This window comes from Erigeron canadensis, chromosome 3 (assembly GCF_010389155.1).
Source record: "Erigeron canadensis isolate Cc75 chromosome 3, C_canadensis_v1, whole genome shotgun sequence".
In the NCBI taxonomy this organism is placed as follows: domain Eukaryota; kingdom Viridiplantae; phylum Streptophyta; class Magnoliopsida; order Asterales; family Asteraceae; genus Erigeron; species Erigeron canadensis.
Genome location: NC_057763.1, coordinates 30285224 through 30357312, shown reverse-complemented (window position 1 = coordinate 30357312; position 72089 = coordinate 30285224). Strand labels below are relative to the sequence as shown.

Below are 72089 nucleotides of genomic sequence, written 5' to 3'. Positions count from 1 at the left end.
TTGGAGCGAAGTGATGTATCAAGATGTGGAGTTAAATGATGAGGGGTATGGTTATGATGTGAGGATGAGACGGAAGGTGAAGAGTGTTGTGGTGATGGTTGAGGATTAGAATGAGGAAGGAGTCCAGCGGCTTCTAGATCTTGGAAGAGTTGTCTTTCTTCAGGATTAGCCTTAAGCCGAATGCCATCTGGATTTAGAGGAGGACTAGAAGTAGATGAAGATGATTGAGAATTGGCAGGAGCTTTTCCTTTATCCATTGGAGGACGGAGCACTACGGTTGGTGGCGGTTGAGTTGAAAGAGCACGAGCGACCGACATAGATGTCGTTTGCACACATGTAGGCTCCGTTGGGTTTACAGTGTGGCCTGAATGGTGTTGGCCATCAGGACTTCCCAATGATTTATGAAGCAAAGGCTCTACATTGGTTGTTTCAGAACTCATTGGCTCAACACAAGTGTCGGGCACAATGTTCCGGATGGTGGGACTTCCGGGTTCTCCAAGATTGCCCGTTGTACTGGGAATTGTATCCCCAGCGCCTGTCATATTGACATGAGTAGGACTTCCAGACACTCCTTGAGAAGGTGGAATCACCGACTCTCGGTCTATTGAAGCAACATCCAAAGGATGTGCGTGTTCAGAAACATGTGTCCTAGGCGATCTAGACAGTGGGAGAGAGGCAAGAGTCTCCGCTGCTTCAATATCGACATCCTCCGAGTGAGGAATTGATAGTGGACGTGGTTGGTGCCTGTGCAGTGATGAAACCGGATCCTGTAGAGAGAACCCAGAGTGGCGGGAAGGTGAATCATGCAAGGGTGGGGAATCCTCGGCTTCTATCCTATTGGTGGCATCCCGGCTAGTTGCTTCAACTATTGGAGGGCCATCGTTTTCTTTTTGCCCTGTACCTAACCCAGACCTCACATCCTCTCCATTTTGTTTTTCAACCCCTCCCTCAGGACCACCTTATCTCTCCGGAATGTCAAACACAACTTCATTAAGAGGATTAGAATCTTGAGAATCGTCATGACGTGTGGAAGGAACAAATTCTGGAATATCCTCAGGAATTGGATTAAGAGGAGTCCTGACCCTTAGGGTGATTTTTGGAATCGGAGGGCAATCAGCAGATGATGATGAAGATGAAGAAAAGAAGAAGAAGAAGAAGAAGAAGAAGAAGAAGAAGAAGAAGAAGAAGAAGAAGAAGAAGATGGAGTCAGAGGAGAAGGAACAGTAAAGGAAGCAGAACGAGATTTTGACTTGGATTTTCTTATAGTTTTGGCGCGGTGGTGAGTTTTCTGTTTCTTTGGTTGAGACTGAGGAGGAATGTCGGTGGATTGAGATGGAGCGGAAGTGCCAGGTGCCGAAACATCAACAAACCCCTCTTTTCTTTTTCTTGACACTGGACCCTCACTAGGAGACCTATGAGGGCGCGGGGAAGGCACAACTCGGTGTTGAGCGGCCATACACCCTTCTATATACACTCTGTAGATCCTCAGGTCAGGATCATCTTGGGGCACCCGGCTTAAAAGATATTCAGGAATTGGCATGAAAGGAAGATGAGAAAGACGATCGTTTGCATAAACAGATCGGAAGCTTGATATAGCGATGCGTTGAGAATCGGGGAATCTTTGGATGTTGTGATTGTTGGTGATGAAATGTTGCAAGATAACAGATAAGAAACGAATAAAAGCAATATATTTCTTATTAGCAGTAAACTTCCCATTTACTTGAAGACATAGATGATCAAAGGCCACGACAGCAAAATCAATATGAAGATCAAATGCGATGCCAAACAGATATGTGATGGTGGCCTTTGTGAAGTCGTCTTGTCCTTTCCTTGAGGGAGTGAAGCAATTGTCGATGATAGAATATAAAGTGTGCCACAATGGATGAAAATTCTTCTTCTTTACATCTTTCAGAGCTGAGATGTTGCCATCATATCCCAAGTCCTGGACTCTCTTCAAGATTTCAATCAGAGGAGGAAAGTCGATGAAATCAGTGAAGCCTTCCCTTGAATCAGCAGTAGGGAACTAGAGAATTTGTCTGAATTCTTCAAGATTGAAGTTGAACTCTTATCTGTCACCATCAGTTGTGAGCAGAGAGAACTTAAAGAAAGGTACGGCTCTGCCACGTCCAGGTACAAATTGAATGGTGCGCCATAGCTCAAACAGTAGTTGTTCTTCGATTCCCGTAGCAGTAATGGTGAAAGCACGATGTGATGGATGATGTACGATCATTACTGGGATAATACCATGTTGGTAGGAGAATGGTATCATCAGTTGTAGATTGTTTGGCATATTTACAGTGGCACCATCAACGAGGAAATCCATTATGCGATTGACAAGTATGCGAATAGGAAACATTGTTTCCAAGGTTAATTTTATTTTTTTTTTTAAAATGAATCGTACACCGTTTTTCACTAAAGATGTAAAGATAGTACAACAAGGCGTTCTATATCTCACTTCTTGTGGAAAAACAGTGTATGATAAATATTAGCTCACAAAAGTTTAGTGAAAAAGAAATTAAAGAAACAGATCATACAAATGGTTTTGCAGAAGATGCGAAGGCAGTACATCAAGGCGTTCGATGCCTTGCTTCTAAGGAAAACCCGATGTATGATAAGTTTGAAAGAAAAGTGTACAAGAAATCAAAGTTGATTATACACCGGTTTTCACAAAAGATGTAAAGGTAGTACATCAAGGCGTTCGATACCTTGCTTCTTAGGGAAAATCAAAGTATAATGAAATGTAGGTAAAAACACAGGAAAATGAGGCAACAGCTATTCATGAGTCCAATCAAGATTCATGAACATTAGATTGTTCATAAACGCGAAATATCAAGGATGCACAAATTTATATAGGAATTCATGAAGAAACAGGTTTAAAAGAATTTTCTAAGTTAATATTTCATGAATTTTCTAATTTATTGAAGGTTGTTATTTGGTTTTGAAAATTTGTGAAAAATGGTATCTGGTGAGAGAAAAATTGGACAGAGTGTCCCTTTAGGAAAAGCGTGTTTTCAAGAACTAATGCTGGTAGGAAAATTACCAGTATTTGCAAAGCATCAAGAAATCAAGTGAAAATTTGAGATCGATGCACTTGCTTATTTTGTGAAAGCATAGTATGTAAGCATGGCAGAGTATAAACAGGTAAACACACAAATATAGCACATAAGTAAGCAGTTTAACACCGATAGATAGTACAGATATAAGGCAATTAAGCACGAAGACCGAATGGAAATGAAATAGGATACCCGAATATGTGAATAAGACAAGTAAGGGCACACGAAAATGACACGTAATCAGACCTGAAAGTAAAAATTTACAAATTCCAAACATGTGTAAGTGAAAACCGGTATTAAAGCATATAAAAATGGGAATACCGGTTTCTGAGAAAGAAACCCGGTATTAGTACTATGTTATGGGAATGTCGGTTTCTGGGTTGAAAACCTGTATTAACGTTATTAAAAGCAGAAATACCTGAAAGCCGGTTTTCGAGAAAGGAAGAACAAATGCCGGTAATCAAACAGTTCGATACAAAGATTGAAGGAAAGCCGGTAAGAATGCCGGTTTTTGAGAGAATGCCGGTTTTAGTGAAGAAAAGAAAAACTTAGAGAAAATTTGGAAAGGTTATATTGGGGTCGAAGTCCGGTATTTATAGTGGTCAATACCGGATTTGACTACCGGTTTTTTGAAACCCGGTATTGGTTTGAAATCCGGTATTGATTTGAAATCCGTTTTTTTTTTTTTGGTGTAAAGTGTTTGGAAAGAAAAGTAAGTTTGGAGATAAACTTGCAAGCTAAATTGATTTTGGAAAAAGGTTTCATGAGGATGGTAAACAGATAAATAGAACAAACTATGCACAAGAACACAAACTCCCCCTAGACAGAAGCATGCAGTCAAGAAAGAAAATAGTTAACTCCCCCTAAATTCATGCATTCTACCCTTTTTCTCCCCCTCAAACATTGCACGTAAGATCATAGAAGCATACATCAAATGTTTGACAAGCAAAATAAGTTTAGAATGAATGGCACAGAAGCAGTTAAGTATCTAAGTTCAACATACCAAGCTTGGTTTTCAATAGATTAAACCTTTGTTCGTCCAAAGGTTTAGTGAAAAGGTCAGCAAGCTGGTAGTCAGTCGGGACAAAATATAATTCGATGTTACCTTTCTCCACATGATCCTTGATAAAATGATACCTCACATCGATATGCTTCGTCCGGCTATGTTGAACTGGATTGCATGAAATAGCAATAGCACTTTTGGAATCACAGTATATGGGAATCCGATCATAGTTGAAGCCAAAGTCAGATAGTTGTGTTTTCATCCACATAACTTGAGAGCAACAACTAGCAGCTGCGACATACTCAGCCTCTACGGTTGAAGTGGAAACACAATTTTGTTTCTTGGAAGACCATCCAACAAGCTTATCTCTCAAGAACTGTACACTACCAGAAGTGCTTTTCCTATCAAGTTTGCATCCTGCATGATCTGCATCTGAGTAAGCTGTTAGTTCAAATCCAGTATCTTTTGGATACCATAAACCAAGATTCATGGTGCCCTTAAGATACCGAAAGATGCGCTTGACAGCCTGTGCATGACTATCCTTAGGGTCCGCTTGGAATCTTGCGCACATGCAAGTGGAGAACATAATGTCGGGATGGCTGGCAGTTAGGTACATTAATGAGCCAATCATGCTTCGATACAGTTTTTGGTCAAAGGGTTTACCATTGAGGTCAGCATGAATTTTAGTTCTGGCTTCCATTGGAGTACCATTTGGTTGACAATTAAGCATATCAAACTTTTTCAACATATCTTGTATGTATTTGTTTTGACAAATAAAAATCCCATTTGAAAGTTGTTTTACTTGTAAACCCAAGAAAAAGTTTAACTCCCCCATCATGCTCATCTCAAATTTGTCAACCATAAGGGCAGAAAAGTTTTTGCAATATTTGGGGTTGGTAGACCCGAAGATGATGTCATCAACATAAATTTGAATGAGAATGATGTCACTTCCTTGTCGTTTGATGAACAAGGTTGTGTCGATTGTACCTTTTGTGAAGCCATACCTCAGGAGATAAGTGGATAGAGCATCATACAAGGCACGTGGAGCTTGTTTGAGACCATATAATGCTTTATCTAGTCGGTAGACATGATTCGGTCGTTTAGGATCCACAAAACCTTCTGGTTGACCGACAAACACTTCTTCTTTGAGAACTCCATTAAGGAAAGCTGACTTGACATCCATTTGGTAAACAGTGAAGTTCTTGAATGTCGCGTAAGCAAGGAAAATGCGAATGGCTTCTATACGAGCAACTGGAGCAAAGGTTTCATCATAGCCAATGCCGTCTTGTTGAGAATAACCTTTAGCTACCAATCTAGCCTTATTCCGGACAACAATTCCGTTTTCATCCTTCTTGTTCTTGAAAATCCATTTTGTTGGAATTGGAGCTTTGTTGACATTCGGATTGGGAACCAGTTTCCATATCTCCAGACGATTGAATTCTGTTAATTCCTCTTGCATTGCACGAACCCAGTCAGGGTCTTTCAGAGCTTCGTTAACAGATTTTGGTTCTGCAATGCTTAGAAAATTGACGAATAAACATTCGTTGGCGGAAGCTGAGCGAGTTGTCATTTTGGCATTTCGGTCACCAATGATTTGAGATGGAGGATGTGGAAGCATAGAGCGGGACCATTTACCAGAGTGAGGATGAGGTGTAGCAGGTTCATTATTTTCATCAGGATTCAAAAATCCTGCAGAATGTTGATCAACAATTTGTTCAAAAGAAGGTTCAGTCGGAAGGACATAATCAGCATCAGGATCAGAGTTATTGTCAGAAGGATGATGAGAATAGCTGGAGGAACTTTGTTGGGAGGAATCATGAGACGAACTAGTTGGGGCAGGGGATTCAGAAGGAGAGTCAGGCGAAGATGGTGGAGAAGATGGTGGAGATGATTCAGAAGATGAAGATGTTGATGTATTATGCTGATGGAAGCTGGATGAATCTGACTGAGATGTGGTCGTGGTTGAATCCTCAGGAGTGATCAAATTTGTTGGTTGACTTGGAGGATGATCGTGATAAAATTCATCAAACACAATGTCTAACTCAGCAGGTGTATGAGTAGGAAAAGACCTATGAGTAACAAATGGAGTGGAAGATGCGGAATTCGATGGACAGTTGAGGGAAGAGTCAGAACCATGTTGTTCAAGAACCATATCAGATAGTTCATCAAATTTGACATTCATGCTTTCCATGATATGTTTTGTTTGATGAAAGTAGACGCGGTATGCAATGGATTCTTTTGAGTACCCAATGAAGTAGGCCTCGTTCCCTTTGGGTTCAAATTTACCAAGATTTTCACGATCATTCAAAACGTAGCAAACACAACCAAAAATATGTAGAAAATTTACGTTGGGCTTCCTTTTGTTGATCACCTCATAAGGAGTTTTGTCGAACCGTTTGTTGATGATTGAGCGATTTTGTGTAAAACACGCGGTAGCAATTGCTTCAGCCCATAGATTTTGTGGTAACTTAGAGTAAGCAAGCATAGTGCGTGCAGCTTCGACAAGAGTCCGATTATGTCTTTCAACAACCCCATTTTGTTGTGGAGTTCTGGTGGCAGAAAACTGATGAGTAATGCCAACGGAGGAACAGTAAGTTTCAAGAGTGGCATTCTTGAATTCAGTACCATTGTCAGAGCGGATGATTCTAACGGTTGATTGGATGTTGACTTGAGTCTTTTTAATGAAATCGATGATAACTTGAGGAGTTTCACTCTTTTCTCGAAGGAAGAAAACCCAAGTATAACGAGAATAATCATCGACAATGACAAGAATGTACCGTTTTGCATGAATGCTCTGAATACGCATCGGGCCACACAGATCCATATGAAGAAGATGTAAAGGGGCTTCAGTACTTAGGTGTTTCTTTGGACGATGCGATGCTTTCTTCATCTTACCAATGGCACAGGCGAAGCAAACTGTGTTTGTTTCAAACTTAGCATCAGGAAGGCCATCAACCAAATGTTTACTTGCGAGAACATTAATGGTGTGAAAATTGAGATGAGATAAACGACGATGCCATAACCAGGTTTGTTGAGCAGAAGCTTTGGACACAAGACAGATTTCGGATGAAGGAGTGGGGAGTGAGTTGAGATCAATGGTGAACAAATTGTCATCACGGGTTCCGGTAAGAATATCAACACCGTCTTCCGTTTGAACTTTGCATTCATATCGACGGAAGAGAACTTGAAGATCATTATCACAGAATTGACCAACACTAAAAAGTTATGTCCAAGTCCTTCAACATAAGAAACATGTTTGATGGTAATCCCATTTTGAACAATATCTCCATACCCAAGAATAGGAGCAATGTTATCATTACCAAATCGAACAGTTCCCAAAAATTTCTCAACAAAGTTCCTTAGAATAGATCAGTTTCCAGTCATGTGTCTCGACATCCGGAATCGACGTACCAAACACATATAAAGTATTCCTGAAGGGTTGGAGAATATGGTTTTAGGTACCCATGGGAAATTGGGTCCATGAGGGTTAGGGAAGCACATGCAGAGCATTTATTAAGAAAGAAAAGAATCACGAGAGAAAATGCAGAATAAAAGCAAGCACACACAAACAAGAAAAGATAAAAACACTTAAGCATAAAAGTACAGTTATTGAGAATAAATGAAACATCACACAGACAAGTTCAAACATAAAAGACAAATTACAGTCATCCAAAGTACTTATTGTTTAGAAAAACTAGTCCTATCAGATCTAGAACTAGAAACATAAGGTCCACGAGCAATCCATTCTTGTTTCACAGAAGTGGTTTTCTCATTAGTCTTGACAGTCCTAGTAGCATGCAAAAATCTATCCTTAGGAAGCCACCTACTCATAGTGTCTAGGCGCAAGTCACCTGAAACATACAAATGTTTGTTATTAGTAGGGGTTTTCTTATGAGAAGTAGCCACAGGTGTCTTTCTAACGGGTTTCTTTGAAGTAGTTGTAAACCAACCATATTGATCATGGTATCTAGCTGATCCTAAGGTCTCATCTCGAACAACAGTCAAAGTGCATTTAGGGATGACACGCGATTTCTTAGAGAAGCTAGAGTACTTGTGATACTTAGGTTGGGTAGGAGCAGAATGATCAAGTGGGACCTTAGGTCTTTGATTAGAGAAATTACTGCCTTTCAGGGGTGGTCTATGTAATGGAGACTTGGGAGTGGTCTTAGTGGAAGGTCTAACGAATTTGGAATCATGAACAACAGATGGAGAATTGTTGTTCTTTGGTTTTGAGGATTTAACAATTGAAGAAACCTCTTTCTTTTGAAAAACTTTCTGATATTTCTTAGTACCTTGTTTTGAGACAGGGGATTGCTTTGGTTTTAAGACAGAAGGTTGCTCTTATTTGAGAGAATGAACCTTTTCTTTTGTTTGTTCAAACTGTTTTTCAAAAACTGGATCGAAAACTAGGTCTTCCTCAAGAAAGTTATTCAGATTTGGTAAGGTCAAAAAATCCATTTTGACAGATTTAGACGCAGACTTTGATTCCAAGTTTTCAGTGGGGACAACAGAGGTAGAAGGACAAAACTTGTCAGTGGTTGAGTTTGAAGAACTTGAAGACATTGGTTTAGTTACAACATGTTGCTTTATTGGAAAGTTGCATGATTTGAGCAAATTGAAAGCTTTTTCAAAGTTATTATTAACAAAAGCTTGAAGTATGATGTTTTTATACTCCATTTCCAATTTAAGTTTTTTGAAATCTAAAAGCAATGTCAATCGTTTATCTCTTTCATTTTCAAATTTCTTTGTTAAGGTATCAAGTTCACTGAAATAAGCTTGAGTTTCTTCAGAAAACTTGACTGGTTCATCATTATTTGGAAAGAAATGATCAAATGAATCAGTTTGATTGACCCTCTTCTCAGACTCAAACTCAACCAAAGGATCAAGGGTGTCACTATAGAATTCATTGTAGTCATTGTCAGTTTGGATGGCAATGCTACGAGTCTCAATGGGGTTACCAACATCAGAAAATGGGTCATTGGTCTCACTTTTCAGTTCAACAGATACATTATCATGGTCAATTTAGATGGATACACTTCGAGACGTTGTGGGACTATCCACATCAGACAGAGGATCAGAATCACTATCCGTTGCTAAAGTAACATCAACTAGTTCACAAACAGATGTGATTGTAGAAGAGAAAGTAGAAGAGGTTTTCAGCACATCACAGACAGGACAGTTAGGATCAGTACAGTCAGAAGAATTATCAGAAGAGGTAGGAGGGTTGTCATGCATTCTTGAGTTACAATGACCTTGAGACAACAGAGCATCTATCACACGTTGTAGTTCCAAAATGGTTTGTTTCAAGTCGGCCACTTGGTTTTCTAAAACTACTTGAGGAATATAAGGTCTTGTTGGAGCTGGTTTAGGAACAGGAATGTCGACCTTGGGTGTTTGAGTACTCGAAATGATAGCAACATTGTTATCCTTAGACTTTTCATCAATTTCCTCAATGATGATAGATTTTAGGATGTTTTTAGAATGAAGTAGAGGATTGAAAAGATCGAAAGAATCATTGATTTGATCATAATTCAAGTTAATTCTACAACCTTTGGATAGATGCTCATCAGTCTCAAAATCACCATAAGTTGGTCGAACATATTGAATGGTTAGGCCATATCTCATAAGATCAGCATCGTATAGTGAGGGGACTTCAGTTCTGCCAGTGAGTAGGTTTTTGGGTTTCTCGAAACCCAACCCTTGAGTAAAGTTAGAATCAAAATCTCTAGGTTTATGTAGAAAAATTTGCTTGTTAGACTGATCAAGTTTGTAAACCTTGACTTGGTAAAATTTGATTTGTTCGTTTAATTCATTGATTTTACTTTCAAGTTTTTGGTTTAAAGAGTCTTTGATACGACAAGCATAATTTAAATCAGAGATTTTATCTTCAAACTCTTTGAGTGTAGGTTTGGTTTCGAGAAGTCTGTGTTGCAAGGTAACCAGATCCTCAGACAATGCGTCAGCACGGAAAGACTCATTAGATTTGGCAATTTGTGCTTCTTTAACGTCTGAGTTAGCTCATGAACTTTTAATTCAAGGTTTTGTTTTTCAAGAAGTAATTCAGATGAAGGAGTGAAAGAAACTGAATCTTTTGTTTTTTGAAGAACATCGAAATCCATATGAAGTTTTTCAATTTGAAGTTGAAAATCCTTTAAAAGGTTGTCTTTTTCAATCAAAACTTCATTTAACAAAGAGATGTCTAATGTTAAAGAGTTGTTATGAGCAACAGTTTTATCACATTCAGACAGTAGACGAGTGATTTCAAAGAGAGGAATATCAGAATGGAGATTAGAATTTACCTCGTAATCTTCTGTCTCTGAGCTGGCAGATCCTTCATCAAGAGCCTTGGATTTCTTTATCTTTGTCATGAAGCAGACATTCGCCTTCAACTCTTCGGTTTCTTCATCAGTCAAATGGAGCTATTGTTCATTCTCTGCAAGAAGAGCCATGCCACACTCTTGCTGTTTGACAAGCATCAGCTTATTCTGATAATATTCTTTGTTCTTTAGAGTGGGCTTTGGGCAGTGAATGGCAAAGTGACCAGGAGCACCGTAGTTATAGCATTTCTTTGACTCGGGCTTTGGATCAGAAACCTTCTTCTCAAATTTTCTGGGATTCTCAATCTTCTTGTTGTTGGTGGGAGCAAAGTTGTCATTGGATTCAAACTTTGGAGCATTGGAACTTCTAGCATATGAAGACACAGATGAAGTGCGAAGTTGATTGTTTGTGGGTCGACGTTTGAAGTACTTGCGTTTGAAGGATTGGGTAAAGTATGCCAAATCACGAGACATTTGTTTCTTAGTATCATCCAATTCTGGATCACTGTCAACAAATGGTTCTTCATCATAGTGCTTTTCGTCAATGGAAATGTTGGTGGAACGATAAGACTTTCTTTCAGCAAGTAAAACAAGTGGGTCTGTGCAAGAATTCTCAGAAGCCTTGGATTGTTGTTTCTTCATCACTTGTCTTGCATTCAATTTTAACTTTTCATACAAACTGTGGATATCAAGTTTGTGAAAATTTGACTGGGTGTTGATCTGAGTACCAAAAGTTTGCCAAACATCTTCTAGGCTTCTGATGAACTTGATATTTAGTTCCATTTGTGTTTTCTTGACTTTTTCCTTTCTCAGATCATTGATGACATTGCAAAAACGGTCATAGGCACTTTCAAGAGATTCACCTTTTTCTTGCTTAAAGGTTTCATACAAGTCAAGAACAAATGACAGACGAATGGCAGTGGAGACCTCTGAACCTTGAAATTGTTTTTCTAGCTCATCCTATATCTCTTTACCAGTGACATGGGAGTCAACATTTCGATAGATTTCATTTGGAAGAGCATGGTAGAGATAGGACACAGCAAAATCATCAGCTTGAGAGCGGTTTTTCTGAGAAGCGCTCCAGCTCTCTGGCGGTAGAGGTTCCTTGGTAATAGGATTAGTGTGTTCAGCAGGCCCATTTTTGTATGATTCCTTTACTTGAGCTCCGAGAGGTTGTTTGGAGACCCAGTTCATAAAGCGGTTTCTCCATTGTGGATAGCAGTGACGGTACAATACCGGTGGACGAGTTTCAGAACCGATGATCAAAGAGTCCAAACTAGTCATTGGTAATACAAAAACCGGTTTTGAGGATAGAAGACGAGCAGAGTAACGTTTTCACAAAAGCAGTGAATTACAGTGCAAATACCGGTTTTGATGTAAACCAGGTATTTAAACAACAATCACACAGTCAATCTCAAACAGAAATCAATTTTTCACAATAAATGAACTAATACCGGTTTTCGTTTTGGAAGAACAAAAACCCGTTTTCAGTTAAAGAGAAAAGCAGAATTTCAGCTTAAGAAATGTTCAATAGAAGAACAAATACCGGTTTTGGTGGAAACCAGGTATTAAAGCATACAAACACAACCACACAGCAATCCTTTACAAATACCGGTATTTAGTGAAGTATTCACTAAAACCGGTTTTCGTGTAGAACCTTGAAGATTATATCGGGGGATGAAAATTGAAGTTTAGAGGAACAAATACCGGTTTTGGAATAAACCAGGTATTATAACAGTCAAACTATTAAGAGGTATGAATTAAAGTACTAATGCCGGTTTTCTACAAAGGAAGTAGAAAAACCGGTTTTCAAGGCGAAAATCTAAAATTATGACGAGTTATTTGAATTTATGAATAAGTAAACTAATACCGGTTTTGGTGTAAACCAGGTATTGAGAGTATAATGAAAATGAAAATTTCGAAAGAAAGACGGTACGAATTCCGGTATGAAACCCGGTATTAGAACAATGAAACTTACGGACGAAACCCGGTATTAGACCTACAAATCAAGTAACTAGAAAACCGGTATGAAATCCGGTATTTAGAACAACTAGTTTGTTTTTCGATTTCAAGACATTGTGTTTTGAGTTAGGATTTGAAACTTTATGGGTGATGTTTTAGGAAGGTAAGGAGTTGATTAAAGTAAGAAATTCATTTACTTTAACAAGTATAGAGGATAAAGATCAAAGCTTTCGGTTTGGGTATAAAAACACAAAATAGCACACAAGATGAACAAAATCAATCCATGGATCATTCACAAGTTGTGATTTTGCTCTGATACCAAGTGTAATGTATGCAATTTGTGTAGTGAACCTTTAAAGGAAACAATGGAAAATAGGTATTTGAGGAAATGTAGGTATTAGAACTACTATTAAATTGGTGCAAAAAGGTTGAGTTTTATTCCATGTGGGGGGTTTATATAGGCATATAAATTGCACTTAAACCCCCTCTCATAATTACAAATAAGTAAATGGCTAATTACATTATAAACCCTTATCTAAAACATAATAGACTCAAAGGACAACATAATTACTTAATTACAAAACGTGCACTACAAAATATAAAGCTAACAATTTTGTAGTCTGTAAACATATCATGGCTGTTCATTGCGCAACATATACTCGTTAGTTTCAACTCTTGGCCTATAGATTACCTTGAGCTTGCCCAAGTCATTTGATTATGGAGGCGGCAAGATAGGCATGTTAAATTGGGTTAAGATGGGTATCGGGTTGAAATGGGTCATTCATGTGTAGGTGGAAAGCATGTAGGTAATGGGCAAAAACAGGTTCAAGTTGAAATGACTCACTTTTAGTAGTGAAAAGGGGCGGGAACAACTAGCATTTTTCATAATGCGGTAATTATGATTACTAAAACAATATTATACAATAACAGTCGATTGCTAAAAAGTTACACAATGATAATGTAGTTTTTAGGAAGTTGTATCATGTATGCATCAAATAGAGATTTTTGGATAACTTTCAACACGAGTGACCCGTTTCCCATTCACCTTCTTTCTTTCTTTCGTTACCCTTCTAGCTTCTTTCTTTCTTTCTTTCTTTGACCTGTTGGAGATATAAGACAACCCAAGTTGAATCATTGCAAATAAATTGGTCTCAGTCTCTCTGATGGCCTCTTACAGTAATTAAGAAAGATCTGCTTTTGTGACTTCAATGCATGCTAACTTAGCGATGAGTTACCTCTGGTCATTCCAAAATACTGCTAATGCATAACTTAACATAGTTTCTTGACAACTTTGTTTCACAGGAGCGCATATCAAATATTGATTACGATATTGTGAATGGGAAGTGTAGTCCTGTAAAAGATGAATCTGCCCCTATATACATAACCATTGGTGATGGAGGAAATCTTGAGGGATTGGCAACCAGGTAAAAATCTCATTCATTGTGTTATCTAACTATACTATATTTTTTTCTTTTATTTTATTTTTCATGATAACTAACTCAAAGTTTCTTGAATGATACTGTAGCATGACCGAGCCACAACCAATGTATTCGGCTTTCAGAGAAGCTAGTTACGGGCATGCCATATTTGACATAATAAACAGAACCCATGCATACCATAGTTGGCATAGGAATCAAGATGGATATGCTGTAACAGCTGATTCAACGTTGTTTTACAATCGGTATTGGTATCATCAGGAGCTGCATGCATCGTCATAATGATATGTTCATTTTAGTGATGCACCTTCATCCGCACAATTAGAAATAGGATTTGTTGTTTGTTCGAGTTGGTAATTGCTTGTTTTAAGTGTTGTTGATGTTATGAACTTAGGTTGTTATGATGATATGGGAAGTTATGTACTTATATAGATTGGATATTTGTATTTTGAAATTGATTAAAAAGTATGACAGACTGCAAATAGTTAAAATTTAAAATGATATATTTGTTTGACAATACCCAACCCCAATAATATAATAATATAAAAAACCAAATTCAGAAAGAAAAAAAATTACTGTAAATCTTTTTTGAATTAACATAAATGTTCTTTAGTGACAATGGAGACCAAAAATCACTCTCTAATATCTATGTTCTAGTAGTTGTCACAACCCGACTCGTGAGACATACTAAGTCAAAAGTTGCTTTGAGTTCATGTTCGAATCGCGTATTTTTCCCTCTATTTTGAGGTGATTTGTACAAATCAAATCGTGACTCATACTACTCTAACTATGATCAAGACAACACAACACACTTTCTCTAATATTGAATTTGTGGCATACATAAAAAATTAACAAGATTTACAAATCTTTGATAAATATGTTCGTATTAAAGTAAAGGTTTTTAACTTAAACTACAACACAAGTCAAATTTGAAGTGAAGATATATGCATAGAGACCATAGGGACTACAACTTTTTACCAAAATTCCATATATTACTGATTTGTACATTCATTTATGAAACATATATTTTATGAGTAATAATTATACTATATTTGTTGTATAAATAATAATAATGTATAATACTATACATAGCCACTGACAAAAATGTTCCACTGAAATTACGTGTAAATGAATTAATTTATACTCGTAACATTTATTTCTTAACTTTTAAAATAATAACTACACTATCTTTTTTCACATACTATCTTTTTTCACCTAAATTACCTTTATGCCAATAATATACACTAATTATTGTCTTCAGTCGCCAATATCACACAACCATCACTATTACCATCGTCGCCGCATCGTACTAGTATCCGTCTAATCCTTTTTCAAGGCACTAACCAGAACACAACCCCAAGTTCCCAACCCGTGAACCTGAACACAATTGGGATCAAAGAATACGAGAAGGGCCCAAACCGTCATTGTGCTAAACTTAAGGTAAAAACCTGTAAAAATAAAAAAAAAATACCGGCAACAGAAGAAGCCCGATCAACGGGAATCGCACATGTCAACAATACTCTATTTCCAAACCCACGACTGAGAATATCCAATTTTTTATTTATTTATTTTTTTTATGATTTTATCATTTCAAAATAATAATTGTTGTAAAAAGTGATGAAGGATTCTTGTATAAAAATAAAGGGAAAATTACACTTTTCGTCCCTGAACTTGGCAACTTTTTCACTTTTAGTCACTAAACTTCAAAAATTGCAATTTATACACTGAACTTGTCAAATTTTTTCACTTTTAGTCACCGCGCCCAGTTTTGTTAGTTTTGCTCCGTTAAGTTGGGCACGTGCAAAACGCGTGAGGGTATTTTCGTCTGTAAATTTAAGCTTTCCATCTGTACCTTTATTATATATATATATATATATATAGTATTTAGTGCGAAACACAAACACAAACCCAATCCCAATTTCATCCCTAAAATTTACCCCCAAAATATAATACTAACCCTAAATCTTAATTCCACTCAATGGCTGACGAAGAACCCGGCGGGATTAATTGACCAAAAAAGAGAGTTCCCCAAAGTAAAAAAGGTATGTTCATCAATCAGATTTTATCTTTTCGTTCTAGGGTTTACCTTTATCTCGCCTGGGTTTTCTTTTATATAAGTTTATCATTTATTTTATTTTATTTTTTTATTTTTAGGGACCAAAGATTTCGACATGTATATTGAACTTCATTATGGTGGGCGTTTTACACCATTTCCTGGAAGAAAGTATGTCGATGGTGAAAAGGTAATCATAGAATGGAAAGATTTTAGAACTTGTGAAGTTGGGGACTTTAAAACTATTGTAGTAACACATGCTAAATTTAATCCTGATATTCCAATGTTTTTCCATTTTAAGAAACCTGATTTAGATTTAGATGTGGGTCTTGTTGGTATTTCTTGTCAAGAAGATGTTAAAAATATGATGGTGCATGGGAAGATAAGTAATTATCTTGAGGTTTATGTTGAATATGGTAAAACAACTCTTTTAAATCGTTTTGTGTCTTCTGGAATGGCTGAGTCAAGTAACACACCTCTCCACAATGAACCTCTCCATAATGAACCTTTTCAAAATGAACCTATTCAAAATGAACCTATTCAAAATGAACCTATTCACAATGAACCCACTAAACCTACTGAACCCACTAAACCTACTGAACCCAATGTATCATTCCATGAACCCACTAAACCCACTGAACCCAATGAAGCCACTGAACCCAATGAAGAAGTTTTCCCACTGGACAAAAGTGACATGGTAGAAGATGTAGAGGTTGATATGTCTGATTTCACTGGAACTTTTGAAAGGCCTGAAGTCAATTGGCTTGGTGAAGGTGTTCAAGCAGGTGTTGGTGACCTAGTGGTAGGTGAGGAAGTAATAGGAATAGATTTTGATTTGTATGATAGTGGTGGTGGTTCTGATGAAGATGAAGTAATTAGAAAGAAAAAGCTTAGAGACCTAAGAGTTCAGTATGCAGGAACTAGCAAAAACATCATTAGAGCACCATTCTATGCTGGTCAGACCTTTTCTGATAAAAAGAAAGTTTTGGTGTTAATCAAAGATCATACAGTACAAAGTAGAAGAGATATAAAGATTGTGAGGAATGATCTTTTGAGGGTTAGAGCAACATGTCATGGTAAAATTGGTGCTTTTAATAATAGGCTTAATGGGGAAAATCCTGTGAAATCAAAGTCAAAAAAGTCAACAGAAGAGGATACAAGCAAGGGCAAAAAGGTCATGGCATGTAAAAACAGTTGTCCTTGGACCTTACATGTCTCAAAAAGTAGTGATGATGAGCCTTTTACAGTCAAGACTTTTTTTGATGAGCATAAATGCTTAAGAACTAGAGAATTGAGGCAGGCCAACTCTAGTTTTTTAAGTAACCACATTAGTGATGTGGTGACTACAAATCCAGACATTTCAGGTGAAGCCCTTCAAGATCTACTCACAAAAAAGTTTGGAGTCTCAGTTTCAAGGACGGCAGCTTACAGAGCCAAGGAAAAGGCAATCAAAAGGCTTAGAGGTGATTTCCATGCATAGTTTGGGTTACTCAAGGATTACATAATAGAGTTGCAAAGTAAAAATCCAAACACCACTGTAAAGCTAGATTATGCACCTGAACCAGTGATGCAATTTGAGACTCGAGTATTTAGGAGGATTTATGTCTGTCTTGGTCCCTTAAAGAAAGGATTTATGTCTGTCTTGGATGGAGCTTTTATGAAGGGACCATACCCTGGGCAACTACTAACTGCAGTTTCTGTTGATGGCAACAATGGGATTTATCCCGTAGCATATGCACTAGTTGAGTCAGAATGCAGAGATTCATGGATGTGGTTCTTACAATGTCTTGGGGATGACTTGGATCTGCCAAGTAATGCTAATTTTACATTCATGTCTGACAGGCAAAAGGTAAATTACTTTCCTTTTTATGTATATTTTGTTTAAAATTATTTAGAATTATGTATTTTATTGAAAATTGTTATTTGTTTATCTATATTATAGGGTATCCTTCAAGCTGTGAACAACATATTTCCCAATGCTGAACATAGATTCTGTTTGAGACACATCCATGAAAATCTGAAGTCTAGATTTAGAGGAGCTGGAATGAGGGAACTTCTGTGGTTTGCTGCAACTAGGACCACAATTGCAGAATTTGAGAGTGTGATGGCAACAATAAGGACTGAAAACCCTCCTGTTTATGAATGGTTAAGAAACATATCAGCTCAAACTTGGTCAAGAGCCCACATCATAGGTATTCACTTAATTCTGCATATACTTGTTAATTACTTGTTAGTTATTAGTTGTTAATTAGCAGTGTCATATTTAATTAGTTGTTAACTTATACAATACACAGGGAGAGCCAAGTGTGAGATATTGTTGAACAATATCTGTGAGTCCTTCAATAGCAAATTGGTTAAGGGTAGAGATAAGCCAATTATTACATGTTTAGAGTTTGTTAGGGAGTACTTGATGAAGAGGATAGTTGCTGTGCAAAAAGTTATTGAAACATGTGAAGGCCCATTGACTCCAACAGCTACACAGATTCTTGACATAGCTAAGGAGGAAGCAGAAAATGTTAATGTAGTTTTCAATGGGTCTGATAAATACTAGGTGAGTGGTTCATGGAATGATACATGTGTGGTTAATATGAGTGAAAGGACTTGTTCATGTAGAAAGTGGGAGTTGACTGGGATCCCTTGCAAACATGTAGTTGCTACCATTTGGAACATGCGTGATAATGGGTTTAATGCAGGCATTGTGGAGGATTGGGTACATAGTGCATACAGTCTAGATACTTGGAAAAAGGTGTATGCAGAGAAAATTAATCCCATTGTTGGTACAATGTATTGGACAAGGAGTGAAGATACAATGAAGATACTACCTCCCAAACACCACACACAAGTTGGTAGGCCAAAAAAGAAAAGAAAGAGGGGTCAATTTGAGAATGAAACATTGGACAAAGGTGGGAAACTTTCAAAGAAGAGAATGAGTATCACTTGTTCCAACTGCAACCAGAAGGGTCACAATGCCAAGTCATGCAAGGGTCAATCCTCCAATGCACCTCAGACAAAGTAAGTTGTTATGTCTATATTCAATTGTTTACTAAAGTTCATGATTTTGAAGTATTACTGATATATTTTACATGACATTGCAAGAAGGACTAAAGCAAAGAAGAAAAAGACTCAACCAACTCAGCCAATGGCTCAGTCAAGTCAGCCAATAGGTCAGTCAAGTCAGCCAAGCCAGTCAACACAGTCAAGCCAACCAACACATTCTAGTGCTAGAGGACCTAAACCTGTGTTGAGTCCAGGAAAAGGAATTAGGATGACTACTCCAAGGTTTTATGGAAATGCAACAAGGATGGACATGCCATAACACTTTTTAATTGTTTATCTGCTTTTGATAGCCATTTATGTATGGTTAATGTGGCCTTAGACAATTTCCACTGGTTTATTTGTTAATCTCTTTTGATAGCCATCTGCGTATGGTTTATGTGGTGTTAGACAATTTCTACTTGTTTAGTATTATGTCAAACAATATCCAGACTTATGTACCTGTGATCTTATTTGCTCTTGAAGCATAATTTTGGTTAATGAAATGACACAGGTTATATAATTAAGATTGTGTGTACACTTGTTTTGCATAAAGACTGCATTGATACATAAACATTGGTACATTACATTGTCTAAAAGGATAAAACATACATTGTCACTTTTGACTTTTGAAAGTCAAACATACATTTGAAGTGAACTACATGAACATATACATAACTATCCTAAACAAACACCAACTAAATATCAAAGCAATTTTCAGGTATCGAACTTCTTGTTTTTTTGATGATAATGTTGTTTCCAATTTGTTTCTTCCCCTTAACAATCCAGGTATAATTTCTCGAGCTCTTTCACACATGGGTGGGTCAACCCATCCAAAAAACCAACAACCATTATTTCTTGTAGCCTGCAATTAGGGGTTTAGTAATAAAATAAAGACTTTTTAATAATAAAATAAAGATTAGGGCTTTCTAATAATAAAATAATTAGGGTTTTGATAATAAATTAAAAATTAGGGTTTTTTTTAAACTTACTTCATAACAGCAATAAAATCGTCTTTCGGGGTTATTGTTAGTCCAAGAACATCAAACAGTAGCTGGATTTCCACAATAACAATGAACCATCATGTTTGGAGAAGAAGAATACATATATGTGTGTTTGTATAAGAATGGGAGAAAAAGAAACGTATGTGTGTTTTTTGTTTGAAGGAATGATAAATATTTGGGTTAAAAGATTGATATAAAAAAAAAGAAAAGAATAAATAAATTAACGTTGAAAAGTTCAGGGACGAAAATACCCTCACGCGTTTTGCACGTGCCCAACTTAACGGAGCAAAACTAACAGAACTGGGCGCGGTGACTAAAAGTGAAAAAATTTGACAAGTTCAGTGTATAAATTGCAATTTTTTAAGTTTAGTGACTAAAAGTAAAAAAGTTGCCAAGTTCAGGGACGAAAAAGTTGCAATTTCTTAACTTTTAAAATAATAACTACACTATCTTTTTTCACATAAATTACCTTTATGCCAATAATATACACTAATTACTGCCTTCAGTCGCCAATATCACACAACCATCACTATTACCATCGTCGCCGCATCGTACTAGTATCCGTCTAATCCTTTTTCAAGGCACTAACCAGAACACAATCCTAAGTTCCCAACCCGTAAACCTGAACACAATTGGGATCAAAGAATACGAGAAGGGCCCAAACCGTCATTGTGCTAAACTTAAGGTAAAAACCTATAAAAATAAAAAAAAATACCGGCAACAGAAGAAGCCCGATCAACGGAAATCGCACATGTCAACAATACTCCATTTCCAAACCCAGAGAATATCCAATTTTTTATTTATTTATTTTTTAATGATTTTATCATTTCAAAATAATAACTGTTGTAAAAAGTGATGAAGGATTCTTGTATAAAAATAAAAGTATCAGAGTAGTAATGGCAGGAGATCAGAAAACGATCGATGATAACAAATCTCGTTCTTCTGAAGTTGATGCGATAAATCAGGAAAATAATAATAATAATAAAAGTAATAAAAATGATGATATAACCGATCCAGAAACTTTCAGTTGTGTCCTTCAGCCGTGTCCGCCTCGTTCCGATCCTAATTACATCGGTATTCGACGTCTCCTTTTGTTTCGTAAAGCGCAAGCCGGCGTTCTTCGCCGTAAGGTTACTACTCAACTACTAGTTAAAAAACTTATTATTTGTCTATTCTAGGGTTTTTCATATATATATATATATAATGATGTTTTAATGCATCAAAATGATGTTTCTAAGGTGTTCTCGCCGTTCTTATTTTAAAACTGTTCTTATTTGATTGCCCCCTATATATATATATATATATATATATATATATCTGTGTGTGTGTGTATTTATAGAATTTAGGCCGGATATACTAAATTGATAGAACTAGGTGAGTAATGTGAGGCCATAGCGTAGACTTTACCTCCCCAAACGAATATTTGGAATACGTTTTACTTACGTTTTAGAGACTTTATGTTGGGGGAGTCGGATTTGATCACTTTCGTCCAAGCATATAGCGTCTCCCATACGGACGAATATGTAGTCATTTGTAGTGAAATAGGGTTGTACATTGGTGATGCAACTCACATTTGAGTATATAATTATATTTTTGCAGTGTTGTAAATATCGGTCATATCGGTGATATATTGGATGGGGGGTTTACCTTTACGATATTTTTACTTATTGGTTATATATAGCTGCTTGCTTTGTTGAAAAATGAATATAGTTGTTTGCTTTTGTAGGATTGGAGATGTAACGGGAAAGGTTATGTGGCTTATCGTAATTTCATTAACAGACCAGAAAATTGGTTGAATATGCCAAGCCACACTAGCACACCTGGAACCAGGTAGCTAATTTCTTGGTTTTTTTTAATCTGTTCTTTTGGATTAATTGATCTTGCTGCAATGCAAACTGATTTAACCTCCAAAAAGAACTGCTAATGTGTCTTTCTCAAGAAGCAAAATATGGTCAAATTAGAGTTGGTGAAATAAACGCTGTCATTGTTAGTTTGCTTACATGTTAGAATATGGTTTGTAAAGATACAATTGAGTAATTTTGAGTAGGCAGTGATTGGTAGAGTAATAATTAAAAGTTGAGTTTTATACAAATCTATATCAGGCTAATCTACTGCTTGGTTGGTTCATCAGTGGGCGATGGCTGTCTTCTCCAAGTCAACTTTCTCTTGCACTTGAGATGGAAAGCTGGGCTGGTAGCAGGGTATGTTTTACTCCCTTCCTTCAGCCTAAGGGCACGTTGGATTGGTTACAAGTCTTGATGGGTTATATATAATCTGATTGATGTTTATATAGGATCAACCAGAGAGTCAAACACTGAGTCGTACTGTTAGTTTAGGTGCAAATTCAAGTGACTATGAACACCCACGTCGAAAGGCTGAACCTGCATATTCTTTTGTGGGGATGCATTGCATCTTTGATGAATGCAAATCTATGGGTAACTTTCGAGATGGATTTCTGCATACATTTTGTATTTGATGATTGGTCATTTTTCTTGGAGTGAGTGTTTAGTTTTATGTGCAGTTACTGTTATAAAGTTTGGCCACATGAGTTCTGATATACTTGCCTATGGAGCAACAGATGGAACAATTACAGTTTGCACCGTCTCTGAACCACCTTCGATTATGAAGAAGTTGACCGGGCACTCAAAAGATGTCACAGGTTGGATCAACTGGTACTGGCCCAGTCTTTTCTTCAATGTCTCTTGATGCATCTTAGAGTAAATTTTTTCTATTACAGATATCCTTGCTATCCACTTGTGTCAATCATGCTATTAATCATGATTATTTTTCTATCTAATGGGAAATCAAAAAGAAAATTTCTATGTCTGCGAAAAGCTTATATTGGGGCAATACTTGACTAGCTTCTTAATAGAATAGATGTTATTAGAAGTGCTTGACTAGCATGTCTTTGTATTGAGCTACAGCTGGCCCTTGTTCATAGAGAATCTTAAAAACTGGTAGGGAATATATTGTTATTTCACAGAAACTATAATACAGAAATTAACTCTCCTGTAAGGCATCTTGAAAACAAAACAATGTTCTACTGCTCGATGTAATTCATTGGATTAAGATGAAGGTGGAAAATTATGCATTTAGTTAGAATACATTATAATTTACACTTTTATTGAAGTTTAAAACTCCATGAACCTCCAAGAACATTAGCCATTATGGAAAGATTACGCTGTATTTTGTCTTAACAGGATGTTTTGTGTGCTATTTTTGATGAGACCTTATAACCTACACTCTTTTTGTAAGGACTATTGTATAATATGTTCATAAAAGCATTAAGTATGAATATATTTGCATTTTATACAAATGCATAATATTTACAAGGGAATGCACCTTTATATCAATGATATAATCGATCAATGTCCTGATGTCTTTTATATATCTATTCTCTTTCTTTCAGATTTTGACTTCTCGTTAAACAACCAATACATTGCATCGTCTTCACTGGACAAAACTGTGAGAGTATGGGATATTCCAAAGGGACTTTGTATTCGAGTAATATATGGAGTTACCTCCCAGCTTTGTCTTCGATTTCATCCTGTAAGTGCATATCAACATGCAATGCTTTAAGCTCAATTATAGTTATATTTAGACTTCATTGTCTTGGAACATAATAACCAGTTTCAGATGTTTACAAAGCATATATATTATTGCTTCTTTTTTACATTTTTGGTTTTTAATGTTTCCTTTTAAGTTGATTCTCTTGTTTTGTGTAAAATATCTTATTTGAAATCTGTCTTTTAAATCAATGTATGTATTTTTGATCTTGGTACATGGTACATTTCAATATTCATTCAGGAAAGATTATAATTAGCTCAACACGATGAAAAAGGAATACAATTACCTATACACTGATTATCTTTTTACAATTAATTTCAGGTGAATAATAACTTTCTCACTGTCGGCAACGCAAACAGAGAAATATCGGTAATTAACGCAAAGATTTTGCTACTTTGGTTATATTGATACATATTTTAACGAAATTATATACATAACTGACATCTTCGTTGTAATAGTAGGTTCAACGGTTGTTGCACATATGTCTGCTGATAGCAAATTTTTCAATGATATCTGCTTGTAGATTGAAGTCTCCATTTCATGTGCAATCTCTCCGTCTCATAGGTTTTCTTGTTTTCATCTCAGGTATTCAATTTTAGTACAGGAAGGTTAATAAGTAAGATAGTTGCTGACAGCGAGGTTCCTGCCCTTGATTATGACCATACTGGCCAGTTTGTCTTTTGTGGCGATGTACAGGTGAGCTTCTTCCATTTCATTTTTTGTCAACTTTATCCTGACAACACAGAGGTGGCAATTTCCCAGTGTATTTTTAATGCATACAACCTCTTAACTCGTTTTAGTCAGAGATCCAGGGTACTATGAATCAACATAGTAACATAAAAATGGACAAAAAGTTGAAGTGTCAACTGAACTCGGCCGGCCCCTTTTTACAAGTATCAAAAAATGACCTGTTTCAACTCAAACCTGTTTTGATCTGTTACCTTAACACCCTAATCTTTCACCTATAATGATAAATATCATGAGTTTAACAGCTTATTTAATGGTTCCTTTTGATTGTTCAGGGATCTATATATACACTAAAAGTAAACTCTCATCAAGGAACCTTGTCCCGGTCTCATCGCACAAGAACTAGCAGCAAGAATAAATCTGAATTCACAACCATCCAGTATAGAACGTTTTCTCTGATGACACAAGGTCCTGTTTTACTTTCACTCACGCGAGACGGAAGCTTGTCTTTCTTCAGGTATTTAAATTTTAAGTGCATTCCCAAGTTTGGAAAAAGGGGATGATAAAATGATGATATTATTGGTTCCTGCAGTGTTTCTTTGGAGCTCCAAGGGTATTTGACCATACGATGTTCCCTTAAGTTGGCTCCACGACTTCACAGCATACGTGCTTCTTTTTGCCCATTGCTTTCCCTTGAAAAAGGAGAATATATAGGTCTATATCCATAACTCACTTTTTTTATTTTGCTGCATTAGACTGCCTTTTTCTCAAAATTGAATTATGTTTCCTTTTTGAGCATAGTGGACAATATGCTGACAGTGTAGTATATACTCCTTTTTCATTAGCTTGCTTGTAAGACTCCAGGAAAGTGTCAAACTTGTCCAATAACCTCACCATCCTTAAAACCATCTTGAAAATTGCTATATACCTGCCTAGGAATTTTGACTACAGATGAAAAATTGAGCAGATTAGACCAGTAGAAGGGGCTAGGATTGAAATAGATAGTATCTTAGTACAGGTAAATGAGTTAAGTTGACCAATTCTCCACTTCTTTTTACAGTTTTTTTTAGTAATAATTGATGTATTAAATATGGATTAGAAAAACTATATGGATTAAAAAAAAATTTAATGAAAGAGTTTGGAGGTTATATCTATATTCTACTAGTTTGCCTTTTCATTCTCTTTTGGACAAAATTTCGAGTTGACCCATTTGAGATACCACAACCTAAATCAACCCTTTCATTAGTAAATGGGTCAAAATTCCTGGATCTATTGGTGACTCAGAATACATATCTTAACTATTATAAGGGTTTATGAATTTTTCTTGTGTAGTTATTGGAAGTGAGGATGCAGCTGTTTACTTCTATGACTTAACTAGGCCCAAGAATACATGTGTCAACAAGCTGCAGGTTTGTTCCTTCTTTGTTATTTCCTCATCTTAAAGAAAAAATGAGTTATCTTAAAACTAGAAGGAATTTAAAAATCCCTTCTGTCACCTGGAAATTGCATCCTTGTGTTTCTTGAAGGTTGTAAACTTTACCAAATCCCCATTATTCTATTACAATGTAAATGATGGTATTGACTTGGGTGGGTCAAATAGCCTGTCTTTGCTTTTACTGAACGGTGTTGTAGATATTTGACAAAAGTTAAGCAGCTTACTAAAGTATTTCTAACTCAAAACATGGCAATTTTATATGCGACAAAAGACAACATTCCACAGATGATAAATTACGAATCAACTAATAACTTTCTTGCATTCATCTTGTCATGTTTTAAGATTGTATATACCCAACTCCAAAAGCATCTAGCGTATGTGTGGTATTTTTTCTCATCACTACTGTATGTGTCTGGTTACCTCTTCATTGGGTAACAAATATATTTGCTGGGATTGTTGCCAATTCCAGACTGACCCAGGCAGCAGTATACAAGTGTCACATACATACAATATAAAAAGTTGAAAGCTGAATAGATACAATAGCTAATTGGAAGAAATGAAACACTAGATTATGCTCTTTTTTCTGCAAAAGAAACAGATGATATTAAACTGTCATATATCTGTATATGTTAGATTTTGAAACTAACTAGTTGGGACGAAGAAAATTTTGGAGATAAATGTCCTTTAGTTTAGAGACTACTTGGAGGTGGTAAAATAGACTTGTTGATTAACATGTGTAAAGGTTGTGGTCAAAACAGATAAACTTAAGCGGCGGTCTAATTAGCTAGCTAGGTTTGTTGACCCGCCAACATTTGTATTGTATATGTAATTTTGTGTATATATATATATATACAGATAAACTTAAGCGGCGGTCTAATTAGCTAGCTAGGTTTGTTGACCCGCCAACATTTGTATTGTATATGTGATTTTGTGTATATATATATATATATAATATATGAGAACACTTAAAAAACATCATTTTGATGCATTAAAAGTCCATAAAATTAACATAGTGCATATATATATAGGGTAACACTCCGGTGAGAACACTCTTAAAATAAGAACGGTGAGAACACCTTAAAAACATCATTTTGATGCATTAAAAGAACATAAAACTAACATAGTGCATAACTAATTATCTTTATTTAAGTGTTTAACAACAAATTCATCCGTCAAAATCGAAATAATCATGTTTTTTGTTTTGTGCATCCATCTTGGATGCATATTCATCAAAATAATGCATCCAACAAAAAACGTGATTTTTTCGATTTCGATGAATCAATGTGTTGTTAAACACTTAAATAATGATAATTAGTTATGCACTATGTCAGTTTTATAGACTTTTAATGCATCAAAATGATGTTTTTAAGGTGTTCTCACCGTTCTTATTCTAAAACTGTTCTTATTTGATTGTATTGTATTGTATATATGATTTTAAAACTGTTCTTATTTTAAAACTGTTCTTATAGATAGATAGATAGATATATAAGCAATGTAGTAATATGATAAAATCTATATAACTCAAGCTGTAAAGCAACAATCTGTTTTTAAATAGAAATGACTTTGAACCCAGTCGAGATGTGTTATCTTTCTTGCCATTTTCTTTCTTTCTATTTTACCCATTTGATCTGTTATCACTTAAAGACAACCTGATATGTGACCCTTTATAACAAAAGTAACCGGAAATTTGAGATTTTTACAAAATCCCTTATTTACTTAGTCCAGAAACTGATTTCTTTGGTAGACCTCGCCTTACATAATTGATCTGTTATGCTGTTCGCAAAAAAACCATAAATGATCTGTTATGTTTTGTTTATTATGAGTGCAGGGACATGGATACCCAGTGATTGCTGTTGCATGGAACCATGGTGAGAATTTGTTGGCATCCTCTGATTTTGGTGGCACTGTAATTGTGTGGAAGAGAGAAAAAACAAAGTAAAAGAGTTAAACTCAGCTATTGTGTTTATCTTCTTCTCTGTGAACCGAAGAAGAAGTAATTCGTGTAAATTTCACAAGCATTTCTTCTTGTTGGAAATATAAATTTTGCATAGTGTAATACTCACACCCGTATATGTTGGCTTTCGTTAACCCTCTTTTACATTCCAAGAACGAATCTGCACACGTTTTCATAGATCCCCATTTCTTGATCACACTTCTTGGAATTGGAAGACCTTATTGTTAGTTTTGCTGTAAATCGATTCCTTTTAGGAATCAAAGTTCATATGATCTAGTTTTGCTAATAGTATTATATTTATAACAACTTGATTCAAGGTAATGTTCGTGAGTCACCAACAAGTCCCATGAGAAACTATACATGCACGTTGAATTGAAGTGAAGGACATGCACGTTGCCGCAAGTATGTAAAACTATACATGATATAAATTATACAAATAATTTTACATTTGTTCACACTTTTAGTTAGTGTAAACAAATTAAAAAATTTGTCACGTTTTTTATGTGTGTAAAGTAGAAATTTATTCACATTAAAAAGCGTATAGAAGTATCATAATTTTTTTGTAACACCCCATTTGTCTACACTAAAAAGTTAGTGTGGACAAATGGGGTGTTACAAATAAATCATAAAAGCGTACATTAAAAAGTGTGAACTTTTAGTCATACACACTTTTAATTTTACATATTTTTACACACATAAAAGCGTGACAAAATTTTTAATTTGTTCACGCTAATTAAAAGTATGAACAAATGCAACATTATTTGTAGTAATATACAAATAATCTTTAGGCAATGTTCGATATGTGCTAATGTGCTAACTAGTGATGCTATATGATGTTCGTCTTTGGATGAATTTGGAATTCTAATTAGCAAAATCTTTATAAGAAACCGCCGGTTTCGATAGATCAAGATATCCTATTATTGTCTGACTTTGGGATGAATTTGGAATTCTAATTATCAAAAATTTTGTCAAGCCCATCAAGCTTTCAGAAAATTCACTAACAATTCGAGTCTCATTTTTTATATTTGTAGGGGTAGATTATTTGGAGATATTTTAAGAGCCCGGGTCCTATCTCAGATATGCGTGTAATTTAAGAGTAGAAATATATTAGTTTTCCGTTCAAAAAGTAAATAATAATAAAAGAAAAATATATTATTGCTTTTGTAATTTCCATGTTCATGCATAAGAAAAGTTAAGCCTTTGGTATGAATTTTGTACCTTTTGATCTAAAGTAGTACACAAACCGGCCAAACTAATACATAGTTCTTAATTAGTTTTGAAAAATGGCAAAACAAGTGAAAATTTTGTAACTTCGTCATGTCATCTTGCACGCTATTACATATCAAGTTTTATATAACAAAAAAATATATATTTAAAGTCAAAGTTTAAAAATAAAAATTTTAAATAATCAAAGTAGACACTTTTAATGAGATGAAAGGAATAAATTAAAACTAAAAAAAAAAAAGGGCTTAATGGGGACTCATAATGAGTTCTTTTATTTATGTTCATTTTAAAGATGCCAATGCACTGGTTCAAACATAGAAGAAATCCACAAAGTGGTTTATTTGAAAAATTAAGAAACTGGGGATATCTCAAGATCCAGAAATAAGCTAGGGTTTCCAGACAACTTAAAAATTCAATATCCAAAGCAAAAACAAAAACAATAGTTTTTATCCCCATATGAATAACCCAATAATGCTGCTCTTGTGTCTTTAACAACACTTACTATCCGGTAGAGCATGCTCATCACATTCGATGTTGATTTTAGTCTTCCTGAAAATGCGAAATACATCAAGATATATAATCCGTTAAAAAGAAAAATATTTGGATACTTGATCACAATTTTAACACAAAGGATTTTCCTAATCATCACTTTAGAGACTTTGGTTAACACATAGTAGTGAAATGTGTTATACAAAAATATAAAATAAAAATGACACGCTAAAAATGAAAATCAACCAAATCTACAATAATTTTTTACATATTAACCATATTACCCGAAGAGTTATGATTTGCCATATCGAATTGTTGTGAATCTTGCAAATTATAGCATTTAGGAATTAGGCCATGGTTGCCGCATCTTAAATATAATTATATATCAATCGGCATGCATGCTACTACATCTTGGTAAGCTTGTATTCAACAAAACATTATATATTGAGATCTTGTGACCTATACTTTTACACCTTTAGGATTTAGTTCGAAAATGATTTTGTGATATGGAATAGCATCAGATTATACGCTGTAACAAGCTAAGCTTGCACAAGCTAGGTAGTGTCTGGATGTACTAATCAACTATATATACTATGTGTTTTAGACTTTCTGAATACCAGCGCAAAGAGGATCAATATGTAAATGACACTTAAACAATAAGATTAAGTTTTGTTTTAGTACTCCTAAACAAAGTGACAATCAAAAATTGAGGTTATTTGATGCCTTAAATAATCAAAAATAAAAATAAAAAATTACGAATAGTTATGTACTAAGATGTTTCAGTTCGCCAAGTTGTCTCTTACCTGCCCATGAATTCAACAGCAGTTTGGAACCATATTCGATCTAGAAATTAAATATTAATGACTTGAAAAAGTAACAACGAACTAGCTAATCACTTTTAATATGTAATGCCAGACTAACAGGTACCCCCTATAATTCGCATAAACACTCAGAGTTAATCAAAACGTACATATTTTTAATATGCTTAATTACTACTCGTACTACAGTGTTAGACAGAATATTTTGCTAAGTAATCTAGCTAATCACATTCTTTAATTAGCATTACTTTATTTGGAATATGATCGAGACTCACAAACCTATGTATACGAATCCATATGGAACTATGGGAGGTTCTTTAATTTGTAGATTTTTTATACCAAGGACGTACAAGATCATATATATACAACTGGTTCGATCTGGCAGCGACTCAACCTGATGGACAAATTACGTTTGGTCTGGTTCTCGGTCCATGATATGAATAAATTTGGTTTTTAGTTAGATACCTACCTGGTCAATACAAGAATCTTGCTTTTGTTTTACTTGCACGGAGTTAGGTTTACAAAAGAAGGGGGAAAAAAAAGTTTGAGTGTGATTCACATCATCTCAGAACCGCATGTACTATATAACATATCCGCTTCTGCAAAAATGTTCTAGCGAAATAAGAAGAGAGGGTAATAGGGACCATTGTCGTCGCAGTAAATCTGGGCACAGTTTGTCATTTATAGGTGGATGCTAATAAGGTATACATATAATTTTGTTTTGAATACACTTACAAACACATCTGTGCGCTCGTCGTTAAAGTGACTTCCTAGCGAATCTCTTATGTTCCTAGCTTAACTTCCATTCCATGAAAGAAACTACTCGTAATAGATAACAAATACACTAACATTTTAACTATATGGGTACTATTGTGTAACTTCCATCTCAATTCAAGTATGTTGACAGATTGATAAATTTTCAAGTGCAAAGATATATATATACACACACAATTAATTAAGTATATAACTAGAAATCTTCTCGATCTACAGATTCACATCGCACGATCTTGGCGGGCCGGCCAACCAACTGTTACAGATGTGCTATATTATAACAACAGATGAATGGGATAAATATCACATTTTGAATCACTACACACTTATGGTTAATTTCTAAATAGCAGATAACTAAAGGGTGGTTATTTCCTGCAATCTGCATACAAATATATTTAATTATTTATGCCATTTGGTTTTTATCAAATTTTATATCATCAAATTTGACTCCATTATCAAAAAGCATAACTGAAACCATTAGCTACTCCTCCTGATTGATTTCTTAATGGCTTCATTAATATTAATTCATCATCAAGTTAGCTAGTTTAATTAAAATCTTTCTACAAATTTTATACTCCGTATTAAAATACTTCAATTCAAAAACTTGCGCGATATATAAATGATTGCAGTTGTTCTACACTGCACACTAATTAATGTACGTCGAACATATATAGCATCTAGATAATTTCATGAAGGCGCGCAGAATATATATATATATACAAGTCGATCATGGATAAATGGAACGAAGGAATTACTTACCTAGTCATTCCTAGAAATAGCAGCATGACGAATGTGGAGAATTGTTGACCTTTTGGCCACACATATCTGACAAATGAAGTGATCCAGTTGTTTAGCCTCATCCACTGACATGCCTATACAATCAGGATGATACCTGCACCAAATTAAAACACGGTGTAAGTCTATTAATGAACTATACATATGATGAATTATACTTGCAAAGTAAAAGAAAATAGAAGCATATATATAATAAGATTTTGTTAGGCCTTTAGCAAAGTTTTTTTTTATTATTCCTTATTCGACTGGATCCACTTGCTTCTTCCTTGTTGCATAACCCAAAGGATAAATTAAGATACATACATAACCCAAAAGAAACTTATTTTAACTTAAAATGAACAAATTAATTGGAATAATGAGACTTACCAATCATTACAATCTTCACATTCAATCATCAAGAAATCAGGATTATAAGGCATCTCACAGATACAGTACCTGCCATATTAATGCAAATCAGATTATCGAATAGCTAGCGTAAAAAGGATTAACCAATCATATGTATTTCAAATTTGGTCACACGAACTTAAATATATAAGCGCAGATGTGTGCAGTGTGAGATATTTTTCTTTCTTCTAAAAGGAAAAAATAAAAAATAAAAAATACTGCCGTAATTAACAGTCAAACAATTAAAACAGGTATTGGATGCCTAATCTTTCTCCATAATTATCTCAAATCTTTGAGTTCTCAAATTTACAAATTCCCAGTTCTAGTTAGCGCTCCAATTTGTAGCTAGCGCGCATTCAAAACTTACCTCGATAACAGAATGATCGATTAACACTTTATATGAGGGATTATACTTTCTAACAGTGCTTAAAACTACTAAAAATGATGCACATCTTATTGTACTTTGAATGTATACTCAAGATATTAAAAAAAAAAATTAAAAAAATTGTTTATACATTATTTCAAACTTTGGGTTCAATTCCTGAAATGTATCAAGCTATATATCTTATTTTGTCATTGAAAGGCAAAGGTTTTGATCAATTCAAGTATTATAGTGTGTATCAAAGTTTCAATTCATTATACATGTAATGAAAACCCTAGTTTATAATGTGATTAATAGTTAACTTGCTACAAAAATTACTAAAATGAATGAAAAGTTCATCATTTGACATAAACAATAGATCGATGATTTGATAGTTAGATACACAGAATAGCAAAAAGCACGTTTGACAAAGTGCATTGCGCGCGCTCTTCAAATCTGCGCAAGACCGCTTAAAACTCACTACATGTAAGTATATATAACTTATAAAAAATTTATATAGCAAATTATACTTAATTATAGAAGAAAAATAATGTAGGCAAAAATGTTAGAAGAAATTAACATACACGCGTGCCCTATCCGGATCAAACTTTCCTGTTGTTGGAAAGTACTTAAAACGACTGAAAAAGTCCTTGTTATGATCAACAACGCCACGCCTGATATAGCTCAAGTAGCTATGAACGGTACATGTGCCTACGATCGAATGAACACTTTGCGTATCAAAATGATCCGACAAAAAAACTTCATTCACTCCATGATATGGTGTTCTGCCACCTTTAGTTTCTTCGGGTCTATAGTACCACCTAACCTTAACTTCCACATTGTTATCCAAGGATTGGATCGTCACAATCTTGGCAACGTACGGCGGTGTGTTTAGATCTGGTGGTCCCATTAATACACAATCACCAGCTGTAATGAAATGTATCACAAAAAAAAAAAATGATTAGCTAGATAATTTTTATATATGGAAAGATTTATATACATATCATATATGTATATGAAAAAAATAAATTAATAGTGGAATTTAAGCGAGATATGGTGAGATCGACATACGGCGGATAGTAGTGTTGATTCTGTTGACTTGGTAGGAACCTAGGGTTCTTCGGACATTGCGGTGAGTCGCCATGGAATTGAAAACCTGATTGATTAATATTAATTAATTATATATGATCAAATTGAGGTTGTCTGCGTGTTTTTAGTGTCACACTACTAGCTTATATATGTCTGACCATAAAGGTAAGTAGCTTACATAAATAGTCCTTCTACTTTCTACTCCGTATCAAATAAGGTACGTGTTCGTTCAACCTATTTTAAGTTGATGGCTAGTAGTGCTCATTATTATATACGGATTAGAATTTAAATTTTGTAATTAATATTCATAATCATTTACTATGGTAATTAAATAACTTTCCGTAATTAAGATATTGATTGATCATTGATGTAAGCATCATCCAACGTTTTTCTTTCCTTTTTTTTTTAAATCTATTTCTTAGTATTTGACAATGTTACAAGTAGATTAAAGTCGTCGTTAGTGATTCTCTATGAACACAAAGGGGTATATAATTTTTAGGGGAATTGATATTCGTATTTTGCAGTGGAAGATCTTAGCATGTGTAATATAGGCCAGCACACAGGGTCCCAACTATAAAGCGGGACCCCCTATTTTGTAAGACGGGCCTTCGCTTTTAGAAAATTCTTAGTTTTATATTAAGATAATTTAAATATTTATTATAAAATTATTAGTTTATGAATTTACAAATATTAAAAATAAATTAAATGTAATTTTTTAAAAGAGACTAATATTACAAAAAATATCATAAACTAAATAAATCATAACTCTACAATGTAAAACTTAATAGACTTATAACAATATACTAATAGGGAAATGGTTAATGCTTCTAGCAAAATAGCCTAAAAATCCTCCTAATACTTTATGCAGGTGACATGTGTTATCCACTAATTTTCTTTCCTAATTTTGCCTTTTGATTTTCCACATATCATCATCCAATAGTTAAGAGGATTTTTAGACTATTTTGTTAGGAAGATTAATCATTTTCCATACTAGTAATATTCATATGTTAATCTTATTATAATGGTAAAGTTCTAACATATGAACATTTCATGTTTAAAGAATCTTATAAACAATTAATATTTTTTTTACACTTATAGTAATTATCGTAATATATACATATATATATATATACATATATATATATATATCTTTTCTTGTATATGGGCCCCCATTTTTGAAATTCGATCTTACACACGAACATTGAAATTCACTTGTCGGCCCTGATATTTTGATAAATTTACTAAACTGTACAAGCTTTATAACAAACAGTATAAGTATCTCATGCATAACTTTGGTAGATTAATTAAAATAAATGGTACAAATGTCATCACCCTACTTTTATAGTAAGGATATGATTTGACCTTAGAATCCTTAGGTTTTTTCAATTTTTGAGACAAAATTTTCACTCTACACCCTTACCCAGGTTCAATATTCAACCTTAATTTCTTTCATAAGAATGAAATTAGCAAAGTTTTAATTAAACTTAACTCGCTACTAGTGCAAAAAGGATCAGAAGGGGCCTATAATGGTGCTCAAGTATGTTTGTCACCCATATATTACGCAAAATGTGGTCTTAGTATGGTATATGTACCGTCATCACTGATGACCGACAACTTTATGAACAATTTTTAATATGCATGAGATAGGTGAAACATTTGAATTAGTTATAGACTTGTAGATGTGTTTTATTGGAGGTCAAAACCTGTTGTAGATCAAGATTCACCCTAATTCTCTCTGATGAATTTCGGATTTCTTGATGACAAGTCATTGGATAAGGTTTAGATTTCTTAATAAGTGAGTCAAAACGTTAATTAGGGTTATCAAGCCTCCTTATTTAATTTATATATTCCAGATGTGTTTGCCATGGAAGGCCACTCGATTGAGAGTCAAGGATGTATAGTAAATGACGTGCACACTTTGGTGTCTGCAGGGTTATGCCGGTGCCAACATAAGTTCGCTCACCCTGATATAGAACACAAATTTCATATTCAGTAATCTATTGAAATATTTTTGTCGTGCGTGCATATGTGGCATAACACTTGAGACTGACGTGCTCATAGTTTTTGAATTATGTGGTTTACTTATTAATAAGTCATTAGGGAATACTTACGTTATCCATTTATATAGAAATTGAGTAATTATTAAGTACTTTCGCTCAATGACTATACTTCATAGGTCGACCCCCATCTAGTCTAATGATGAGCTATTATTGGTAAAGTTTGGGACACACTTAATCGTTTAACGGACATCATATGTTAGAGTAAGAGACGATTTCTTCTTATAACGGGTGAATTTCATAAAAATGGACTACTATAGTAAATAGCTAGCACATCACAAAACATACATTACACGAGATCACATACGTGCAATAGATTACCACATTTACCAATTAAAATTACACGGGTCCTTTCAGAAAATGTGCTTAAATAATGTTGAATGATTTTCGCCCAAAGGTAACCTATATAATCTTTCCCTATATTGTAGATGGTCAGAATACTAGAGAAGATAGTAACAGAAATGACCTTCCGGCCTCTTCTTTCGATCAAGATTCCACGAATTATGGTATAGGAAATCCATACCTGGGAACGCAAACATTTAAGGAATCTAGCACAAGGATGTGATCGATTACTAAATGGCGCTGGAAACATAATACGATGTAATTAATAAGTGCTCACTAGTTTCATTCACTTCCGAGCAACAGGAAATAAAGTAGAACCATTATTGATGTTCCTTCTTCTCAATACCAATAAAATGGAAAACCTATCCTATATAACACCCCAAGCAAAGATATGATGTACAAGTGATTGAGCCGTTAGAGACACTGAAACCGAATTTATAAATGCCGGTTTTAGAGGTGTTGTCACATCATGTTCCCTGAGACCAGATTTTAAAATTCCAGTGTCAACTTTTAGTGAAACCGGATTTTGTAATTCCGGTTTCATACATGGTAGACATTGAAGCTTGAATCCAGATTTATAAATTTCAGATTCAGTCTATGTGGAGGAAACCGAAATTTATTACTAAATACGGTTTTATAAAATAATATTGATGAAAACTTGTTTGACAAAATGGAGTGTATATATGTCTATTTGAAAAAATTTCCAAATGATGACTACTACCCCATAATATATTTTGCTCAATTTGTCATATGAAACATGCATTGTTACTATTAATGTCAACAAAATCCTCATTTGTAATCACTAAATATTACTTATTTAAATTGTGATTGCTTTAATTTACATTTGTTGTACTTGAATAGTAAACTGGATTATTGTTGAGAAAGGTGTTGTTCCTCAATCTTAGCTAGCATGTGTACATCAGTACATGGATATATAAAGATAGAGTTGGAGAATTACTGATGATGGAATGAACTAGCTAAAAGCTTGATGGGCTAATGTGCCTCATGGGCTAAAACTATCTGTTGGGCCGAAGGTTATACAAAACTGGAAAGTCTACAACGGTCTGAAGATTTTCTCAGGATCTATACGACTATACACGCAGATGGCTAGCTGGAAAAAGCGAAGGGATTGTCATTCTCTCATTCACCATTCACCATTCACATTCCTTATCTACATTATTCTCCATCCATTGTCTACAACGTTTTTTTCATCTATAGGTAATGATCTGTACATTACTTATTTTTAACCGTACACTATCAAACATGTTTCACAATATTATAAGTACAACATTCTAAAACATATTTGGTGATATATGGTTAAAAATATGTGTTCTCTATGTTTTGAATCATGTTTATTATCTATCCACTATTTTATCTCATACCATTTTTGGGTATTGAGTTTTTATATATATAAATCATTATTAATTTATTTAAAGGCTCCATTCTTGAGTTTTATTTTGAAGAGATAAGAAAAGAAATGGTAAGAAAGTTTTGGTTTTTGTATTTTTGAGTTTTGGTTTTAAAAGAAAGGAAAGGGAAAAAGAAAAGAGGGTGTTTTGATCCCAAAAGTTTCCAGCCACTTTTGTCAAGAATTAGAAAGAAAAGTTGTGAAATTATTATACCCTTCAAATTTATATAAAAGTTTTAATTACTATAAGGCTATAAATGTAAAATTGTATTTTTTTTTTATCATTTCTTTTCATTCACTTCTAACTCAAGAATACATCTAAGGGGGTTTAGTGGTTCAAGTTGAGAAAGTGTTTGTAAAAGAAAACTCTCAACTTTCTTTTCTTTTCTTTGATTTTTCTTTAAACTCAAGAATGTCTTTTTTGATATAATTGTTTTTTTCTTTTCTTATCAAGTTCATTCTTATCAAATCTTTTCCTATCAAAATATCTCGAGAATGCAGTGTTAATCAATCATTTAGTTTTACCTTTTTTTTTTCCTTAAAAAAAATAATAAATAAATAAATATTTAGTTTTACCTACTATTTGTACAGCCAATCCGGTTACCTAGAACGGGGAGATGGGGTGAATATGGTTGTTGTTTGGCGATTCCCTTCCGGTAAGGCTGAGCCTTTTGTACGCCAAGTAGGTATGTATGTGGGATTATGGATTATTCTAGTCATCCTTCCCTTATTTATAGAGGGTTCGTGACTTTCCCTCCAAGTAGGGTTTTACGCGTCGTGCATATCACTTCCGATAATAAGAGATTTGATATGATCTTCTTTCCTAAGATATAGGATTCTTGATAAGCATGTATCATTTCCTTGTTTACCGAAAGTGAAGCGTATCCTTTAGATGTACCCTGCGTGCCTACGTCTGGGTGGGTACGTCATCATATATATTTTTTCAATTATATACTATATTTATCCTTGGTTTTTAACAACTTGAATAGTGTACGTTGAACAAACCAATATTACTAAAGAAGTTAAATTTTACTGGAATAACTAAACTAAATTGCAATTTTAACAAACCTGACAACCAATGCAAAAATTAATAATTTAAGTATACCTAGCTTTGGTATATCTATAAAGTATATTGGACTATCACATCAACAAAACTCTTAATAGCACTCTTGTGTCTATTGGTCTATAGAGATATGGTGAATGTGTTTTGACCACGATTAAGAAATGTATTTTAAAGATTGTTAATGAAGAGGTATTTTTTTGTAGAGAAGTGACAAACTTTTCAGAGAGTTGGTCGATGTAATTAGGTAGAAAGTGAAATGACAAGTACCCTTGCATACAAGGCAGGGAGCTTAAGAGTCTTGATTTGGATGTCTTTAAAATACAAATGTCTGGGCCAATCCTGTTTGGTAGGGGCTCTTGCCTTTTGAAGAGAAGTCTATATATGGTCCCTGACAATATGGATGAATTTAATATTATTTGGGTAGTTTAAAAGTATAGTAAATTTGCCGTTCAACTGAAAATACAAAGGCTGAGGTTGAAAGACAGACCTCGAGTAGGAAAGATCTTCGTGTTAAGTGTTAACATGTGTTTGACGCATCTTTTGGACTTAGTTGGTGCATTAGTATTAAAATTTGTACATCAAATTGTTTGAAGATACATCAAATAGGTCACCGGATAAAATGGTTGCAAACTGAAAACTAGTAAGCCAATTAAAACGTATTCACATAGTTGAATATAGAAAACTTTAATGTCTGTGATTATTCTGCTTTATTATAGATAGATATAGATACTGAACAAAAGGAACTCCATACCGACGTCTGTAAATGTACATATAGCACAATTCGCATTAGCAGGTTGAACCAAAGACATGGAACTATGGAAGTATGTTAAGTGCACATAACCTTTTGTGTGGTATCTTTCGTCTGTCAACATATTCTGTCTTATAAATGGTACAACAAATTTTAGGACAACGATTTTAAATAATGACACAAATAGTACACCAGGTCGATTTTTCTAGATAAAAAATTATATATCTTTCGACTTCCTCTTCAATGTGGAAGCCATAATCAGCTTCACGACACTCTATTTTCCTCGTATATACACTTCTATCTTATGGTTCTTTTCATAATAGAAATGGCCGATGCATCACCACCTATCTCCTCAAACACGACTATCAAGTTTTGAGTCGGTTTTAACCAAGATCTAGGAACATGGTACCTACAAAAATGAAACAAAAGGACACCAAAGGCTTGGTGAGAATTTTTCTTGACAATTTTTTAACTTTGATGATCATGTTTTGTAGACCAAAGGGAAATGGTTAGACATACCATCGTTGAGTTGGTTCTCCACAACGAGTTTGACACTTGGTTGGACGAAAAGTACCCGCATAGTTGCAGGGGGTACATTTACCTCTTGCATGAGCTGTCCAATATCTTCCTATGCTTTGACCATTGATCCATACTTGACCTTTTCCCATGCTCTTCATGTCAATAGCCAAAGGCTCAGACCCTGATGGTGCATTGAAATAAGCCTGCAAGTTTACACCTGGTTAACTAGTGCAACTAATGTAGATAAAATATTTTCAAGAGGTTAGATGCAATAATGTTACAATTTTTTGATAAATAGTTAGGGTGTATCGAATATGAGTTTGATTGATTTTTATTATTGATATATTATAAATTGTTTGAATAATAATGATTTAAGAGGTTTCATTCATTGAAAATACACTCGCCTACTTTTGACCCATTTGACTTGTTTCCCTGTATGATATAATCTTTACTTTACCTGTTTGACATACTAATCCGAATTGACCCATTCATAAGTGGGTCAGAATTTTAAACTGCCACCTTTATACAAAATCCATACCTTATACCATGTAAGTGGCCTATGTATTTGTCCAATCAAGGACGCTTCTGTCCAATCCACCGATGAAATTCCCATAGGTGACGCTAGGTTCTTGGATTCACCTTTCAGGCCAACCTGTAATAGCACATTTAAAGAACGAATTGAGCCTTGGCTCTGTTTGGGTTGAATTTTGAGATTAAACAAACTAATCATCAAAGAAAACAAACCTGGTATGACCATTTCTGATGAGATATGTCTCTTGAGACATGGCCAACCCCATGCAACGAAACAGGACCTAAAATTCCGGTCTTCCATAGCTCAAAATGTGGCCCATTGTTCTATAGTCACAAAGAAATGATCATATTTACATTCATTTAAAGAAAAATAATAATCAAAGATTAAGTAACTCACTTGTAATCCAACAGCAACACTAAGCAGCTGAATCTTGTTGATTCCAGCTCGTAGATTGGCGTTTCCTGTGAATGTAACTTTCCTAGAGTCTTGATTTCCATATGCCGAACCTAAAGAGTTCACCCAAATTATAATCAGCTATTAAAATTATGAGCACAAGCTTAACTTGTTAAGATTTTACATACTTGCTTATCATAGTTTTACCTGCAAGCTGGCTATTGATAAAAACATGTAAAGCGTGGCCTTCGGATTGAACTGTTATAGTAGGATTCCCGTGTAATTCTGATGGGTTTATTGAAACACTATAAAACAAGTTCAAGAACATAAGTTACAGGTTCTACTCTAAAATGCACTATATCTTATGAATAATATACCACTTTTCTCACCTGGTAGAATACCAAAGGTAGTCACTTGCATCTCTAGTTACACTCACTTGCTCCAAGAGTCCCGATTGAGTAATCTTTGCGCCAGAATCAACCGATGAAACATCTTCCGTGAATATTTGCCATGGAAGTCTATTCACATTTGTTGGCAACATATTAATTAAAGATGTCTTGGATCCAACCTGAAATAGCCCAAAAACCAGTAAGGAATCACCCTTTAGATCCTTGTATCTAAAGAAGTATCTGTTGTACTAACCATCGCAGTGTTGAAGACAACATTTTTGCAATCAGGAAGAATGCTTATGGACCATGGTGGCAGATCATAGCGCTTGTTTCTAAATCTGACTGTTGCAGAACCATTGATATGGTAATTGGCTAGAAAAGCAGCACAACCTCCGGTTCTTGAAGAAAACACATGTGCCTATAGAACGAGTAACAGAGCCAGAAAATCTGAGTATGCACCTAACTAACATAAAGCTATTATTGTTAATATTAATTTGTGGGGCGAAAATTTGCACACCCCGTGTTGACTACAGATTAATATAGCAAATGCAAAATGTGCATATTGTGGAACCTAATATGTCATTTGATGCAACTATTTCACTCAGGTTTTGAATGATTGTTGCTGACATATAAACCACATCTTTGTTCATAGGATCCTAGGAAAGTTTTAATTTTACTGACCTGTTCATAGGTGCCTAAGGAAATGAACTGAGGATCAGCTGAAACAATAGCTCGCTCACTTAATTTGATAGCTCTATGGAGCTCCTTTAGGTGATCATATTTTGGTTGCCTGGGCAAGCCTGTAATTAAAGTTAGAAGTTTAGAAGGTATCTGAAATGCATACTTAAACAAAAGTTTTATCTTTACTACCATATTCATCTATAGGAGCGTCATAGTCATAGCTGGTAGTGATGAACGGGCCTCCGGCTGTTCTTCCAAAGTTTGTTCCTCCATGGTACTATTTACAAGAAGACGACTATTGAATTAATTAACAAACTCCACTGTCGTTCCTATATTAGTCAATAAAAAGACATGCCAACCATGTAATAGTTTGTGAACGAGCCCCCCTTTTGAATGAACCGGGCAACTCCAAAGGCTAAATCTTGAACGGGTCGATGAGGTACAGGTCCACCAAAATCCGAGAACCTTTAAACAACATATGTTAATGAGAAACAAATATCTACATTATTTTGGAGGCATTGAAAATGATTTTGACTTTAAAAGTCAAACTTGCTTTAACCAAAATTACAATTACTTCTTTATTATTTTAGAGTTTAATAGTTAAACTTCCTATATCCACAACATGTATCATATCATTGTTCTGATTTATGTAATTCTTCTTATAAGTATACATATTCATAAAACTTTAAAACTGAAAATTTTAAAGTTTGACTAGGACAATCAATAAAGAACAGTGTAGGAGACATACCAGCCACTCCAAGCCTCGGTCCACATTGTAGGTTTGGTCTCTTTGTTATTTGGTGAAAAATAATCACAATAAAACCCATTGCAAGTATTGATCTGACACAAAATTTAACAAAGCATAAATCTTTAGCAAATAGTCATAATGATATTTGACCTGGTTCACAGTCACTAAGAGGAGGCAAACTCAACCTGTTATGGGCAACTTGGATATAATGGGTCAATCAAGTTAGATAGAACAAAGTTAACATGAAAAATAATAAGTCAAATGGTTGAAAGTCACCCAAAGGGTATTTTTAAGGTTTAAAGCTTTATTGAACTATTTTATTATTCGCAAATATTGAGAATAATATCATTTTAGTTGTCATACTTGACACACTAATTATTCATAGAAAAATCAAAACTCTGTACAAAAGTGTTTGGATCAATCAGCCTGACCCGTTTAGATCCGTCCAAACAAAATCTCATTTTTACCCATACCACATGACACGCCCTTTCTACCACCGTAAAGCAATGGTAAGTGAAAGCACTCTTTGTCAGAACTTATGCCGAGAAACAAATTTTGGCCCAAACCGCAATGCTAGAATGCTAAGAGAATAGAAGACGCATACAATGGGATCAGGAGCATCATCTTGCTTGCACATAACCCAAGGGACACCTGTGTTCAAGCCCACTGCCATTTTAGCCGCCCAACTCAAGTAAGCATGACCAGCTGCACCAAACGCTTGGCTTTCTGCGCCATATTCGTTTTCTATCTGCCACATTTACCAAATTTCATGTAAGAAGCTACCTCTCTTTACGTTAATTCATTAATTTGTACCAATTTATTTTAACTCTTCATGGCGCCCTCGTTATAAAATGGTAAACCGTATAAACGAATAAAATCTAGAAAATCAATCTTGCAAGAAACTTGGAAGTAACCTGAGAGAGTATGATCGGGCCACCTTGAGTCTCGAACAACCTTTCATATTTCATCATTTGAACTATTTTTGTAGTGAACTTTTGCATTGCATTCTGCAATGACCAATCAACCATGTCAGCAAAGCCATAAAATCTTTAAAAGATGCATAAAGATTACAAGTTTATCATAAAATTATCTTTCAACGGGAAAAAAGAGTTCTTCACTAAATATTTTATATAATAAAATATTAACTTTTTTAAGAAAGGCGACCAATTAACCACACAAATCCTCACATATCTACCATTTGTGTACAATGAGACTTGAACCCAAGACCCCGGGCATCAAAAATCCACTAGCCACTAGCAGGCTCTACACTAACACCATCTACAATGGATTTGTTGCCTTATTTACATTTTTTCTAAAAGGAGAGAGAGAAAAGTGTTGCGGGTCAACCCAGCCCAATTTATCACGGTTAAAAGATTAACCATTTTGACCTATTACCCAACCCGCGTAATCTTTAATTGGTTTTTCCAACATTCCACCCTAGTATAATTACCAAAAATGGACCCAAAAAAATGGATATGGTCGTAAAAGATATACCTTGAAAGGTTCATTATCAGTTCTAAAGCTGATTCCAGGAACATACTTCAACCAAACAGGCAAACCCCTAGAAAGATCAAAATTTTACTATAGATATAATTGGAAGGAAAAAAGATTCAAAATACCCCAAGAAATGCATAAAAGTTAACTTTTATTTTTTAAATTACCCAAAGTTCCACTCTGCACAAACAAATGGTCCAATTCTAAGATGCATATACAATCCAGCTTTCTGAACCAACTTTACAAATCTTACTAAATCGTATCTTCCTTCAAAATTATACTGCAAATCCACCAAAAAAAATACCCATATCAAATCAACAAATAATATTTCAAATAACATACAAAAAAATAAATAAAGGAAATAAAATAAAGGAAACTATAAACATAGCCGCATCCAGGAGTACATGTACAAAAGTATTGTACATTAAGCATAACCACTTTATAAAAATATGCCTAAATATCAGAGTACAACACTTTTATATGCATATCTTTAACAAATTAACCATAATCCCAGCTATGTTTATCCTTTTTTAAATATATATTTAAAAAAAACAAAAACAAAAACAAAGTAGTTAGTACATTGCCAGGTGAAGGTTCATGGCCATTCCAAAAAACATAAGTGTCAATAACATCCAAGCCTCCATCTTTAGCTTTTTGAATAAGATCTTCCCACATCTGCATCCATATTCCATTTGGGTTTTTACTAAAGGTACTAACTTTAATGAAAATGTTGCAATATATATGTATATATACATATATTATATGAAAAATGTGAATGAAAAACAGAGAGATTAGTTACTTCAGGGGTACTTCTTGGATAATGTATAGAACCAGAAAAAAGTATTCTTCTATGGCCATTAATAATTAAAGATTTCTTGTCATATGTCACACTGCATTTTGTTAGCTCTATGCATAACATCAATGAAGTGCATAGTAGAGTTAACCACCATTTGGAAGCTGAGCTAGCTGCCATTATTTATTTTCAAACTTGAGCAAGATAGAGTGTGTATGTGTGTATATATATGTATATATAGATAAATAGTTATATACACATGCGTGTATGTGTCAAGTGTTATAATGGAGTGGTAACAAAAAACATTTAAAAGATTCTTTAATGTTTGCAACTATTGACTCTTGAGTCTTGAATGTATAATGTAATGTATGTATCTTTTTGTTGTCATATCTTATTTCATTTTAATTTTTTGAAAATTGAAAGTAGTATATTTTATTTTCTTTTAAAAAAGCAATGGTTTCGGCTACACTTTTGGTTGATAAAAGCTAAAACATCGGATAAATCATAAAAGTGTGACATATATGTTTTTCGTATTTTGTTTGTTTACTAGAAAATAGTTCGTTTTTAAAGGTTTGTCATTGCGTATAATGCTAATTCACTTGTTAGACATATTTGACATTTTGATATAGATTTAAACCTAGCCTTTGATACTTAACTTCAAGAATGGAGGTGCTCAATAAAGGGGGAAGGAAAAGTGTTTGATTATATGAGGTTTTGGTAAAAGAAGTTATGAATGACTAAAGGCAACTAATAAAGAATGTGCTTTTTGTGTTATGTGTGGAAGGAAACATTGTGATTTGAATATGAGATCCAATGTTAAGTTGTATAAAATCTATTCAAAGATTAGCAATATAAAGCCTTGTACGAAATCTAGATGATCACTAAAACAAACTTACATAATACAATCCAATAGTAATAAGTATATTTTCACCTTTAAAGAAAAAACACAATAACAAATGTATTCAATTCTGACACAAATGAGCTATAGAAATAATGACATGTAAACGGTCTTACCTTTACTCAAGATATAAAATCGAAAGACTGGTTTCATAAAAACTCCGCTCAAAATATGGGGATGAAATATCATCATCAATCATGATTCAGAAAGCAATTTAATAAGAAAACAACAACCATCTAAAAGCAAAAATCAAACATTACAAATCTTCATAGGCCAATAATGTAGTCATCTTTAAAAACCCGTACGTTTAAATAACTTTAAAAAATATTCCAATAGCTACTTTGTATTGAATCTTAAGTAACCTGCTAGGCTACTAACCACGGCGATTGTGTGAAATTCAGTTACGCTATCAAAAAACATAAGAATAAATAATTTGAATTTTTAGAAAATCAAAACGTAAGACATCAAACGACCAAAAGACATAAACGTAAAGGACACATGGTTTTGAACTTCTAGATAACCCAAATAATAATAAGACAAAAGTAAAACAAAACATTAAAACAAACTAAAAGCTTACAACTTATTTAAGTATATATATACAAGTCAATCTTATTATTATAATAATCTCTAACCAAAGTACCAAACCACAAAGCACCTAATCACAAAAAGAGTCACCCGAGATTTTTCTTGGGCATGTAAATTAGTTGATTTTTCTGCCAACCCCACATGATTACTCCTACATTAAATTACATTAAAAATCCCTAACTTTAATAATAGCAATATTTATTCATTTTTAAAAGATAATAATATTAACAAAGCAATGACAACTGTAAATAAAAGAAATTATAAATATAAAAAAAATAAACTTTATGGGCCACATTCAAAGAGTGCCTTTTTTTTCCATGTCTTGTTTGTTTGAACTTCAAAAATATAAGAATATCTCATTTCTTATTTCTTTCATTAAAAATAAAAATTGTATTTGTGTGATTTTGTACTGATGAAGTGATGAGTGGGATCCGAAGAATGATATTTTTGTTACAAAATTAGAATGAGAAATGTTCCATATACAAACAAATCTTTACAAAAAAACTTATAAATATAGGTGGACTCATAAAACAAGGAGAATGAATAAAAATAGAAATTAATTTTTATGGTTTATATTAGTGACACCTATATTCGTAAATATTGTTTCTAAACATTTGTTTGTAAGTGTAACATTTCTCAATTAAAGTAATAAACTTTTAATAATACAATAGTGATGGTGTTTGTGGTATGGTTATTGATGTAAAAGTAATTCTTGTAAAAAGTGATAGTGTATTTACTTTAAAGGTTGTGATATACGTTGTAAATTATTTTACTAAAGTATTATATGTATATATTAAATGAAAATGTTTAATAGAGTGAATGAAAATAAGAGGTCATGTTGGAATTTGAGAAGTGGAAAGGGGATTCCCTAATGAAGTAGTATAAATACATTTCGAGTTTTCAAAATGAAAGTGATCTGTTGAATGTACACCATCAGATGTGATTTATAGTGTTGTATTGTATGACACTACAACATTTGGTGTGTATCGACAAAATTTATATCTTTTTTTAAAAAGTTGGTAACAATAAATAACGTAAATAGTCCCCAATGAATACGATGCATAGTGAATTGTGTATAATTGTGGTCAAATTGTATGTACCTTTGTCTTACAAAACATGTAAAAAATTAACTGGATCATGTGACATGAAATTAAGGCCATAGTAAATAGCAACAAAATTGTCTGTTGTTTTTACAGGATAATATAGTACGTAAAGCAATATAATACTTGTGATGTATTTATTTAGGGGTATCTATGGGATTGCGAGTATTTAATAAAATATTACATGTGTTGGATATCTGGTTTGTGTATTCGGAAATCATACTTCGACTTTTGGTGGTTTGAAGAATCAACATTCGATTTATTTTAGTTATGTAATCGAGTGTTGGAGTAATGTATTTAAATTTTCTTTATAAGGATTTAGGAATGAAATGAAGGAAATTAGAGATAGATGAAGCATAAATACATAATTTTTTATTTGTTTTGGTATTATTCTAATATCGATATCACAAAATGGTATTAAATTTTGCGCGTTTGGTTCACATAATGTTTTTAGAAGGAATGGAATCTTTCGAAAAAATTAGAATCTGAATGAATGTAATTTGACAGAATGTTTTTGATTTTTTGATAATTCAAGTGACAGAAGGAATTAAATTTCTTCCTCCATCTCCAAAAAATGAAGATTTCATCAAATGATGAAATGTTTACATTCCTACGGAATGAAATTCCTTCTTTTTTTAACAACCAAATGCACTAAAGAATGGAATTCAATTCCAATTCCATCAGATTCCATCAAATTCTGTGAAACAAATGCGACCTAAGTAGAAACGAGAATGATATCCACTTTTTTGGTTTCTAGGATTTGTAGTTGGTATTAAGACGTGATACCAAAAATGACATTTCGAATTTCAAAGGAGACCAATACGAGACCAAGAGGTCCAAGACCATCAATACCTAGACCAAGAGGTCCAAGACCATCAATACCAATACCACCGTGTGCCTATCGTAACCCACCGTAAAGCCAATTTAGGCTACTGTTCAAGACGGTGCCAAGGACCGTCCAAGACGGTGCTTATTTTTAGCAGTTTCCTTGTTGATTTCTAGCGTCTTTTTCATGGTCCTTGGATCATACGTAGCTACCTAATGAACCCTTGTTTGATGTCCGAAGTGATGTGTACGAGTCATAATCATCGTTGGAAGTGGAGAGACAACATTTAGACCTAATCAAGGGTTTAACTCAATGAATTAATACATTTATATTAATATAATGATAAGTTAGGGGCGCGAGACAATACTTGAGCAACTCTAATTCATTTCAAACCATTACTTAACAACCCTAACGACTATGTTGAGCCACGCGAGGCTTGTAAAATCATAAGTTGTCTTTAAAACCTAATTAGGGTTACGTTTTGGTTAATAATGCACACAATGTACATAATCATAGGTTGTGGACACGCGGAGCACGTTGAACGATTATAATTTTATCTTAGCTCGATCTTAACTTCATTTGCCGATCAAGATGAGTTTCGTAGCTCCCTACTCGCTTGAGATTCGGGCTGAAAAGTGTACACATCCGTGCTTGTTTGATTGTTTGGGTTGATTTGATTGACGGCTTATTGATTGTTTGATTGATAGATGGTTTTAATTGATTGTTGGATGGTTTACGCATATGATTGTGATATTGTGATTATTTAGGATAGTCGTACATACATGAAAGTCGGTTATGCCTTCAAAGGGTTTTGGATATGGTGGGAAGGCTACGGGTGACCCTATACATAAGCTTCTAAAACTTGATGAAAGTAAAACCCGCCGAAGTGTATGTACGTGTTGTTTAGTGGAGATGGATGGACTTGTGATTGAGGTTGATTATCTTTGTACTTATTGATTGATTGACGTACTCCCAAGTATCTTGCACTTGAGAACATGCTTTTGTACTTATTGATTGATTGGCTTGAGTATGATTTTCTTATTGTTTGATTGATTTGTTAACGGTTTAACCTGTTGTTGTATTATGTGTTTGGTTTGGATTTTGTGATGTGATTAGGATAGTTGTACATACATAGAAGACGATGATACACTTAATGAATAGTAAATTTGGTGGGAAGACTGCGGGTGACCCTATATATAAGCATCTATGATTCCTTAAATGTAAAGTCGTATGAAATGTATGTGCTTTGTGGTTTCAGTTGGATTGTAGTACGATGGACTTGTGGATGGATTTGGTTAAGCATGTACTTATTGATTTGCGCGGATATACCCGCAAGCATACTTTATTTGTGCGGAGATACACGCAAGCATACTTTATCTGTGCGGATATACACGCAACCATACTTTATTTGTGCGGAGATACACGCAAGCATACTTTATTTGTATGGATATACACACAAGCATACTTTATTTGTGTAGAGATACACACAAACATACTTTATATGTGCTCACTCATTACACGTGCTTATTATTACATTCTATGATCTTGTCGTGGTTGATATGTGATGCTTAAAGGATACTTGTAAGTTGTGACTCGTCTTTACCTCATACTTATATGTTATTCGACGATGGTTCCTTGTGAATCATTATTACGAACTCACCAACCTAGTGTTGACTTTGTTTAGTACACTTTTCAGGTAATCAAGCGATTCTTGGATGTGAAGTTTGATTGATGCTTGTGCTAGGACTTGGACTTGGACTTACATGGATCCAAGATTCATTCGCCCCATTTTATGCATTCTGTACTTGATTGTTGATGTTAGATTCACCGAACCCCTTTTTATTTATATAGTTCATATTTTACGATAATCTCATGCATACATTATATCTTTTTGGTAATATTTCGGGCCTAGCTTGGGGTGTTACACCTTGCTAGTCCGGTCACTATTTAATATAATTATTCTTTTGTCGTTCGAAAAGAAAAAAATTCTTATCACGAATTTTAATGGACTAATTGATTAGGAGGTAAACTCAGAGGGAAATGCAAGTCGAGCCATTTTTGAAACGAAAGCCAAACCATATCACTTTCTTCAATAGTTTATAATGTTTACTAATCCATGATCATACTAACAATTCAAAATAAAATTAAAATTGACAATAGTTTTGAATTATTATTATTGTTTTTTTTTTAAATTCAAAATAAAAGTTGCCAATATATGAAAGTGGAAGCCAGATTGACAGAGTCATAATATTGTGTCCAAGATGCATGGTTCATGGGACATGGGCACTACTAAAGGGGTTTTTCTCAACAGTTCATTCCTTGAGTGTGCTATATCTTATGGCATATCTTCCTCATACTATGCCCCCTAAGTTTGAGAAAAATCTTCTCATGCAATCTAGCATTGTACCTTACAATGGCAACTACTAGGCTACAAGCCTACAAGTATGAAAACATAATTTGCCATATATCACTAGAAATGAACATACAATCTTTTTCTTTTATTCACTAATTTAAACATATTTATTTAATAAGTAATAATATATATACTTAAAAATATGCCTAAACATATGTCTAATTCATTCAATAAATGACACATGTATAACACTCATTTTCTTTCTTTATTACATTTAATCATGTCACATGTCAACTCTAGATTTTTAGGTACATCTTTAGGCATATTATTTAGACATATTATCTATCATTTTCCTTATTTAATATACCTATAATACCTTTAACGAAATAATTTACAATATAGTTTATTACTCAATCCTTAAATAATCATGCTAACTCCTTTTACATTTATTATTTTTACATTTATCACCGCTCCACACCGCCACCGCCACCGTCGCACCATCGCATCGATGTTACTACTATCGCCGCCGCATTGTACGGTCATACTTTTAGTGGATGTATAATTTGTAAAGAAATTATGCTCCTAAATCGAAAGTATAAGTTTAAAAACTCAGAAATTAGGATTGTAAATAAATGATATCCATGTTTAGTTTACTCAAAATTACAATTATTAAGCCTTATATGTGGGTCTAACCGGAATACTCTTCTCTCTCTCTCTTATTTTTTTATTTTTTTTTTCTCTCTCAATATCCTCAATATTTCAATGCTACTACAACGATTTTCGTACTACGAATAAGATTACTTGTCTTGCATTGCATGTGCTACTTTTTGTGATCAATTGTTTGCTTACACTCATCAATAAGTTTATTTTTGGTCGATATCTCTTTTCTCTTTACGTATTCAAAAAGAGCCTAGTTAATTTTACCATTATCTTGACATGAATTTCTTGTTAGATTATTTATTCTGTCTTAGGCCCTACTTTGAAACCTCCCTTTCTAAGAAAACGAATTTAGAGGACGATTTGAGATCACAAAAAGTATATACGTGTATGATTATGACTTCTAATCTATAACTAATGGGACCATTGTCTAATCTTTTTCTATAATTTGTTTAATCTAATTATATATAGTTTTATATCATAAAAATATCGACAGAAAGGGAGATTCCAAATCATACATCTAACATTGGGTTAGTCACTACATTGAGTTTTGTATTGTTAAAGTTGTTAAAAAGTATTAGGTATAGCTAAATTCAATACATTTCCTTGAATCATTTTATCTAAAGTTTAACTTATAATTCAATTAAATTTCTAAAGGCTAGAGCATTTATAAAATGTATTAATTTAAAATACTACGAGTAATATATTAACAAGCTAAAAGAATAACAAGAAATGAGAGTCGGTGATAATATCCACTTTTGATAAAAGAGAGTCGTGCAAAGGAATAAAACAAACCAAAAATGGTGCCATAATTAATCATTTTAGTGCATGAAATGACAAAAGCATACCATGTGTGGTGCCAAGATTTCAATAGCTGGCTCTCAACTCCCATCCCTTTTATTTCTTCATTAATTAATTGATATTAATATTAGTATTTGTCTTCCTTTTCTTCTAGATACCATTAAAAATATTTAAGTGATGATTCGAGATCTAACAAAAACATAGTTCTCACATGTTACCCTTTTGTAGCTTCTTAGGAAATTAAATATAAACGGACCAACAAGATGTTCATCAACGTTAAATACAACACTAGTATGCGAGTGCTGTGGACAGTGTTAGATTTTCAGGAAAGTCACATAGAAGGCTGAAAGTCACATAGAGAGCCGAAAGTCACCGTACCCAGAATTAATACTATAATAATAATAATAAGTCTCCCAATAAAATACGATAAAATAACACTACGAAGCGTAACTACGGAAAAGTACGTATGAATTTTAAAATTTTGTTGAATTACACTTTTATTTATATTTTTTTTGTTATAAACAATAATTTTAAGGCGAATGAAATATATAGATAGGTTGCTTGTAACTTAACAAAAGACACGAATTTATACACCATGCGTCTATTTGTTGCCAAAGACAATAAGCCCATATCCCCCACTCATTAGTTCCGGAAAGAAAATTGTTGCCACTAGATGGAGTTTATACCCTCTTAGTATGGCAAAACTTTATAAGAATTCCCTATACTACAACTTTGAGTAAACTTATGTATTGAATAACTGTAAATGAGCCAAATTAGGAAAGACCTAAAACAAGAAAATGTATAAAGAACCGTACTAAAACCTTGAACGGACAAGAACGAGAGGCGACAACAATGCACGTCATTTATGCATCACATTCGTCGTATCTTTCAAGCGACTTCTGCTTCACGAGTTTGGCATGAACCTTAAGGCATGGCAAACATGACCAAAATGTTTGGCATGAATCTAGAGGCAAGGCAAATCGGATGCGTATGATTTTACTTGGTAATTTACTTAGAAACCGCCTTTTAATCAAGTTTTGAAGACACTACACAACTATAAAAAAAATAATAATAATAAATAAAAAGGTTCTACATCCAAGTAGCAGATGACATTAATGGAAAATTTAAATTAACCTATGATCTAAAAAATTACCGAGTTCAAATCTTCTTTAGCCTAAAATAGAAATTGTATTGCTACATGTTATCAAAATATCAATAAATTAAAGTAATCAAAACTCACTCTCATAATTAATACTCAACCAACTACCCTATCTAGTACAGTTTAAGCAAACCAAGCCAGCCATACCACATGGTTGGCATGCTATATCAATTCACAGGCATCCTTTTCAAACCTTCAATTGAGCTAAATATAATGTACAACTATATATAAAACACATGTCTAGCCCAATAGGGTGGCACCTAGTATTGATGGTGTTTGATTACCTAGCCCATCAAAACGGTCCCAACTCAAAACCATGTTCAATTTAAGGATCATTAGTGTTTTACTTTTTCTTGCACAGAATGGATAGTCCCAAATGGTGCCAAGTTGGTCTACATATTCAAGTACAATCTGGCACCAAACTTTTGATGGTAACCAATAAATTGTCTAGAAATGCTTTCATAAAGACCCAAAAAATTTCAAAATTTGAGATGATACAAGTTTCTAAAAGGTGGGATTATAAGCACTAATGTAAGAGTTACACATGATAAAGAACTATGTTTGGAACCACCGTCCTAGCCGTTTTGAACCTTGCTTTTCGCCATCATTTTTATTGGTTCGGTTCCCTGAGAACTTGTTTGTATATTGTTCAATAAGCATGTCTAGTTTGTCCACCGTATCTTGCCCTAATGGATCTTTGTTTTTCCTTCTCTTTGAAGTTTTATCTTCAATCTGTATCTCCTTTTGATCTCGTGTCCTCTTTTTCATGGGCACGACAGCTACACGTGTAGGCCGGACTGTACCGGAGGTGATTTTGTCAATGGCTGCTTCATGACCCTTCTTTCGTTTTCCCTGCTGGCCCTCTAAAGATTTCTTAGAGTCAATATGCTTTTTCATGTTGGGTTTAGGTTCCGCTTCCATCCCTTTAGTATTCCTACTTTCTTGTAAAGTATCTGGGGTTTTGCGTTTTCTTGACATGTCATTCGACCTGTCAGCTGGTTTGTGAAAATCAGTTTTCTTGTTCGTGCTTTCTACATCATTTCCAAATCCTTGCTGCTGAGCTTCAATCTTATCGTTACGCTGCCTCAATGTTTGAACATTGTCAAGAGCGAATTCCACAATTGGACGATGCTCGGCAGTAAAAGTTTCTGTGTTCCATACAGACAAATTGAGTATCAAAACCACCGTTCCAATACAAATGGGAAACCAGATTATATGTAAGATGGCAATTTTGAGCCTCTCTCTATAACAGATGGTTGGCTTGGCAGTGCTTTGTCTCAAATGGGCTGAATTAAAGATGTGCTAATTTAAGAACCGGACAAACAGTTTGAAACTCCTCCCAGTATTTTTGTTTTAATGTAGACAGTAGAAAACCTCCTAAACATTTTATTCAATCTAAACACATTCATAAAGATAAAACTAGAAAAAATAAAAATAACAGACACAAAAGTCTTAATCCATACCCGGCCTGTCTCAACATGTACCAAAACTGCCTTGTTTCAACAAAATCTGCCCGACCCACCTATTTGCCACCTCTATTGGACGATGCTACATGTGTATACTGTGCCATCAAAAGGGCTAAACCTGTGAAAGGAATAACATACCAGGATTGTTATTAAGAACTCTAAGAGCCACGAGGGCATGTTGATGTTCTGTGAACTCGATAAATGCAACCCCACGAGAATGATTCTTTGAAACTTCTTTTCCTTTGACAGAATCCTTCAACAACTTAATCTATATGAAACATTACAAAAGTAAGGGAAAGAAAAGGCAAAATGGAATGGATCCCAAGCATTAACAATTACTAGAAGTTACCTGTCGAATTGTAGGCTTTTGTTTCGTAGCACGAGATGTAACAGCATCTAAGCAAAGTCTTTTTAGTTGTTTTTCATTCATTGCCTTGGGTACATTGTACATGATGAGCCTCGTCCTTGAAACATGGAAATTTGGTGATTTAAGCTTGGTTGCCTTCTTCTGCTCCAACCTGTTATCCATATTTCCCAAAGAAAGGTCAAAATTCCGCAAAAGAAACTGAAGATCATTTATATTTACAAGAACCAAACAAAGAACTACAAGTTAGAGCAGGTCAGGTTAGGTCAACATACAGACACTTCTTTTATCCACTTGTTTGTTATTATAAATATATGATTACAAATCTAAAGTACTACAAAAGGTGGAACTGCAGGTTCTCTCAATGCTCTAACACCCCCACCGAATATGTCCATTGATCGACGGCCACTCCACTTGGCACCGTTACTATATAAAAAGTTAGAATTAGTACTCGGGGATAAGCTTCATTGTCGAGAGGGAAACAGTTCCAAAATATATTATTCAACCACTTTAGTCGGTGTCGTGCTTCGAAGATATCTTATTCGTTTGACCCATTTGAGGAGATTTTACCCGTTAGATTCAATTTACCACCTTTGGACCCATTGGAAACTAAGCACTAACCCAAATGACCCGTTTATAGGTAAACAGGTCAAAAGTCCTGCCTCTGATTTATGTCAATAAAAAAGACACGGCCATGCCATACGATTATTCAACGCATATAGTGATGTTGTTCGAAAGACCATGTAAACCAGTAATGGAAAAACATAATCCATCTTAAAGTACTGAAGTTCTTGACCTAAATTTCACCTTTTTATGTTCAATTTCTCCAACAAATTCTATTATTTACAGGTCAAACTGTCTTCTGAAAAAACTTACGATCGACGCTTTGACATGTCGCTATCTGAAACTCCTTCAGCGGCAGGGGTACCCTCAAGAATAAGACCTTCCTGTAGAAGCAAAGACAACATATATTTTTCAGAAATTAAAAGCTGTGAAATTTACCTGAAATGTAAAGATGAGAAAACGGGTGTATTGGGTAATGGGTTAAAAGATTGCTGGTCTAGAAAGCTAGTAACTCGGATGCCAGGAACTGACTGGGTCAAAATGAGAAGCGTGTTGTTCAGGCAGGATGGCCCAAAACACATTGCATCAAATATGAAATATTCTTGATAGAAAGGGAATTGATTATGATAGCAAAACTATATCATTTCCAAGAATCTAACCATTTATATAGGATGATATGGAGAGCTTTAGCATTAGAAATGGGTGACTTTTAATCTCTTTGACCAAGGTTCTTTTAAGCTGGCTTTTCTAAACTATCCCAGTTTACACATTAAAGATAAAAATTTCCGAAATCAGCCCATTCTTAATTAAAGATTAAAACTGCCACAGCTGCTAAAATAGATGCTAAATTAAGTTGGGACCGACCTTAGCTAAGTAGAGATTGCGGTGGTCAATCTCTTCCTTTTTCGTCTTTTCTACTTCCTTATCATGGGCTGCTTTCTTATTCAAGGCCTTCAAAACTTTTAGTTGTCTGCCTTTGAGAATAATACCCAAACCAGCTACAGAAGTTGCTGCTGCAAATGCAGCATCAGCAGCATCAAGTGTTTTAAACTTAAGAAATCCAGTTCCCCTCGGTCTCCTGCAAAACAAAGTAACAATTTTTTTGTTTACAACGACATAATATAAGATGAGTAGAATCGACAATGTAGCTATCAAAAGAATTATTACTTGGTAACCGGATGGAGAACAGGTACAAACGACTGGATTTCACCAAATCCTGTGAAACGCTGTTTGATTTCGTCATTAGTAATATCAAAGGGAAGATTACAGATAAAGAGTGTTCTCTCCAACTCTTCTTCTGTCTCGACTGGTTTTATATTTGTCTTTTCAGTTTTAGCCGAACTTTCATTTTTGGTTAAACTCTCAGATTCTTTGTTTGGTAAATTTACGATTCCATCATCCTTTTTCTTCTGAACAGAGATAAAATCATCATTGACAGGGGCAACAGGTCCTTTCAATGAAAGCAAGTTATTTAAAACTTTTTTTGTGACATCTGCTTCGTCATCAAAATTCACTTCTTCTTTTACTAAATCAGAGCCATCTGACACATCAGCATCTCCATGAGAATGATGTGTATTACTGTTCATCTCAGCATTATCATCCTCCAAATCCCTATTAAAATCCTCTTCATCGTCACTTTCTTCCTGATCTGTAAATACTTTGTATTAAAGAAAAATAAACAAAAGAAAAAAAAAAGAAACATGCAACTTGCAAATGCACCGACACGGCGGATGCAAGAACACACAGTATATTCACATGTTGACAGATCAGCAGAAAACTCAAAATTCAAAATAGCTCCATATAACCGAAGATCCTTGCCTAACTAAGCACGTAAAAATCAGCCAAAGCTGGATCCCACTGGTTTACCAATTTTACTAAATTATATAACAATAACAATCTCTAAATATATATAAAAGAGAAACCTTAATTCATAATTGGAGAAGTATGAACCCTTAGATGAAGTTCAACTTTTAATTAGAGCCATTAGATCAAATGATGATGTCATATACCTTATTTAACCTTTTTAGCTTTATGGGATTCATTTAGCATTTTCCTAGTTTTATTTTAATAAATTTAAACTATTATTATTTCCTTATTTAAGTTTGTAGACATTAATAACTAATGTTTTTAATGATATAATTATGGAAACTAATACTTTTATATTTTACATCATTCTTTATCTTTAAAGTTAATTTTTAACTTTTTACAATAAAATTTTCTTTTTTAATGTAATACGTTTTTATTAAATTATATTTTTGTATAGGATTTTTATCATATAATGAATAAAACTTGGTTATAAGGATTTTTGTATAGGATTTTTATCATATAACATTTTTATTAAATAATTGTTTTACCTCTTAATAAAGAACTAAAAAATAAATGTGAAGTATATAATAAACTATCACAATTATATATCAGAAAAATAATTGTATGAAAATTGCAATGATATCATGCATAATTTTAACTTAGATTAACACAACATGTGATATATATATTGATAATTAAACTGCTGAGTAATTTTAGTGTATAACTAAATTATTCGAGCAAAACATTAAAGCACAAGTACAATGACAATGCAGACATATCCGGATGAATGAAAGACATCCAAAGAAACAAAAACCTTACTTTGCGAGACCTCTAATAGATGATGTATCCATTTTTCAACTGTCTGGTCATTGTTAACCGAAATCTAAACGATCGTTAACGTAACTTCATGTGTTTTTAGTAGTTTAATTCTTACTTGGTTAAATATTTGTCTACTTATGATATTATAAAAATTTAACATGTCATTAATTATATATGTTTCCCGCGTATTATGCGGGTAATAATCTAGTATAAGAACTTAAACACAAAGGTTGAATTTTGTAGCTCAAATGAAAAAACTTTAGCCCAATAGTTTAGGTCAAGCTGCCATCGGTTTATGGTCGGAAGAAACTTAAAAGCTTGGAAAATCCAACTGTAGTATATCAATGAAAAACAACTCAAGGCGATCAGGGATTGTCACATAACTAAAATAAGGGCAAAGAAAAAGTGTACCATCTTTTTGTGCAACTTGAGCATCAGCTGTATATATATTCTTTGGAACAGCCCAATCGACAGCTATCGGCCTTTTACCAAAACTGTTTCCATTGAACTTCTGAATTGCCTGAAAAAAATGATTACAGAAGGTTAAAGCTATTGCAAAAAGTAAAAACTATATATATATATATATTAAAATAATAATAATAAATAAGTAAATCAGTTGATGTAACTAATGGTTCATTATCCATACAGTTTCTGCATCCTGCTTGCATGTGAATTTGACAAATGCAAATCCCCTTGACAGCCTACGAAAGATAAAATAGTTTTAGTTCAACATGACATAGGGTCAAGGAAAACATAATATGAGATATATAGACATACGCTGAATCAGGTTTTTTAGGAATATACACATCCCACACAAAGCCTGCTGATGCAAACATTTCTTTGATCTCATTGATAGTTGCCTGCATTTATGTTAAGAAAGTACCTGGCTTAAAACTAACCCCTTGTAAACAGATAGTAACCTAAATGAGCAGTCAATTAATTTACCTTGAATGGAAGATTCCGTATAATAAGCTTCCATTTCTGTACCTTGGAACCCTAGTATCAGTTACAAAACATATTAGGCCACACAGGTTTGAATAGAAGTTAGCAAATAAATAAGTGATAACAAAGCATTCCTATTCCTTTATAGATCCATTGCCATTCATTGTTTATGTCATAGGACATTAAGCATTTGGTCTCTCCATTCATAACATTCACATAAAGTAGACAGCAACTTCAACCCATTTAATGAGCCAATTCACGTCATGTTTATATCTAATGATCAGACATAGCTTGAACCAAAAGTGTAGTTTTAATGCATAAAGCCTCCTTCAATAGTTTAATCAATAAACTGGGTTATCAATAAAAAGTTATAACACTTGTTATTATATTTGACACTAACAAGAGCACTGGGAATGGTTTCCTCGCCACCATCCCATCTTTCTTGCTACCTCATCACCACATCAGTACATCACCCCCACCCCCTTTCGGTCGCATGATATAAATAAAAGGTTTTGTCATGCAGTTCACTATTAAAAACTAGTCCTGGAGCAAAACAATTGCATAGAAAATCTGGCATTTTCATAAGAGCTTCTAAAGGTTTATACAGTCCTGGAACTTTTTTATTAGACTTACTTCTCCACCTAACTGGCGTGCCCAAACCGTGCCTCCACTTAAACTTTTCTGATGTAACTTTGTGACACAAGCCCGAGCTGACTTGACACTGTCATAAACTATAGATGAGGCACCTAATCTGCATCCATCTTGAAGAAGTCCTGTAACAAAAGGCACAATGTAAATAGGGTTCCCTGAAGAATTAAAGCCACTGTAACCGCTCAAAGTGATAAATGGACAATGAAAAACAATATAAGTATGTATTTCTAAAGAAACTAAAATCATTTGATATTATAAAATTCAAAACATGAAATATTATATTGCAACTCAAAGAATATAGTAAAAAATTATTGAAGAGAATAATGAGTTGGCCATGACTACATATCTGAATACTCTGGAGCATCAAGTTCATGATTGCAATGATATTCAAATGATCTGTGGTTGCTAACATGATAGCAGTTCATGTTAATTTAATTTATGAGCAAAGACCGTGCAAAGCATAATTCAGATAGCCGTAAAGATTAGTGCTGATGTTTTGCTTAAACATGCTATGTACATTGCAAAAATTATGTGTTTTTCACGAACCGATTCCAAAACTTATGTACTTAATGGATTGAGGATTCATGGGGAATATATATATATATATATATTATATATCAAAGAAACATGTGTATCCTTACCATGATGTGTAATCTCTTCTTTAGAAAGAGGGTAAGTTATAGAAGACACAGACCCACACTCTCTAGCATGACGGTGAACATCTTCTGCCATATCATTATTGAGAATCCCACCAATTATGACTGTCCTAGCAACCCTGTTTATAGTATCAATAACCAGAAAAATGGTGACATTATATCAGCAAATATAACAAACACATAGGAGGTTGAAGTCAAGTTTACAAACATTACATGCAACATTGATTCTAAAGAATCTACAAACATTAAATATATAATAGGGGTTTTAAAGCAAACAGCTGAACTGCAGACAGAAAGCAAACAGAAAAAAAAAAAAAAAAAAAAAAAATTAAGCCAGTAACTCATTTCAGTTTGTGTTACCAAATTTGGCTATCTATAATAAGTAACCAGTTTTGGTTCGGTACTATGAAAAGCGAGTTCTCGAACCATATCAATTGTAGCTATATATACATAGATTATCCAGAAATTCTACATAGGCAGTCTAGACAAAGCTTTTAAGACATGAAAAATATAAAAAAAACAATTATCCAAACTGATTATGCTAAACGAATAAACCAACTTAAACTTCAAAGTTGTAGATCTGTCGATCTGAATATACATCAAGAAAGTAATAAAGAGATAGTAACAACAAGATGCAAACAAGTACAAGACTTAGATAAATGAAAAGCCAAAAGGAAAGCATTTAGAAATTTGTATGAATTCAAATATAACATCATGAACAACCACATATTTCGACAATTTCACTAGAAGATATTGAATTACTGGGGTAATGCTACAGACGTATGTGATCCAGTTTCAGAAACTATATAGCAAATTGTTCGGCGAGGATGGTGAAGAGGATTGGTATGAGCTATAAAATGACATCGAAATACCTCTGCTTTTCAGAAGAAGTTCCATCCACACGTTCGGTCTTCAAGGGAGCCATAGCTTTCTTCGTCTTATCACTTTTTCCTGGATATTTAAGAGGGAGTCATTTTCCTGGCAGAAGATTCTACTATTCTAGTGCCACTAATAAAACAAAAATGTGTGAATACCTTTATCTTGAGAGTTGGGAGCCGTCTTTGGCTTTACTATTGGTGTTGATGAATCACCTTCCACAAGTTCAGCCTTTACGGGATTGACTTCTTTCTTCTTATCAATTTTTCCTGGATATTTAGAAATATTGGGCGGGAAGGGGGGTCACTTAACTGACAGAAGATTCTACTATTCTAGTGCCACTAATAAAACATAAAATGTGTGAATACCTTTATCTTGAGAGTTGGGAGCCTTCTTTGGCTTTACTATTAGTGTTGATGAATCACCTTCCACAAGTTCAGCCTTCATGGGTTTGACTTCTTTCTTCTTATCAGTTTTTCCTGGATATTTAGAAATATTGGGCGGGAAGGGGGGTCACTTAACTGACAGAAGATCCCAATGGTAATTAACTACTAAATAGAAAAGGGCTTGGTTGTTCACACCTATTTCTTGAGAATTCATGGACTGTTTACGCTTTTGTACAGGTTTTGAAGATTCGTCCTTGTCATCCTTCGTCTTGATGGTATCAGCTGACTGAAACAATGAATTTTCCTTACCATCCACTGTCTTGATACTGTCACTAACAAAATCATCCTTGCCACCATTTGCCTTGATAGTAGATGGAACCACTAAAGTTACCCAGTCACAGAAAAACAAGGGGTTATACAAACATGGCTATCTATGTTTATGCATTTTGAACAAGACACATTATCGTAATGCTCATAAGATGAGCTATAAAAACCTTCTGTTCCTTTAGATCTCCGTTGCTCAAGAGAAGGCCTATGCATTGCATGTTTAACTCCAACAGTGCGACCTCCAACAGAAGAACCATTTTTAAGCTCAATTGCACGGTTAGCATCTTCAGTCACGGCGCTATTTTTGAAAACATAAGCCAAAAGTAAAAGGGAATCCTATGAAGAAATATATAATATGAATGAAATAGATACAGATTCGATTGCTTGAACAACTGAATAACATGATTTAACTTATGGTGAAAAAAGTACAAACATTAGCCCCAAAAAAAATGTGCTAATGAGATCTATAACTACCCGTAACTGAAAGCAATGCCTTCCTTTCTAAATTTTTAAAGCAGATTATCCATTCATTTGTTGTTCCCAACTGCTATTAAAAGCTTAAACTGTGGTTTTTATTAAGGTATAAATATGTTATTGATCATAAGGAACACATGTAGTAAGCCATAAGGAAAAAAAGTGTGGTCACAGAAGGTAGTCAAGGATATGAATATTTAGATGCACTGACACAGATGACATTTACTGGCACTACTTTATACTCTGACATATTCCGAAGATGTACAGCTAAAAACAGCAATCATTTTACACTAGGCCAAGTTTCTAATTACACTATTCAGGAACTACAAATGAGCCGACAAAAGAAAAAATGAAATAGTTAGTTACTAACAGTTTTAATAGCCAGAAAGTAGAAACACAAGTGATGCATTTGCATACCAAAAAAAGTGTCGTGTCGAGATTGCTAAAGTTTAAAGAAGGATTTAGTATAAGAGAACAGTTGTCTAATGAGTACATGATTGTTCACTTAAAAATGAAAATATGTATGGCAGAAAAAAACAAAAACAAAGTCCCTTTCAGACTTACAAGTGGACATAACCAAAGCCGCGATGTTCAGACGACCCTGTAAAACAAATATCAGCACATGTTCAGTTTCAAATAAAAGAAAAAAGACTCTAAGATTCACTCAAAACTATAGAAAGAAAAACAGTACCAATGTTCAATGAAATAATATAATCTCCCTTCAAATACATAGACAGGCTCTCAATTGAATGGTGCACCTAGTATTTTCCCATTGTAATATAGAAATGTGATCATTGGAAATATGATAACTCTTCTATTCTTAGCACTCGATTCATTAACATTGCAACAACTTCATGTCACAGATTCTTAATCATAATGTTTCCTTTCCCTTATGAAGCTGTTTATTCGCCATGATTTAAGTCACTAAGTTACAAATTATTTATATGCACCAACTTTGATCTACAATATTTAGCAGCTGATCAAATAGTATCAATAATATTGCATTTAAATGTACTCAAAAATTAAAACAGCCCTTATACTCTCCCCTTCTCTTACACCACTACCACCAACCATCATCCACGGCAGCCAAGAATTCTGATATTTTTGAAAAGCTAGATACTCTAACTTCAATTTTTTCCTGTGCAATATTACCCAACACTAGTTGTTGCAACCACATTGTGCCGGTAGTATACTAACTATTATTATTTTTTTTAAAAATGCAAAATCAACTTTTGCAACTTTTCTTCCCACTTTCTCGGTATTAATAATCAGTATCAATCTGCGACTCAATGTTATACAGGCCTAAAAAACCTACAATGCAAAAGCTAAAAACTTTCTTCTAATAAATACAACCAGCAGCGTGTTGCCTAGTCGGTTCTTAATACAGGTCAGCTAGTAAAGACCCACTGCAGCAAGTGAGCTAAATCTACCTCCCACATCCACACCTGTCGGGATTGCCCGAATTTCAATCTTTCAAAAATTTGCACTAAATTCTTAATCTCTAATTCAACTTATAAAAACCAAAAACTTATTGCAGTTTACTTCTCGATACAACAAACATCACACTCAACAAAACCAACCATATTAAATAATCTTTAAAAAAAAAAAAAACTAACCTTTTTGTGTAACCATAAAACACCTCCTAATTGGTCCAACATCACTGAATGTTTCTTCCAACTGCACAACATTTTTAACTCTAGCTCACACTTCATTTTCACATAAGTATATATGTGTATGCATATAATATATATATATATATATGTACAAAAAAAAAGAAAAGAAATAAGAAAACTCTAACCTGAGCATTAGAGAAAGTGTAAGGCAGATTATTAACAAAGACGGTGGCCGGACTGTGCTGGGGTCCACCGGAATCTGGGTTCATCATCTTCTTCTTGTTTTTGCCCATTTTTAAAAAAATAATAATTATTATTACTGGTATTTCCAAGATTTTCAATTCGCGGCAGGGTTTTGGGTTATGGGTTTTAAGGGTTGCGGCTGTTTTGATATTTTTGTCTTGGTTTATATCTTTAGCCCTTTACAAGTTGTTTAAGTTTATATTTTGTTCCCTTTTACTTGTGTTTTTGTATACAACTTCCCTTTTCTTTCAATCAAGAACACTTTCAAATTGAATAAGAACAAAATTTCGAGAAAACGAGGTAATTCGACTTCAGGTTACTTGTAAAATGTGGATCTTTATTAGATTATACTATCCTTTAGCCCATCAGATAGACCAATAATCTTAATATCTTAATATATATATTAAAGGTAAATATCAAAATAATCTATAATAATATGGGTTTGTTTGGCAAAATTGGTAGTTGTAGCTGTTAGCTAGTAACTGTAGCTGGTAGCTAAAGCTTTTTAGATATATTTAAGTGTTTGGTAGAGTAGCTGTAACTTTTTATAGAATGTTAGAATGATTAAAATGAAAATAAATAAATAATACTTGTTACTAAATATTGTATTATATATATATATATATATATATATATATTCATTTAAATATATAAAAATGAAATTCTATTTATTGCTTATCCATATCAGTTACAAATACATAATATACATTAAATTGTGCAATTCCCATTTTGATATTAATGATTTAAATCAAAATTATTTTATATATATTGCTACTGCTAGTAGCGCCCAAGTCAAAATTAAAGTTATATACATGAGAATAGCTCCTTCTACCAAATGCAAAAAATAGTCAAGATGTCAGAATAATAAATGTCATGTCATGGTCATTTATGTAATTTCGTTATTAAAAGCTTCCACCTTCTACATAACGCTAGTCAAGGAAGCGTTTAACTTTTGAGTTTTTTCTCCAAATTTAAAAGCTTGAAGCTCTTTAACCAAACGAAGCTTTTTGACAGATGGAAGCTTTTTCTTAAAAGTTTGAAGCTTGAAACCCTTAAAAGCTCCAAAAAGCTTCTTGCCAAACATACCCTATAACTAAAAAAAGGGGTTGGGGTTACACTTGGCACCCCTAATCCCCATCCTTGAACCTAATCCTCTATTTTTTAATATTTTTAAAAATAATGACCGACCTTTTACTTTTAATAAAAAAAAATTTTTTATTATTATTATTTTATTTTTTAAATCTATATATATATAAACCCAACCCAAAAAGCTACGGAAGTAAAAAAATTTACCAGATTCAACTTACAAGGTTTGTTCGACTAACAAGGTTTCTTTAATTTGTGAACATTGAATTATTAGTTATAATGTTTTAATTTAATAATATAGGTTTTAATTTATCGACATAATCAATGTTTTTTAGTTTAAAAGAGTTAATTTGTTAACATTGAATTCTTATGTTATTGTTTTGTAATCCATTATAGGTTCATTATGGCTTCTTCAACAACAAAAAATAAGACAACATTAGTTTATTTTGAAAATCTTAAGCCAACACATGTTAACCATCATCTACGATTCCATGTTGTGCATGTATGGACTATTCCAGAGTGGAATAATCCAAAGAAAATCAAAACGTTCGAGATGGTCTTTGTTGATGAATTGGTATGTATTTTTCAAATTATTACTATACACTTTTTGTTTCTCTTTTTGTTGAACTTTTTGTTCCTCTTTTTGTTGAGCTTAATTCTAAATCGTTTAGTCTAAAATTGTTCTTTGTGTTTGTATTAAGTTTAGATATAACAAATTGCAAATTTTTTATTTAACTAAAGTTGAAAAAAAGGTAACTGAAATCAATATTTATATGAAGTTAATTTTCATATGTTTTTTCTTTAGCTTTCGTATTGATTAAGTTGTGATATTGGTCATATTGATGATTGCTCGAATCATACTGTTATTGTGTAAACTTTTAAATCATCTAAGTTGCTCGAATCATATTGATGTTAATTTTTTAGCTTTGATTAATATATTTTGAGACTACCCTTCCATTGGACGGGCCTAAACACTAGTAAATAATAAAACAGTGAAAAATAACAAAAGATGAACCAAACAAATTTAAAAGAATAAATCTTTTTGTAGTAGAAAAATAAATTATAATCAAACTATAATTGACAACAAGCTAAATTAAAAGAGAAAAAATAACAATAACATAACAATTCAATATCAAATAATAAACAAACACGAACAAAATAACAAAAGTAAAAGTTGTATAAAAAAACATATGTTTTTTTTTTTTTAAGAAATTTACTAAACTTGATTTTTTTATTAAAGATAGAAAGGAGAGAAATAATATGAATGAAAATGATTAATAAAAATTTAGGTTGTATATATAATAATTTATTTATTAAGAGAGTTTTAAGGATATTATATTTCTTTAAGCTTTAAAAAGATTTGTTTTGATAAAAAAAGATTTATAATAGAGTTTTAAATATAATAATAATTATTTATTTAATAATAATTGAGGTAAAACCTCAGTGGTATGTTGTAAGACCCAAACTCTTTTAATCGAAAACCGTAAAAAAAAAAATTTTATTTTTTTTACAATGGATCCCCACTGCAACGCAATGAGGTTGACACTTCTCACTGTGGCGCAGTGGAAAGTTGCGTCCCAGATCGACCAAAAGTCCCCACTGCGGCGCAGGACTATACGTCCAAATAGTCATACTCTATTTATGTGAGCTTCTTTAATGTTCCCAAAGGGCATCAAGTTAATACAATCCAATTGAAAGGATGGTTATAAAAGGATGGTTATAAAACTATGTAAATCCCAAAGGGCAAATCAATGAAAGCCTAAAAGTGTATTCTTGACTTTTTTTTTTAAATAAAAGAAAGGGGAAGAAAGGATAGAAGATTAGATTTATAAAAACCATTCTTGAGTTTGAAAGGAAAGTGAAGAAAAAAAATAAACGGAACAATCGCCGGAAACCTCCAACCACCGCCCGAAACCACCCTTTCCACCTGCAACCACCCCTTCCACGCAACCACCACCGGAAACCTGCAACCACCACCTGCAACAACCACCGGAAACCTGCAACCACCGCCTGCAACCACCCCCTGCAACGCAACCACCACCAGAAACCTGCAACTACCACCTGCAACCACCACTTCCACGAATTTCCTTCCAAATCAGGCCAAAATGGCCAGAAAACTTTTGGGGGAAAAAACCTTGATTTTTCCTTCCTTTCACTTTCTTTTCTTTTAGAAAAAAACTCAAGAATGCAAAAAGGTGATTTTCTTATCTTTCCCTTTCTTTTTCTTTGGAAAAAAAACTCAAGAATGCAGCCTAATGTAAATTGATTGTGGCATATACAGGACCAAGTGTTAATTCAAGCAGATGAGTTGGTCTACCACCTACGGAACCTATCACTTTGACATTGTAAGAAAAGTTCAAGGTGACAATGAAGAGAGATGGTAGTTACCATCTTTGACGTACAGTCCAATTACTTAACCACGATTATGGGTTTAACTCCAGGTTTACTATCTGCAACTACCTTTAGTCTATATTCATGGTTTATGCATTTTCTCGCTATTATCCGTTAGTAATATCCATGTTTTACTAATAGATAGAAGCATTTAGTTTGTTTCATTAAAAAGTTATCCACTAAGCACACCCCCATCTTTCCATTAGATAATGTTGCTTTTGTAGAGGACAATGTTAACACTCATTTCTGTATGTATATGGATAGTAAAATGGACCAGGTATTTGTTTAATTAGGTGGTCATTTGAAAATGTATTAGATTTAAAATAATAGTACCAAAAAGGTGTCGATATGCATATAATGAAGTTGAAGGAGTTTTACTTAGCGAATCTTATTTCTTAATGAAACTAATGTCATTGTATGATTCCTTTAAGAATGTCTGATGGTGCTCGGGTCATCCTTTCTTCTAATCTGGTGTATATACTTGCATATCTCTATCTTTATATCTAATTGTGTATCCATTAGTATATTGTTATATGTATATGTATGTGTTATTGTTATATGAATGTGTATCTATGTCGATATATCTGATAAGGGTCAATCTGCTATCCAAATTTCACTATGTAATTACCCTTTGCAGTTGAATTACATCTAAGTTATTGCATTTACATCATTGTTGCAGACCCATATGCATGAAACAATCATCTTTGTTCCTGATACTAGGCTACATTCTTGGCTGATTTCGATTGTGTAATGAAAAGTTTAAAAATTTTAAATTCAATTCGATAAGCAAGGAAAGATATTTGGGGCAGCAGTTCGATTGGAAACAAACAACTCAAACCTAACATCGTACACGTTATTTAACTGCTACATTTTTCATTTATTTAGGTCCTGTCACATCGTTTCATGTCACCCTTGGCTAATCGGAAACAAACAACTCAAAACATATCTGTCGGATTGCATGGACCATTCCAAGATGCAATGGTTATTGTAGAGTTCGTTGCACACAAACAGAATGACCTCAGGCTGAAAGGAGATGACAACGGAGTTGCAAATGCGTTTACCGGTCCCCAATGGAAGACTTTTAACTCCGATAATGTTGTCCAGCAGGGCTTTTGGCTGCTTTTTGAAAAGAATAAACGCAAACCACATGAAGATTTTAGCTACAAGGTTTTCATATTCATCAGGAACCGAATCTCTTTATGGACTGAGACTATCCCCCGGTGCACCATATACAAGCATCTTCACAACAACCACCACCCTCGCTTCCACAAGGTTTCAATACACTACTTCGATTACCAACGTTCTCGTATTTTGTTCAACTATTACATATAAATTAATTTTTACTCAGATTATTACTTCACTACAATTCTTTTATACACATGTTTACATGCTGCAGATACTCCCAAGCAACTTTGTTCTCCAACACAAACTGTACAACTACACCAACGTCATTCTACAATATGGTCATCTACAATTTCATGCCTCTATTCAAATAAAACAATTTCCTAATCAAGAACACACCTTCAGACTCCAACTGATATCTGATTGGCAGGATTTCCTTGACCAAACAGGCCTAACTGCACAGACAAAACTTCGCTTTGAACTTCTTACAACTCATAATGCAGCAGCGGGAAGTATTTGCTTTGAAGTCTATTGAAGAATGTTCACCTTAAAGCTTGCAATAAAAATAACTTGTTCTTATAGAAACATTAGAACAAGACATTCTATTTGCTTCTACTTCTTTCCTAATCTGTCGTCCAAGTTTTATATCTTATGGGAACTTTTTTTATTTATCAGAATCAGTTAAAACCAAATCTTAATTCCAGACACATCTTCAATTACATGCACTAAAGTGATTTTGGCGAAGCCGTGCATCGCACGGGCTTGCACTCTAGTGTATATATATATATATATATATATAGGTTTTAGGTAAAATAAAACAAGTATTAAGGTAAAATCAAATAAGACAATAAGTTTATCTTCACTGAAAATCACCATGCTTCATGAAAGTCATTGTGTATCAATTGTTTCGTGAATCTTCGTTCATCAATTTAACTATGATATAAGGGTTAAGATATTGTCTTATTTGTTTTTTTAATACTTGTTTTACAATAACCAACCTCTGTATATTTAATATAAAAAATTTAACTATTGTGCAAAAGCCAAAAACCCTAACAAAGGTGTTAGGAGATTTCAACCCGCGCACACAAGAAAGAGAGGAACTTATGAATGAGAAACCTAAAAAATCTCCTCTGATTATAAGGGTTAAAACCCTTGGGGTTTTCTCTAGGTTTCTTATGTGGGATAGGAAAAGGAAACTTCCAAAAATCCTTTTCCTCTCTCCTATTGGTTTCGTCCACCGCCCTATGGGTATATCCATGGGCCAAATTCGGTTGGTCTATGATCAAATGGATTGGTCCATGGTGCTTAAGTACCCGATTTGATTTTTTACCCAATATGCGGTTTCGGCACGAAAATCATTTTCAAATTATTTTTGGAAAGTTCTTATATTTTACAAGTTCAACTAGCCTTTCAATGTCTTTGCGCGTGACCCTTCTTGGATCATATATAAACGGCCGTATAAATTTCGTTGAGATATTTCCATAATTCTAACAAAAGACTAGTTAAATAAAAAAAAATTTATTCTGCCTAAGATTGTCATGTAAGATTAAATGAGTTGAGTATATATATAAACTAGTCTTCAACCACATCAAATGAACATATAGTCTCAAAATATATATATCAAAGGGAATCAAATGATAACACATGTTAGATGATGATTAACATGTGTTGGGTTCAAATCTTTAACATTAACCAACGTTGTCTTCTTTTCATTTGACAAAAAGTAACCAGATTTATGTCATATTTTAAATTTAAAATAGAAAGATGTAAATATCAAACAAAATAAATTAATGAGCAAAATAAATTTAAAAGAATAAACCTTTTGTAAAAGAAGAAGTACGTGATGATCAACCTACAATTGATAACAAAATAAATTAAAAGAGTTGAAAAATAACAATAACATAACAATTTTAACATCAAATAATGCATAAACATAACAAAATACTAAAAATTAAATTAAAGTGATATAAATAAAACGTTTGTTTCTTTTGTTGTGAAGCTATATTAGCATAATTTGTTTTAAAAGATAAAAAGAAGATGAATAATTAATAAAAAATTATTTACGTTATATATAATAACTTCTTGTGAGAATTTTAAAGATAATATATATATATCTTTAAAATTAAATAAGAATTGTTCAAATAGGAAAAGATTTTTGATATAATTTAAATTTAATTATCTATTTATAATAAGGAAAAAAATCTATAAAAAAGAGATAACTAGATTAATTAGGAGAAATAATTAGGTCTAAGAAGGGGGATTAGGGGTGCCAAGTGTACCCCAACCTCCACTTTTATAGTTATAATATAAATATCATTTAATAATTTATATATAAATAAAAAAAATTTATTTAAGAATTTGATAAATAGGCAAAAATCTTATATATCATTTAAACTAGATTAAACACTCACGTTAAGCGGAATAACTGAAAACATAAATTAAAAGCACAATAATTGATAGTTACATTATTATTCATAATTTATGTTAATATAAAAAAATGTTAGATTACAACTGATACAAGCAATAAAATTATAGTTTATAAATATATGATATACGTCAAATATGTAAAACCATGACTAATGAAACATAAATATTTATAAATCATACCATGATACAAATCTTTCTTATGATATATAACTATTAAATATAATATAATAAATACTTTTTTAAAAATATATATGTATATATATATTAAACAATCTTATTTGACAAAAGATAATTATTATTTAATTAATAAAACAACGTAGTATAATGTATATAATTTCCGTACTTATTAGGATCAAAACTAATTATTAAAATCATTCAGGACAACATAAATACAAATATAACAATTTAAATTAAAAAATGACACTTCATTAAAAATTTAATGTGATAAACAACTAAAAATTGATATCTAAAAATAATATCTTGTTTATATAAAGAGAAGAGAAGAGTTGAGGATGTTGCATAAGTTTTTTCATAACTTTTTTTAAATATAGATATAAGTTATTGGATAAGTCAATTCCATATTTTGAGAAAAAACTTTTTTTAGATATGGATATAGGTTATTGGATAATTCAATTCCGCTTAGTCGGCGATGAAAACAAATTGGATTTGTTTCATATACTTTTTTAATAATTTTTTCAACTATTCTAGCCGCCATCCATTTCAGTTAAATTCCACCAACCATTCATTTTTATTTTAGTTTTATCTATTTGTTCTAGCCGCCATTAGAAACCCTATTATATTCTATGGGTAAATTCCGAATAATATGAGGGTCAGATTAAAAAAATCTTGACTATAAATTAAAATAAGAGATCACTTATTTATTTATTTTTTTTTA

At 33.6% G+C, this 72089-nt stretch overlaps 6 protein-coding genes across 6 annotated transcripts in view; 3 read left to right on the top strand and 3 right to left on the bottom strand.

Moving 5' to 3' along the window:
• LOC122590477 (purple acid phosphatase 2-like) overlaps positions 1 to 14171 on the top strand; it is a 19277-nt gene extending 5106 nt beyond the window's left edge. The window contains exons 7-8 of the mRNA XM_043762680.1: positions 13638 to 13759; positions 13861 to 14171. Of these exons, the coding sequence (XP_043618615.1) occupies positions 13638 to 13759; positions 13861 to 14053 (315 nt within the window). The 3' untranslated portion in view covers positions 14054 to 14171. The remainder of the gene's footprint in view (positions 1 to 13637; positions 13760 to 13860) is intronic.
• Positions 14172 to 20605: 6434 nt separating this feature from the next.
• LOC122590476 (WD repeat-containing protein 13) lies at positions 20606 to 27620 on the top strand. Its single transcript, XM_043762678.1, has 12 exons — positions 20606 to 20991; positions 21588 to 21691; positions 21993 to 22062; positions 22155 to 22296; positions 22383 to 22520; positions 23271 to 23410; positions 23750 to 23797; positions 24014 to 24124; positions 24451 to 24632; positions 24708 to 24829; positions 25448 to 25524; positions 27379 to 27620. Exons 1-12 carry the CDS (start codon positions 20758 to 20760, stop codon positions 27487 to 27489), a joined length of 1479 nt encoding a protein of 492 aa, XP_043618613.1. The 5' UTR covers positions 20606 to 20757; the 3' UTR covers positions 27490 to 27620.
• Positions 27621 to 31565: 3945 nt separating this feature from the next.
• Positions 31566 to 33490, bottom strand: LOC122591883 (chromatin remodeling protein EBS-like). Its single transcript, XM_043764111.1, has 4 exons — positions 33418 to 33490; positions 32931 to 33273; positions 31968 to 32036; positions 31566 to 31698 (listed from the first exon to the last, which is right to left on the bottom strand). Exons 1-4 carry the CDS (start codon positions 33488 to 33490, stop codon positions 31566 to 31568), a joined length of 618 nt encoding a protein of 205 aa, XP_043620046.1.
• Positions 33491 to 39061: 5571 nt separating this feature from the next.
• Positions 39062 to 44810, bottom strand: LOC122590475 (beta-galactosidase 5-like). Its single transcript, XM_043762677.1, has 18 exons — positions 44609 to 44810; positions 44389 to 44484; positions 43977 to 44089; positions 43810 to 43876; positions 43230 to 43322; positions 42920 to 43063; positions 42316 to 42407; positions 41927 to 42032; positions 41757 to 41844; positions 41568 to 41686; positions 41140 to 41304; positions 40887 to 41065; positions 40705 to 40802; positions 40501 to 40610; positions 40317 to 40427; positions 40111 to 40224; positions 39573 to 39775; positions 39062 to 39462 (listed from the first exon to the last, which is right to left on the bottom strand). The coding sequence occupies exons 1-18, from the start codon at positions 44780 to 44782 to the stop codon at positions 39351 to 39353; spliced, it is 2184 nt and encodes a 727-aa protein (XP_043618612.1). The 5' UTR covers positions 44783 to 44810; the 3' UTR covers positions 39062 to 39350.
• Positions 44811 to 53404: 8594 nt separating this feature from the next.
• LOC122594138 (RNA-binding protein 28) lies at positions 53405 to 64292 on the bottom strand. The gene is made up of 20 exons (XM_043766611.1): positions 64111 to 64292; positions 63929 to 63989; positions 62877 to 62913; positions 62006 to 62136; positions 61707 to 61892; positions 61494 to 61604; positions 61284 to 61394; positions 61122 to 61200; positions 60235 to 60368; positions 59576 to 59715; positions 58946 to 58996; positions 58778 to 58860; positions 58647 to 58701; positions 58412 to 58520; positions 56543 to 57023; positions 56240 to 56453; positions 55688 to 55758; positions 54797 to 54965; positions 54586 to 54715; positions 53405 to 54129 (listed from the first exon to the last, which is right to left on the bottom strand). Exons 1-20 carry the CDS (start codon positions 64216 to 64218, stop codon positions 53537 to 53539), a joined length of 3054 nt encoding a protein of 1017 aa, XP_043622546.1. The 5' UTR covers positions 64219 to 64292; the 3' UTR covers positions 53405 to 53536.
• A 3274-nt stretch (positions 64293 to 67566) lies between these two features.
• Positions 67567 to 69459, top strand: LOC122594577. Its single transcript, XM_043767014.1, has 3 exons — positions 67567 to 67695; positions 68531 to 68917; positions 69042 to 69459. Exons 2-3 carry the CDS (start codon positions 68549 to 68551, stop codon positions 69300 to 69302), a joined length of 630 nt encoding a protein of 209 aa, XP_043622949.1. The 5' UTR covers positions 67567 to 67695; positions 68531 to 68548; the 3' UTR covers positions 69303 to 69459.
• The last annotated feature ends 2630 nt before the right edge of the window (positions 69460 to 72089 follow it).

What these genes read in the sequence shown, in the direction of transcription:
- LOC122590475 (XM_043762677.1), bottom strand. Translation starts at nt 44,782, where the DNA reads ATGGCAGCTAGCTCAGCTTCCAAATGGTGGTTAACTCTACTATGCACT. An exon ending in CGCTCCTATAGATGAATATG is followed by an intron (nt 41,687 to 41,756) that starts GTAGTAAAGATA and finishes CTTTAATTACAG; the next exon opens with GCTTGCCCAGGCAACCAAAA. An exon ending in TACCTTTGGTATTCTACCAG is followed by an intron (nt 40,803 to 40,886) that starts GTGAGAAAAGTG and finishes CTTGTTTTATAG; the next exon opens with TGTTTCAATAAACCCATCAG.
- LOC122594577 (XM_043767014.1), top strand. Translation starts at nt 68,549, where the DNA reads ATGTCACCCTTGGCTAATCGGAAACAAACAACTCAAAACATATCTGTC. An exon ending in ACCACCCTCGCTTCCACAAG is followed by an intron (nt 68,918 to 69,041) that starts GTTTCAATACAC and finishes TACATGCTGCAG; the next exon opens with ATACTCCCAAGCAACTTTGT.
- LOC122590476 (XM_043762678.1), top strand. Translation starts at nt 20,758, where the DNA reads ATGGCAGGAGATCAGAAAACGATCGATGATAACAAATCTCGTTCTTCT. An exon ending in CCGGCGTTCTTCGCCGTAAG is followed by an intron (nt 20,992 to 21,587) that starts GTTACTACTCAA and finishes TTGCTTTTGTAG; the next exon opens with GATTGGAGATGTAACGGGAA. An exon ending in ACTAGCACACCTGGAACCAG is followed by an intron (nt 21,692 to 21,992) that starts GTAGCTAATTTC and finishes TTGGTTCATCAG; the next exon opens with TGGGCGATGGCTGTCTTCTC.
- LOC122591883 (XM_043764111.1), bottom strand. Translation starts at nt 33,490, where the DNA reads ATGGCGACTCACCGCAATGTCCGAAGAACCCTAGGTTCCTACCAAGTC. An exon ending in GATCCGGATAGGGCACGCGT is followed by an intron (nt 32,037 to 32,930) that starts GTATGTTAATTT and finishes TTAATATGGCAG; the next exon opens with GTACTGTATCTGTGAGATGC. An exon ending in TGTGAAGATTGTAATGATTG is followed by an intron (nt 31,699 to 31,967) that starts GTAAGTCTCATT and finishes AATTTGGTGCAG; the next exon opens with GTATCATCCTGATTGTATAG.
- LOC122594138 (XM_043766611.1), bottom strand. Translation starts at nt 64,218, where the DNA reads ATGGGCAAAAACAAGAAGAAGATGATGAACCCAGATTCCGGTGGACCC. An exon ending in CCTAAAAAACCTGATTCAGC is followed by an intron (nt 58,702 to 58,777) that starts GTATGTCTATAT and finishes TATCTTTCGTAG; the next exon opens with GCTGTCAAGGGGATTTGCAT. An exon ending in AAAAGCCTACAATTCGACAG is followed by an intron (nt 54,716 to 54,796) that starts GTAACTTCTAGT and finishes TGTTTCATATAG; the next exon opens with ATTAAGTTGTTGAAGGATTC.